This window comes from Mytilus galloprovincialis, chromosome 2 (assembly GCF_965363235.1).
Source record: "Mytilus galloprovincialis chromosome 2, xbMytGall1.hap1.1, whole genome shotgun sequence".
In the NCBI taxonomy this organism is placed as follows: Eukaryota; Metazoa; Mollusca; class Bivalvia; order Mytilida; family Mytilidae; genus Mytilus; species Mytilus galloprovincialis.
In genome coordinates, this window is record NC_134839.1 from 19053895 (window position 1) to 19125983 (window position 72089).

At 31.9% G+C, this 72089-nt stretch overlaps 1 protein-coding gene across 1 annotated transcript; it reads right to left on the reverse strand.

Annotated features, from left to right (window-relative positions):
- Window positions 1-3065: 3065 nt before the first annotated feature.
- On the reverse strand, window positions 3066-28823 carry LOC143063054 (uncharacterized). The gene is made up of 7 exons (XM_076234977.1): window positions 28653-28823; window positions 25808-26179; window positions 21764-21949; window positions 20063-20287; window positions 9171-9320; window positions 5687-5791; window positions 3066-4482 (listed from the first exon to the last, which is right to left on the reverse strand). The coding sequence occupies exons 1-7, from the start codon at window positions 28738-28740 to the stop codon at window positions 4184-4186; spliced, it is 1425 nt and encodes a 474-aa protein (XP_076091092.1). The 5' UTR covers window positions 28741-28823; the 3' UTR covers window positions 3066-4183.
- Window positions 28824-72089: the final 43266 nt, after the last annotated feature.

Genomic DNA, 72089 nt, shown 5'->3' on the forward strand with positions numbered 1-72089 from the left:
TGTTAAAATCAAACTTAGTTTAATTTTGGACCCTTTCGACCTTAATGTAGACCAATTTGAAAACGGGACCAAAAATTAAGAATCTACATACACAGTTAGATTTGGCATATCAAAGAATCACAATTATTCAATTTTTAATGAAATCAAACAAAGTTTAATTTTTGACCCTTTGGGCCCCTTATTCCTAAACTGTTTGGACCAAAACTCCCAAAATCAATCCCAACCTTCCTTTTATGGTCATAAACCTTGTGTTTAAATTTCATAGATTTCTATTTACCTATACTAAAGTTATTGTGCAAAAACCAAGAAAAATGCTTATTTGGGCCCCTTTTTGGCCCCTTATTCCTAAACTGTTAAGAACTCAACTCCCAAAATCAATCCCAACCTTCCTTTTGTGTTCATAAACCTTGTGTTTAAATTTCATTGATTTCTATTTACTTATACTAAAGTTATTGTGCGAAAACCAAGAATAATGCTTATTTAAGCCCTTTTTTGGCCCCTAACTCCTAAACAGTTGGAACCAAAACTCCCAAAATGTGGTCATAAACCGAAACTAAAGTTATAGTGTGAAAACCAAGAAAATGCTTATTTGGGCCCTTTTTGGCCCCTTATTCCTAAACTATTGGGACCAAAACTTCAAAAATCAATCCCAACCTTCCTTTTGTGGTCATAAACCTTTTGTTTAAATTTCATAGATTTCTATTCACTTAAACTGTTACACGGATAGTTCTAAAAGATTATAAGTTACGATATATCTTAACTAGGTATATTTTCTGAGGGCTATTTGAACTATTATATATTATTGAAAAACTGGAAAGTCATTTAACTATATTTATCTGTTTAAGTTCTCTTTCATAAGTCTTGTACCCTGAAATAGCTTACTTGGAACCATGAGAATTCCAACAGTGTTATATATATTTACCATAACATCAATATATATTTATTGTGAATTCAAAAAATATTCCAAATTGAATCAATATGTTTCACATAAAATATATGCTTACAACATTTGTATGCAGAATTTACTGAAATTTCAAAAACTAAAATTGCATTTTTGTTAATTTAGAAAAATAAAATGCAACAATAAACTGACACAAATATATTTGCAATAACAGTAAATTATCATGGATAGTTTTTGACTACAAAACATGGTTGCACAAAATTACAACGACAATTATGAAGACACTTAGTTAAAATTGGAAATATGAAAAATTTAATACATACATAACAAAACAATTACAATATATTCATAAATATTATATATCTACAGTGAACTAATATAAGACAAAGAGGCACTATCTGGGGACAGGATGAAGTACTGTGAAAGTACTTTTATTCGTGGGGTACCAATTTTCGTGGTTTTCGTGGATGACTTTATCCACGAATTTAAGTGTCCAACGAAATAAAACAATCATTGACTTGTCCAAATCAAGACATGGAGATTCCTATGTACGTTTGACTAGTGTTATGACTAGATAATATATGACTAACGCCAAATTTGAGAATACTATAATAGCAGTCACAGGGCAAATACACTATTAACTACAACTGAATGCAGGACAATACCCATTTAATCTTTAATAACCTAAACTGTACATCTTTTCATCTTTTAATTCTCATTAAAAATATTTTTGATCGATGAAAGTCAGATTTCCGGTATTGATATGCTAATATGATAAAGTGTTAATTTTATATCCTCATAGTTCTCGTACATACGGGAAACAATAATTTCATGCTGGGCTTGATTTTGATAAGAATTATTTTACAATTCAAGATACGTTTATGGCATTTGTTTATACATATGTATTACTGTTTTCTCTAAGTGACATGTTTATGGCCTAATTTACACAGTTGATGGTCTTTACTTTGTTGATCACTTTATCTTGGGTTAATTAGTGTTGTCACTACGATTTATACGGGTCAATGTTTACTTTGCAATTTCCTCCAAGGTCAATGTTTACTTTGCAATTTCCTTCAATCAAGACTGATTGTAACCTTCGTTTGTAAAGGCTTTTGATCAATTATTCATTTTTTTTTCTAGAAATCTTAAATCCACGAATTTTAAAACCCACGAACATGTAAATATTGCTGAAACCACGAAAATTAATACCCACGAATTAAAGTACTTTCACAGTATCCAAAAATACAATAAATTGATTTCCCTGTTTTCGAAATCTATTTATAGTCCATTTGTAGATTTTGAAAACAGGGAAATCAATTTATTGAAATTAGAAATAAGTTTCATACAAAAAATAAATAGTTATCAACATATACATACATTTTGTACTAACTATTCACGTATGCTGACAGCCCAAACCTTTTACATCCAGTGAAAAAGTTCAGTCGAAATGTCAATTTTTCTGTGTCCTATCTTTTTTCTTAAGTGTAGGGTAGATAAAAATCGATCCCAAATAACTAGTGAAATATTGGAGAAAAATAAGCAACAATACACAATCTATAGATAACTAAGATGAAACCCATTATATTTGATTAGTAAGATGAAAGCCATTACATTTGATTAGTAAGATGAAACCCATTATAGTTGATTAGTATTAAAGATGAAATAATAAATATAAAAAAAAAAAAAGGAGAGAAATGTTCTATTACATACAAACAAATCGTTCAAAATTGTACACTTCAAATATACTAAATAAAAGCACAAAAACATGACATTTTAATTATTATACACATACAAAGATATCATATTCAATAATAAATGATATAGTGAAACCCATCATTCTTGTATAAAAAACTGCCTAAATTGATATATTGTAAAGATAAACATATGTATACTGTTGAAAAAAATAAAATTTGAACTCCTTCACAAATAAATGAAGGGCTTGAGAAGGATACATACTCTGCGATTTAGTTTAGAAATCAGGCAGCAACATTTATTTCTATAGTTCATAACATTTGTATAAAAATTAACTAGGCTTGAAAGAAGAAAGCAAAGAGGATCCTAAATGAAAGTTAGAATTATTGCCTTTGTCACAAAAGTAACAATTTTACCTCTACCACCTTGTAGAAGCCTCTCTTTGAATAAGTATAAACAAAGTAAACATTTATTTAAAATTGAGAAGGGAAAAGGGGAATGTGTCAAAGAGAAAACAACCCGATCAGAGAGCAGAACACAGCTGAAGCCACCAATGGGTCTTCAATACAGCCAGGTTATTTGTGAGATAGTTAGCAGATAGTATGATAAAACGACTTACGAAGACAGTCCTTCATTTGTTCAATATTTGTGTTACATAACAAATAGTAACGTGGCAAGGTTTACCTACTTTTGACAGGTTCCACTGTTTTTGACAAAATATATCTCTCTTTCAGTCAATATACACATATATAAAACAATCCCTGAATATCAAAAGTTTAGGATTTGTTCTTTAATGAAACAGAATATACAAAGAAAAAAACTAATTGTAAGTTGTTTAACCTACCAGATATGTAATGTACAGTTACTTAACATTAAAGTACATGTATGTATAAATGTAAATTTGAAGATGGATGCCATCATAGCTTTAAAAAATTGAGAATCATATATTATATTGAAAATTCATTGAAATGGTCTTTACTTCACAGATATAACTTCAAAATGCACTATTTCAAAATTAAAATTAATTCTAAAAATGAAGACGTGCCATTTTCTACATTTTCTATCTTTTAAGCAGTTTGTTTTAAGCAACACTTTATTTGGGTTAAATTAAAACTTTTTTTGCTAATAAATTTTCAGAATGAATCAAGTTCCATTTCAAAAGGTGAAAGGAAAACCAGTGCCAAAAAAAAAAATAATCACAAAAATTGCTATGACAGTGACCAACCATTAAATAAATCTTATGGTTTACATATATGTCAGATGCAATTGTACGATTCTTGAAACCACAAAACATTTCATATTTATATTCCATGCTCATACATCAGATTTTCAATTTAGATATATTTTTTTTTATGGTAAGTAAGCAATAACCCATATGGCAAAAGAACCACATACCAATTAATAATAATACAAATGGGTCGTATGCTATAACAATATGGCTAAAAGACTATTTGCTGATTTAACCATCAGGTAAAAGGACCACAGTATAATATACATGATATAAGTTTCACTGCATGCAGATCTATTTTTCAATTAAACTCACAAAACTTGGATATTAGAACATTGATTTAAATCTACAATTCCTAGACATTAAACCTCTTGCAAATGGGAATATTTCTGTGACCCATCTCTTCCACGATTTCCACCTTGATCTTGATAAAAATCATAGTCCATTCTGCGTGCTTGAATTTCATCTTCTGGCAAAGCACTAAAGTTGACCCTCTCGTGATCGTCTTTTAGCTCCACAGTCCAGAACTTGTTGCCGTTAGGAAGGCTGTTACATTTACGATACAGGATATATCCCACAACAACACCTATCAGAATCAACAATCCAATACAAACTCCAGCCACTATTCCTCCTGTGTGTGCTGATGTGGCTTTTATTTTATCTGAAAAAAGTAAAATACAGTGGATTCATTTATATTCATGGGTATCAGTTTTAGTGAACTGATGAACAATTGCATTTTCCTTTGATATTTGATTTCATGGTTCGTTTGTATCCACAAAATCCTTAAAAATTGGTATAAAAAATTAAAATGAGTGCACAGTACACATAATTGTATAAAAAGAAAGACAGAATACTTTATTATAAACCCTAAAGAACAAGACATTTATAGACGAATATTTATATGTGTCCATAAGACACCTTACCCCACTCATACCATTATTCTTCCCTGTTTCAATGGTTCATATCATTAATAATGAACATCAGCAAAAAGTTTCACCTCAATTCAAACACAAACTACTTAAAACCAAAACCGAAATCTGATAATTGACAAACAGACAGATAGACCAAACTAGAGGCTCTCGAGAGCTGGTGTCACGCACCTGTATTTACTGCAGATTTTGAAATCATGTAAAATAAGGTTAAAATCATTGTTAATTGTATAAGATACTATAGATTATTAAATATTATTAGATAATAGATACTGTAATAATATTTAAGATAATAAACAAAACTTCAAAATTTCCTTAAAATTACTAATTAAGGGACAGCAACCCAACAACAGGTTATCTGAAAATTTCAGGGCAGGTAAATTTACACCTAATGAACATGTTCACCTGATGTCAGATTTGCTCAAAATGCTTTAGTTTCAGAGATATAAACCCAAAACTACATTTTACCCCATATGTCCTATTTTTAGCCTTCAGGCCAGGTGACCTTAAACCATTATGCCCTTCTACTGATGTATGTATAGCATAAACATAGTTTACCCAGCCACATGTTCATATGTCTTTTATTAAGCCAGGAACTCATCACTGCTTAGTTTATAATTCTTTGATTTTTTAGGTATTGAAGGCAGATCTTAGATTGCTTATGTTGAATTCATTCACACTTTTTCAATTTTTTGTTTTTGATTATCTTTCCATTTGTTAGTTGTATATTTATCATTACAGTAGTTTTTTTTAGGTTGGTGTTAACAGTTTCATACACAACAGTTTATCAGTTATTTTACTGGTGTAGATGTACAGATCATTTATTTATGTGTTAAAGGTTACAGCTGACAGGCATTTATCAACATGTTTATTAATAACATTTCTCAGTAAATCCTAGTATGTTCCTATATATCTAACAGATTTATCCACCCTTACCTTTATGTATACAAGGTCGATTATGCATTGGGTCTCCTATGTAATCATCTTGACATCTTTCACAGCTGTAACCAGTTGTATTGTCTTTACAAAACGTGCAATGGCCTACAAAGATAATAACTTATTTGTAAAATTGTAAAAAGTATTCTAATTTCCAAGAACCTCCAACAATATCAAACTTAACAATAATGAATATAACAAGGATTCTGTGAGTTTTGCATGGGAATACATATTCCCCTACGGATTAAAAATTCATTATATTTGAACAAAATTAAAATTTGATCTCTAACATGGCATGGTGTAAGCTATATAACAAATATCTAGTCTTCAATTTTGAGCATGAAAAAATAAAGTGTTGAAAACTGATATTAAGGTCCAAGGACCATGACAAAATTCTAACTTGATCTGTTACTTGTCATGATAAAACAATATGCCAAATATCAAATCAATATCCTCAAGCATGACGGAAAAAAAGTAGAAAACTGATTATTTGAGTGAATTTTCTTATTCCAGGGACCATAACTCTGCTCAAAATCAACAGACTTGAACAAAATTGGAACTTGATCTGTAACTTGTCATGATAAAACAATCTCCAAAATATCAAATTAATATCATCAAGCATGACGGCAAGAAGTGAGGAAAACTGATAATTTGAGTGAATTTTCTAAGTTCAAGGACCATATGATAACTCTTCTGAAAATCATCAGGCTGGAACAAAATTCCAAATGGATATGTAACTTGTCATGATAAGACAATATACCAAATATCAAATCAATATCCTCAAGCATGATGAAAAAAAGAATGCAAAACTAAAGTCCCCCTCAACTTCGTTGGTAGGGGACTAATAACTTATACTGTAAAATGTATTCAACTTTTTTGGATTTGAGCGTTCAGGCCTCTACAATAACTTTTTTTTCAACTTGTCCGAATGAAATTGTTACTTGTCCAAAATTATTTTAACTAATAATAACCTTTTTACATTTTAAGTTGATTAAAGGAACAAAACGAATTTAAACAATAGAATAGAATTTGATGAATTTCTTTTGAAATACTTTTCAAAAATATGAGTCAAGTACAAGATAAGGTATGATTGCCAATGAGAAAACTCTCTACAAGAGACCAATTGACACAGAAATTAACAACTATAGGTCACCATATTGCAAGTATTGGTTTTTTTTCTACTTATGATCAAATATGATTTTGTAAATTTTATGAAATTATGGTAAATAAAAAAAAATATTTTAATGAAAAATTTACGGGTATGGTATTTATTATAAAGAACAGAATAAGGTAAGAAAATGAGATACTGATTTGCCAAACTGTCTATCAATTATGTCTACTAAATATATCTCCTGCGGTGCCAAACTGTCTATTAAACTTTGAGCTAAACCTGTCGAGGTGACGAACTGTCATGTAAATAAAGGCAACAGTAGTATACCGCTGTTCAAACTCATAAATCCATGGACAAAAAACAAAATCGGGGTAACAAACTAAAAGTTACCTTATCTACAAAGCGCAGCATTGATTCGGATCAGTAAGACTGGTTTCCGAGAATAGTATACCTTTAACCTGTTAAAAAGTACCTGACAAAGAACCAGTTAAAAATTTATATCGATTGCAAGTAAACATGTTGAAGAAAAAAGTTTTGCATTTGTATAAACAGAATACAGAAACATGTCAAATTAATATTTGTTTTTTTGTTTTTTGTTTATAATTATACTTTGTTCATCAGAATAATTGTACTTGTCCCAACGGACAAGCTTGTTACAGCTTTTACTTGTCCGACCTTTTTTCCCTCTGGTACCGGACAATCGGACAAGCTTTATTGTCGAGGCCTGGCGTCACTGATGAGTCTTTTGTAGACGAAACGCTCGTCTGGCGTATATACAAAATTTAGTCCTGGTATCTATGATCAGTGTTATTTTCACAACAACATATTTGATTTTCTCTAATTCTATGGAAATTTATCCCTTTCCGAACCCATTGTATAAAAAAATTTAATCAACGTGTGGTTGCTGGTGATCTCAAAAGATCATTGGATAATTTTGAGGGGCATGACCTTTTTAGCTAACTGGAAGAATCAAAATATGCTAACAGGTGTTAATGAAATTGACAACTTCGTGCAATGTGAAAGGCACACAAAAGAGATTTTCGATTAACAAAAGAAGAAAATGTATTTTTTAATCATTAAAGAAACAGATTCTTACATTGTTACTCGTGGATTATCGGATTTATCCAATCTCGATAGTTAAATTATAAATTTTAAAGTCCTCGCCTAGGACTTTAAAATTGATAATTTAACTATTGAGATTGGATAAATCCAATAATCCACTGGTATCAATGTAAGAATCTATATTTAACGATAGAAATCTCTATTACTGAAAAATTATTACATCAGGGTTTTCAATATCACAAACTAGTCAAAACATAAATTTTATCATCTGTACAAGGACATCATTTGTAAATATAAATCAACATGCAGACATCTTATACATTTACGTATTTCACATCCAATATTTTATGGTAATATTCTTTACAAAGCACAAAAATCTTGACATTTACCTCAAAAGCTAACCAAACCTTTAAACAGACTTATTCGGAAGGATTATACATTGTAGTTACAATACTGTTGTCAGGTCATTAATGATTGCATATTTTGGTATTAATATTGATTCACTCATAAGGTCTTTGCATAGGAAATAAACACATTTATTCTAAAACCAGTTGTCGGCATGATAAAGGTTATCTTCTTCTCATATATTTTATGTGGAGGTGGCATGTCAGTAACTGGTAGTAGTCCTTTGTTTATTTTTGTATCATTGTCATTTTGCTTGGTTTCATTAAATGGATTTGGATTACCTTCTTTAAACTGCTTTAAAATTGTCTTAATTGTCCTTTAACAAGAAAAACCCTTGTTTCCCCCCCCCCTTTTGCCCCTAATTCCTAAATGGTTTGAGCCATAACCCCCAAAGTCAATCCTAACTATCCCTTTGTAGTATGGAAGCTTGTGCTACAATTTCAGAGAGATTTATACACTTAAACACAGGTTATTGTCTGGAAACTACAAAAATGCTTATTTGGGCCCCTTTTTTTGGCCCTAATTCCTCAACTGTTTGGACAATAACCCATAAAATCAATCCTAACCATCCTTTTGTAGTTATAAACCTTGTGTTAAAATTTTATAGATTTCTATAAACTTATACTATCCAGAAACAATTCCGTCTTCGGACGATGCCGTCTTATAAGAAAATAAGGAGATAAGTTATGATTGCCAATAAGGCAACTATCAACCTGGCATAATGAAAATTGAATTGGGACACCTCTCTTGCAAGCTGCGTTCTTTTTTGTTGCACTGATTGTTAATAGTTTTTTTTAAATCTACACGAACTATATCGTATTTGAAGTACTATAAACATTGAAGGAAATTTTAAATACCTTTGCCAGTATGCAGATGACAATATTTTAATGCATTGTTATAACTTACCTGCCCTGTCACAGTATTTTGATCTGCCATAACACATACATTTCCTACAATGTTCATCTGGCGAGAGACGGAAATATCCATCTACACATTTCTCACACCGCCTTCCTCCGTATCCTTCTTTACACCCTATGCACTGGAGTTTATCCTCATCTATAATAAATATATATATAACAAATATATATGCAGCTTAATGTTCATAACAATTGAATCTTATTTCACACGTTAGCTCTGTAAGGCTAAAACAAAATTATGCACTAAAAAAAATAATCTGTAGGAAGATAAAATATTCATTTATTATTCACCACAAATGTCTAGGACTAGGAGGACAGGTTATCTGTTTTCTGCACAATTGAAGCAAGATTTTTCATTTTCATTAAAGCAAGGGACTGATTATTTATTTTCACAACTATATTTATAATATTCGAAAACATACAATTTTTTTTTTTTTTTTTTATTATAAATAATACATGATGTATAGTCAGGTTATTATATGTACCATTAAATTAGAATTAATCATCATCCTCTGCAGAAATGAATCTATATTCCCAACTGCATATACATTTACATGTATTGCATATATTCACAGTAACCAAGTAATGGCAAACATGTTTCGCCGAGCGGAGCGAGGCAAATTTTTTTAAAAAGATTGTTGGAGCAACTGACGTCACAAGAAGCTATAGAACAAATGATGCAAAATCATGCTTTCTGGGTGTTCCCCAGACCCTTTCTTAATCTGAAAAATGCAAGTTCTGTTTTTAATAATGTTTTGACAATATTTAAGTCTCAAAGCAAAATGTAAAGATTCAGTGTAAGACTCAAGTTGCTAGGGACAATATCAAAAGACCAATATGCATGATAAAGCAAAAATGTAATTCACATTGTTAAGTCTGTGGCATCTTTTTCTATTTAAAACTCATGATCAAGCTAAGTTAATAACAAAATTACTGAATTCCAAAAGGAATTCAACACTAAAAGAATACAGAAAGGGAATCAATGAACAATAGACAAATAAATAAGAAACATTGATCCTGAAAAATCAGGGGCTACGCCTGAGGGAGAACAGAACTAGCTTCTTGTAAGGCACTCGCCGTGAACACAATTTGATATGGAGACAAGCATTAGGTTTTGAAATTTCCCACATGAGGCATTTGCCTCAATGTAGTTACGGCCCTATAATAACAGTGAAGTAAGTGTTCCTGGGAAAACATACCTCCAGTTAAATGAAACCAATTTGCAGACATTTCAAGTATATCTAAATTATATTCATACTTTTATAAATAAAAGATTTGGGAAGCGTTTCCCCGAATTTTTTTTTGGAAAAGAGACGAATTTATGAAAAATCTGGTGCGATCTTCTCATACTTTTGATTATACCTGCTGAGTTATTTATTTTACATTGCAAGTCAGGTAATTTATTTTCAAACAAACTACCACTGAACAAACCATTTATTTTTGTGGTTATCACGGCTGAGTTATTTATTTTTCAAAATCCTCCTGCCCCTCCTGTTGGCCATGTTGTTTTTCTTCAATATCAAGACAGACCCCTGTCCATGTCCCAACCCCCCCAGAATATCAAATGGTCGTCCCCTAAGTATTAATAGGAATTATTTGCCACCAATGACACTTATTGGCATTAAACAAAAACTGTTGTTAGAGGAGGGTCTCCCAATCTCCAATCCGGTAAACTTTCAAAGAAGAAGATAAACTTATAAAGCCATGAAGATGCTTGACACTGACAACAAAAAAGACAAAAGATGGCAATAGTTCATAATGCATTTCAGCCCAGGTCAGCTGGAAATTAAATTACAAAGTACTAACACCAAAATTATCAATGATTATTTGTGCATGTGAATTTCAGATTAATTTAAAACCTATTTATTTTTCTGCAGCTTTTGAGAATTTAACACAGCTGTAGTTCCATGTGTTAAACTTTTCTTTGGTTATAAAGGGAAACAACTGCTACATACTATAGATGATGACTAGTTTAGGATTAGAAGTAGGCTTGCCTGATCAAAAGATATCCAATATAAAATTTAACAAATTTATTTCCGTGTTTATGATTTTTTTATGTTAAAGTGATGAAGACCCTCCTTAAATGACCAATTGTTGGTTGAAATTGAATTTTTTCAAAAAAATATTTCAAAAAAACAATATAAGAACTGAGTAATAACACTATGTCCATGCTGTACCATCATTTCCCATTTGATATGTGTGGTACCTTCAATCCAAACTGTAGTCAAACATACCCCCTTAAAAAAATATGTAATATCCTAAAAGAAACAATTTATTTTGTTGAAGACATGTGAAATTGATAAAACAAAGACTATAATTTAAGTATTTAAGTCATTCTGACTCAATTTGATTAAAATTCAAACTACAATTTTGGTTTCTTGTATGCATGTGTTCCACGTCTAAAATAGGGCAAATGTTATATTTTGCAAAAGGTAGATAACTCAATCGAAACGTATTGAAAATTATGAAAAAGATCATTATAAATTAAATTATTGACAAAGGAAAATAACTTCAATCTTAAAAATTATACCATTGATACTTTTGGAACAGATATTAGATTCCTATTTTCCATTTGTAAAGGAGCATAACTCTAGAACGGTTGAAGTGATACCACCAAAATTCAAACTTAGTCTGTATTTTGTGGTAATAAGCATTTGTAGAAGTTTAATAACATTTGGTTGAGGCAAACTCAAGTTAGAGAATGGAAACAATTTTGGGACATACGTAACTATGTATAGATGGACAAGGATAAAACTAAATGCCCCCTCCGCAACGGTGGGGGAATAAAAATATAAAACTGATTCTTTACTCAATTGAAGATCTTTAATCGATCAGTATACGTACCTGTTTCAACATGTTTCATTGGTTATTTCAGGACTTTAAGGTCATTATGGGTAATTTAGGGCATTCAAGGTACTCTACTATGTGAGCTTATATAGATTAAAACCAGGTGCTCCGCAGGGCGCAGCTTTATACGACCGCAGAGGTCGAACCCTGAACAGTTGGGGCAAGTATGGACAAAACATTCAAGCATGATACAGCTCTGAATTTGGATTGTGATCAAATTTTTGACATTACATGGTTTTTTTTTACACAAAACAAATGCCAAGATTTTACAAATCAATTAAAGATTTCTTCTTCAAACTTTTTAAATCTAAAATTAAATAGTTGACACAGCATAGGTTTCTGACACAGAATGAATGTGGTCTAATGAACTTAAAAGGTTTTTTTTGCCTTTGAGCAAATCACTATGCTGTTGAATATTAATCCTCTCAAAAAAATGTTTGAAGAAATTTTCTTTTTATTTATGAAATCTGAAATGAGAAAAATTTAACCCCCCCCCCCTTTTTTTTTCACATCCCCGTTTCCCTTTTTCAAAACTGATATCAATTCAAATTTCTAATGGAGTTTGCAACAATAACTACTCTTTAAATACATCATAAAATATTAAGATGTAAAAAAACTGCTTGTTATCACTGAATGGTAAAGATTATTTAAATTTATCAGTTGGTAGTAAAAAGTGTATATGCATTGTATATTGTATATAACAAAGATTTAAGTTGATTCTGGACAAAGAAAGATAACTCCAATTAAAAAAAATTCTTGCTATTGCACAATAGTGCAATAGGATATTTCTTGCTTACTATTCTGGACAAAGAAAGATAACTCTAATTAAAAAAAAATTTGCTATTTCACAATATTGTGCAATTAGATATTTCTTGCCATTGCACAATACTGTGCAATTGAAAAGACTTGCTATTGCACAATACTTAATTTAATAATTTTAGATCCTGATTTGGACCAACTTGAAAACTGGGCCCATAATCAAAAATCTAAGTACATGTTTAGATTCAGCATATCAAAGAGGCCCAAGAATTCAATTTTTGTTAAAATCAAACTTAGTTTAATTTTGGACCCTTTGGACTTTAATGTAGAATTTGAAATTTGAAAACAGGACCAAAAATGAAGAATCTACATACACAGTTAGATTTGGCATATCAAAGAACCCCAAGGATTCAATTTTTGATGAAATCAAACAAAGTTTAATTTTGGACCCTTTGGACCTTAATGTAGACCAATTTGAAAACTGGACCAAAAAACTTCAATAATCAAGAATCTAAGTACATTTTTAGATTCAACATATCAAAGAACCCAACCGATTCATTTTTTGTCAAAATCAAACTTAGTTTAATTTTGGACCCTTTGGACCTTAATGTAGACCAATTTGAAAACGGGACCAAAAGTTGAGAATCTACATATACAGTTAGATTCGGCATATCAAAGAACCCCAATTATTCAATTTTGATGAAATCAAACAAAGTTTAATTTTGGACCCTTTGGGCCCCTTTTTCCTAAATTGTTGGGACCAAAACTCCCAAAATTAATACCAACCTTCTTTTTATGGTCATAAGCCTTGTGTTTAAATTTCATAGATTTGTATTTACTTATACTAACATTATAGTGCGAAAACCAAGAAAAATGCTTATTTGGGTCCCTTTTTGGCCCCTAATTCCTAAACTGTTGGGTCCTAAACTCCCAAAATCAATACCAACCTTCCTTTTGTGGTCATTAACATTGTGTTTAAATTTCATAGATTTCTATTTACTTAACCTAAGGTTATTGTGCAAAAACCAAGAAAAATGCTTATTTGGGCCCTTTATTGGCCCCTTATTCCTAAACTATTGAAACCAAAACTCCCAAAATCAATCCCAATCTTTCTTTTGTGGTCATAAACCTTGTGTCAAAATTTCATAGATTTCTATTATTTTAAACTAAAGTTATGGTGCGAAAACCAAGAAAATGCTTATTTGGGCCCTTTTTGGCCCCTTATTCCTAAAATGTTGGGACCAAAACTCCCAAAATCAATACCAACCTTCCTTTTATGGTCATAAACCTTGTGTTAAAATTTCATAGATTTCTATTCACTTTTACTAAAGTTAGAGTGCGAAAACTAAAAGTATTCGGACGCCGGACGACGACGACGACGACGACGACGACGACGACGCAGACGCCAACGTGATAGCAATATACGACGAAAATTTTTTCAAAATTTGCGGTCGTATAAAAAATTGTTCCAAATGTGTAAGTAAAACAAAACAAAACATGTAAAATTATGAACTACTGCTCACTGATGATACCCACGCCAACATATTTCAGTAAACAGGTAGTTGTTGAGTGATGAATCTGAAAACCCATCACACGGTATAGCTAATGGACTTATATAAACCCTGAAACCAAGTTTAAGATATCCTTGTATTGTAGTTGTTCAGAAAAATGTGACAATAAATTTTCAACTTTCGACTATGTTGTGTAATGATACAAGTGTTCGGTAAACAGGAAGTTGTTGAGTGATAAATCTAAAAACCCATCACACTGTATAACTGATTTATTTAAACCCTAAAACCAAATTTCAAAAATCCTAGTCAAGAAGTTCCAGAGAAAAATGCAATGAAAATATTCATGGGATGGACAGACTGACCGATAGATGGACTGACAGATGGACAGGCAGAGGTAAACCTCTTTTATAGCAGGGGTATAATTACAGGGTGCTCAGCTTTCTTTCAATAAGAACTGGTAAATAGAATACTGTATCTTCAGATCAGATTGTTAAAATGATAAAGTGAAGTGGTGGGCCGTGGGAAAATAGAATATAATTTGAGAAAAATTCCATTTTAAGAGGATTTTTATAAAAAGGAAACAGGAAGAAACTTTTTCTGCTTTTTTATCTTTAGTTCAGTCTAATATTTTTCGTAGAAACTGCTTGTCAGCCTACATATAAGTTGATATCATCTGATAATTTGAAGTATTTCAATCAGCGTATTGGAAAGGTCCAGTTGTTCAAAGAGAAAAGAAGGATAACAATTTAAAGCTCATTTATTGGTATGTATACATCATTTAAAAAAACATATGAGAGTTAAAAGGCAAATAACAAATTTAACTGCTTAAAGAATAAATTTGTAGCTGCTTTAGTATCATTTCACCCAAATAAGTTAAGGAATTGTTTAAGTACACAAGGAATTGTAATGCTTCTTCCATAACTTGAATTTGAAACCATAAAAGTGACAAAGTTTACTTTTTAATTATATGGTATCTTATTATATATTATACTACAGATTTACCATGAGTTAATTCAGTTTCGTTTGTAAATTATTATATATTTGTTCAGTTTCCTTCAAACTTTGAATCTACAGTGAGTATTCTACTCAGGTTACTGTAAGTTGTTCAATTAAAGAAATTTAGTATCTGCTAGGATAAAATATGTGTGGCTTGCATTTTAATGTTACACTGCTGGGATAAAATATGTGTGGCTTGCATTTTAATGGTACACCTTATTATATATGAAGGTTGAGTATATCATGCATCCATTAACAACATTTTCCCCTCAAAAGGAGTGAAGATTATATGAATTTAAAATAATAAATAGAACTTGCTTGTTTTACTACTTTCATAAAGTTTTGAATTTTTTGTCAATTAATTGGTTTACAGTTTACACCAAATCCCCTTTTAAACATACTGTATAGTAACTGGTTTTGGACATTTTTTCTTCCATTAATGGTATATATATTTGATATACCCAGCTCCTCCCCTTTTCCTCCCCATTTATATCAGCAGTTAATAATGTCAGATAAATCATAGTAGATTTTTTTTCTTTTTTACATTATTCTATTTGTATTTTTTAGGTAAATAAGATCCAGATAAACAAACTTAACTATCTAATTCAAGAACTAAGAGAATGTCTCACAACAAAGCAGAATCTTTGCATTTCTATAATTATTTGTGTTATAAGATCGGATCAGAGGAAGTTGTAAAAGGGAGACGACTGATTCTGACAAGTCAAGATATGGCAACTTCACATCAAGAATTTTTGAGACTAAGCAGTGGCAGTAAGGGAGAAGGTCTAAATTTAAATGGTAGTGATTTTGATTTGATGTTAATTGATCAGAGATTCATAGTATATGAATCAGAGAGAGAAGCTGTCCAGAATCATGATTGTGTGTTAGTTATGGAAACAGAAGATACACAACCGTGCTACACATATCTTCGTCTATTCACAAATTGTAACATTTTACCACATATATACAAACAAATGTTCCAGCAACAATCTGGGAAGAACCTTATTTCAAGTGAACTTTACAAATTATGGATATCATATGAATGTTTTGAATTCTACAATGAATCAGTAAACAATATCCATGGACCCTGCTTATCAGATAAAAATGGCAGGTTTGATTTTGCTTTCTGCTGTCAGTGTGATCAGTGGGTCGCTCAAGCAAAGCCATGGATTATAAGAGCACGTGGAACATGGCCGTCCCCTGAACTTATTTCAAAAATAACTTCATGTGGTGTCTTATTCGTTCCTATTGGCTACAAAGGATCTAGAAATGAGCATCTACAATGGAGAATTTCATTTTCAATAGCTGAAAAGTTACTTGTATATTCTTTCAGTCATACTCAGTTTCTTTGTTATGCACTGTTAAAAGTTTTATTAAAAGAAATAGTTGATAGAAATGAAAACTTAAAAGGTTTATTATGTTCATATTTCTTGAAGACACTGATGTTTTGGATTGCAGAAGAAACAGAACCATATTTTTGGAGATCAGACAATATCATACAATGTTTTATGGTTTGTTTAAAAAAATTGTTATACTGTATTGAATATTCTACATTGTTACATTATTTTATTCCAGACAATAACTTGTTCTATTTAAGGTTTAACAAAAAAAACAGGGACACTTTAATCAGTATCTTAAAGAATTCATATATAAAAGGAATTAAGATTTTCTCACTTTCTCAGACTCTTCACGATTACAGTAGATTTCATAATGAAATTACCAAATCAAAAAACAAAAATGCTAGATTGATTAAAGAAATAGCGAATTTTTGGCCATATGACATCTTTCCATCATTTTTTGATCAAGTTTTAGGTTGCAATAAAAAGAGGGTACTATGTAACACTTTGCTGTATCATTGTAGGTATGAATTATCTAAATGTATCTTTACTAATTCTTTATCAAATAGTTTCAAAATGATTTTCAGACATCATACAGAACAAATTAATAACCCAAACAATAAACACCTGTACAACAATTACAGACATGCACTCAGTCAGCTTTTAGTTGGTTCACATTCAGATGCTGTATCAGGATGGCTGACAATGGCCTCTTTTTTCTATGTCCATAAACATTACTTACAAACAATAGCCATAATAAATCATGCTTTGTCAAAGTGTACAAATGAAATTTTGAATCCTTATAATCCTTGTTCAGTTATTATAAAGGAAGAATGTGAGCTGAAAATGATAATGAAAGAAAGGCTGAGCTCAGTATGGAAACAAATAGTAATTCAACCGGTAGTATTGTGGGGTGTTGTCTTACCAACAGAACTTAAATTGAGTGACCATGATATAATGACTTACCATTATATTGCATTTGCACACCTACTAAGTTCTTTAAGTGATTACCATCTGAATGATAATGTATCAAGTAGGCAATCTATGTTACAGTTTATAGATATACAAAATAAATGGTGTGTAACAGAACAAATCAAATACAATGATTCATTTCAGGAAGCTGCTTTATATATATTTAGTAATCCAAAATTAACAAGACAATGGTGTGAAGTTGTGGCCAGAATGGTGAATATGTTTAATAAAGTCATGAATACTTAAATTTGTCTATGGTTTATTGCAGAATTTGATGACCACAAGATACCTGCTACTTATAATAGCAAACATATTATTTGCCAGAATATAGAATTAAGGCTCAAAAGAGCCTGAAAAGATTTGAAACTACCATTTTCTGATATATGAATCAATCTAAAGTGTATTCTGAAACAATTGTGTTAACACAATGTAATCTAAAAGTGTACTTATTGCATAAAACTATGGGCTATAAACATATGTACACAGTGCTAAGTTAAATGTACATAAATTATAAATATTGCATAAAAATGTGTTATCATTTGTTATTATCCGAGACTACATGAAAATGCTCTTATTGCATAACTGTGTGCAAATATCAACTGAGCTCATACAAGTTATTTGTATCAACTGAGCTCATACAAGTTATTTGTATCAACTGAGCTCATACAAGTTATTTGTATCAACTGAGCTCATACAAGTTATTTGTATCAACTGAGCTCATACAAGTTATTTGTATCAACTGAGCTCATACAAGTTATTTGTATGCCCTCTCTCCTATTTATCTAGAGCAACCTACAGTAATACTGGTTGGCACAAAATTATTTTTAAAATTAAAAAAAGAATTATTTGTATCATGAATAATTTTGAATTCTGGAAAATTGATATATTTATATGATGTATGGATCTACGTACAGATGAACGCACAGACATAAAGATGGACAAGGGTTAAATCAACTGGGCATAAAAATTTGAATCTTGAATTTTAAAGTAAAGCAGTAATTTGATCCAGCCATAAAATATTAAAAATTAGTATTTCAGAAGTTGTCAAAAGAATTCATGACCCCGTTAGCATAAAATTGTCCATATGTTGAGTTAGAGCTGATGAAGTTATCTATCATCTTGATACAATCTGTTCCAAAAGTAGTACACCACACTGTAAAAATAAGATTGTGAAAGCACAGGTGAATTTTTTTTTACTTTTCAATTACTGTTTCAAAGAAATGCACTACAAAATATGCATGTGACAAAGGGAAAAAACTGTGTTCTCTGGCTGATGCATGAGGCAATGGGATATAACTGGGATCTCTGGCCGATGCATGAGGCAATGGGATATAACTGGGATCTCTGGCCGATGCATGAGGCAATGGGAACTAACTGGGTTCTCTGGGCGATGCATGAGGCAATGGGATATAACTGGGTTCTCTGGTCGATGCATGATGCAAAGGGATATAACTGGGATCTCTGGTCGATGCATGAGGCAATGGGATATAACTGTGTTCTCTGGCTGATGCATGAGGCAATGGGATATAACTGTGTTCTCTGGTCGATGCATGAGGCAATGGGATATAACTGGGATCTCTGGGTGATGCATGAGGCAATGGGATATAACTGGGATCTCTGGTCGATGCATGAGGCAATGGGAAATAACTGTGTTCTCTGGGCGATGCATGAGGCAATGGGATATAACTGGGATCTCTGGTCGATGCATGAGGCAATGGGATATAACTGGGATCTCTGGTCGATGCATGAGGCAATGGGATATAACTGGGTTCTCTGGTCGATGCATGAGGCAATGGGATATAACTGGGATCTCTGGTCGATGCATGAGGCAATGGGATATAACTGGGTTCTCTGGTCGATGCATGAGGCAATGGGATATAACTGGGTTCTCTGGCTGATGCATGAGGCAATGGGATATAACTGGGATCTCTGGTCGATGCATGAGGCAATGGGATATAACTGGGATCTCTGGTCGATGCATGAGGCAATGGGATATAACTGGGTTCTCTGGTCGATGCATGAGGCAATGGGATATAACTGGGATCTCTGGTCGATGCATGAGGCAATGGGATATAACTGGGATCTCTGGTCGATGCATGAGGCAATGGGATATAACTGTGTTCTCTGGTCGATGCATGAGGCAATGGGATATAACTGGGTTCTCTGGTTGATGCATGAGGCAATGGGATATAACTGGGTTCTCTGGTCGATGCATGAGGCAAAGGGAAATAACTTTGTTCACTGGCCACATGTTGCATTTGGCAAAGGAAAATACATTGTAACTGTTTTCTGGTCACATGATACATGTGGCTAAGGTAAATAACTGTGTTCCATGGCCACATGTTGCATTTGGCAAAGGGAAATAACTGTGTTCTCTGGCCACATGATGCATATATGGCAAAACAAAATAACTCAAATCAAAATCGTATCGAAACAAAACTTTCTGTAACTAAACTTACCAAAATCACACAATCCAGTAGAGACTGATCTGTTGCACGGACATGGATAACAGGGGTGACGTCTTTGTGTTCTAAAATACGTATGTGCACAATTCTCACAGAACAATCCAATATGACCTTGCTTACAGTCACACTGAGGAATCAAGAGTTTGGGATACATTTTAACTCTGTGACATTTTTTCCCGTTTTCCTTCGCACCATATGGATCACAATAACAACCTTCATCTGAAATAAATCAAACTTTTAATATTTCCAAGAAAAGTATCTGTAGTACTTTGGATTGATTATTATTCACTGGATACCAATTTTCATGGATTGTGTTGAAACAGATAAATCACAAATTGAAAGGTTCAACAAAATTACAAATTTTCTGTAGGCTTTGTATGCAAAGATTTACAAAACCATAAATCAAACATCAACAAAAATGCAACTTTTCCTCAATCCACAAAAAAATAAATGAATCCACAGTACTTGATTGTTGATATAAACTTTTTTCCCTTTGTAAATAAATATATATATATAAAATGTGGATTAAAACTTTTATGGCTTAAGATGAACTAGAATTCAAATGGATAAGACAGGTTGGTATGCAAAGTTGTCATAACACTAGTACTAATGCGGTATGGTCTTTGCTCATTGTTGAAGACTGTACAGTGACCTATAGTTGTTAATTTCTGTGTCATTTGGTCTCTTGTGTTGAGTTGTTACATTGTCAATGATACCACATCTTTTTTTCATATCTATGAAAATGAAATATCTCCTTTGGTAAACAAAATTTGTACCCCAGGAGGATAATCAATTGATAATTGGTACCCAAGGAGGATAACTGGTAACCCAGGAGGAAAATCAATCGATAATTGGTATCCCAGGAGGATAATCAATTGACAATTGGTACTCCAGGAGGAAAATCAATCGATAATTGGTACCCCCACTGGGATAATAAATTGATTATTGGTACCCCAGTAGGATAATGAATTGATAATTGGTACCGCAGAAGGATAATCAATTGATAATTGGTACCTCAGGAGGATAATCAATTGATAATTGGTAGGTACCACAGGAGGATAATCAATTGATAATTGGTAGGTACCACAGGAGGATAATCAATTGATAATTGGTAGGTACCTCAGGAGGATAATGAATTGATCATTGGTACCCTGGGAGGATAATGAATTGATTATTTAACCCCAGGAGGATAATCAATTGATAATTGTTACTTCAGGAGGATAATTAATTCATAACAGGTACCTCAGGAGGATAATCAATTGATAATTGGTACCCAAGGAGGATAACTGGTAACCCAGGAGGAAAATAAATCAATAATTGGTACCCCAGGAGGATAATCAATTGATAATTGGTACTCCAGGAGGAAAATCAATCGATAATTGGTACCCCCACGGGGATAATAAATTGATATTTGGTACCCCAGTAGGATAATGAATTGATAATTGGTACCACAGGAGGATAATCAATTGATAATTGGTACCTCATGAGGATTATCATTTGATTATTGGTACCTCAGGAGGATAATCAATTGATAATTGGTACCCCAGTAGGATAATGAATTGATAATTGGTACCTCAGGAGGATAATCAATTAATAATTGGTACCTCAGGAGGGGAGAAAACAATACAGTGAGAAAAAAGCCACACCTGGATATATTTGAGGAAAACTGGTGTAGTGTATCTACTGATTATATACCTGGTATAGAAGTTGAAGTTGTATTTAGTATTGGTAATGTTGTTACATAAATGTCTTCACTCTTCATAAATGTTACACTCTTATAGTAGGCTGTCACTGAAATCTGGTATGTGGTTTCTGGCTCTAAATCTTTTATGTGGTACTCTGTTTCATTCTTGGACAAATTAACAATTGTAGTGTTTGTTTCTGAAATCAAACACTGTATTAAACAACAAGGAACATAGCAAAATACACAACAATTACTTGATAACAATGAGGGAACATACATTTGTAGCTAAATACCAAATGGGGCAATATGCGCAATTGTTTCTACATAGGCGGTAATGATAACGTTTTCTTCTGTTGCTCAGCCCATATCATAAACTTGTATATGTAGGATGGCTTGTTTCGAAGCTGAGACATTTTTACATATGTGGTTAAATTTTCAGGGTACGAAGTGTGATTCATTTTTCCGTAAATTAGCAAACCCCGAGTATCCTTTGCGATGTGGCTCCTCATGGTAAAAAATCCAATTTTTGACACAATAAGTTCTTTTAAAATTTTATACTTTGAACACATTTAATGGCTCCATAGTTTTTACACATTTATTCTGTGTTCCCTTACTTTCTAAATTAACACAAATGGTTCAGCTCAGTCATTTGTTTATCATAGAAATGTGTCAAATATCACTACACAGAGATTTTTTGTTTACACGTGACTTTTGAGTTCCTCATTTCAAGGCGCATTAGGGATATTGTCCCAAATGATCACTTGATCACATAGTGGGAACATGGAACATAGCAAAATACACAATGACCACTTGATCACAAAGTGGGAACATGGAACATAGCAAAATACCCAATGACCACAGGCACTTGATCACAAAGAGGGAACACAGAAAACTACAAATACCCAATGATCACTTGATCACAAAGACTCAGGAACAAAGCAAAATACCCTATGACCACTTGTTCAAAAAGTGGGAACATGGAACATAGCTAAATACCCAATGATCACTTGATCAAGAAGAGGGAACAAGGCAAAATAACATATAGCTATGACCACTTTATTACAAAGAGGGAACATAGCAAAATACCCAATGATCACTTGATCACAAAGAGGGCACATGGAGCACAGAAATACCTTATATTCACTTGATCAAAAAGAGTGAACCTAGAACAAAGCAAGATATCTAATGATTTTTCATATTACCAAGTTTTATAGGATTTTAAGTACACAACAAAGTATGCTTTATTATATCATCTTGCTCTGTCACAACTGGACTGCAGTTTTCTTCACCAGTTTATTAAAATTTTTGACCTGTTGAACAGAATTTGTGTTAAAATTTTCATATTTTTTTGCAAGAAAAGAAAAAATTTGACAGAAGATTTCTAATTTTGGGTACTGTAAAATCAGAAATGTTTCAGTTTGCATGCATATATTATTTTGATTGTTGAACAAGTTTAATTATTGGGATTCTGCATATCAAAAGCAAACGTAATTTAAAATAACTTTTTTATTTTTGCGAAACGAAGTCTCAATTGTAATAAAATGCTCCATAGGGTGCAGATTAATACAAAAACACAGAGGTTGGACCCTGAACAGTTTGGGCAAGTATGAACACTACTTTCGAGCTTGTTACAGCTCTGAATCTGGATTGTGATCAAATATAAGCATAGGTCTCTGACAGAGGATGAAAGTGTTCAAAGAACTGAAAAAATTGATATTGGACCTATCATGGTCCCATATCCAAAATACATTCTTAAGATAAAACAATGCATGAACAATAATTACTAAAATTAATATATCTGAATTGATCAGCAAATATTTTAAAATCATTTAAAAACAAAATGACCACTTCTCATTTGCATGTTGATATGGCCATAATTCCCAATTCAAGACAGCCTTCCTTTTATAATTTGTGGTATAGAATTTTATATGCATACACTTATTTTCAAGCTATTGTCTTAAACGAAATGCCTTTTGGCAACAATTGACACTATACCAATATCATTAACAGTCAGGATTCTACTTTGTCAAAATTATTTCGCCATTACGCCAGTCAATTTTTACAATCATAGCACTATAACAATCCTGATATGCCAGTGGTGTTTAAAAAGACAAATGTGTCTACTAGCTATTGAGCTATTGAGTATCATTTAAGGAATGTTTAATTTCTGCATTCAATCAACTTAAAACTATTGTCTGATCTGTTGTCAGGTGGAATTTTTGAAAGTTTAAAATACATTTAAAAAATATTCTAGTTAAATATTTCGTGGAAGGGCAGACTAAAAAATTTCAGAGGTTGAGGACTAATAACCCCAGATAACACACTAAAAAGCTCTTAAAAATTTGTGTAATTCAAACACACCTACTCTTTTGTTATGACTCATTAGAAAGGTATTTAACTTGACCCATATATTTCATTCTTTAGAAATGTGAATTTTTAATGTTATTAAATCAACCTTTAATTAAATATATAATTAAAATGAATAGAAGCTGAAGTGTGTGTCAAATATTTTTGCTTCAAGACAGAATTTCAACTAAAACACACCCGAAATAAAAAGGTGCACTTTTGCAAGGCAGACATGCAAATTAATTTTTTAGAAGACCAATCTATTATCTATCTGTGGCATTTGTTTTAGCTGAATTAATGCTTATCCACAAAAAAGATCCACTTGGATTTGAACCTACCACAATCGACTGTTTTATGAAAATTTGTTTATAATTTAAAATGTTTACAAATATATCAAAGTTCAATACTATAATTCAAGTAAAAGCTATTATATACAAGAGTGCACACACTGAAATGTCTCGCCTTCTTTACTAATCATTGATATTATGTTGATAGTCCTAAGTATAAAGCTTGATTACAACTGTCACATAAACTTAACATTAACCAAGATAGCTAAACAAAGACCAATGAACCATGAAAATGAGGTCAAGGTCAGAAGAACCATGCCAGGCAGACATGTACAGCTAACAAAGCTTCCATACAACAAATATAGTTGACCTATTACTTATAGTTTAAGAAACATCGACCAAAACACAAAAACTTAACACTGTGCAATGAACCGTGCAATTGAGGTCATGGTCAAATAAAACCTGCGGGACTGACATATAGATCATAATATATTTCCATACACCAAATATAGTTGACCGTTGGCATATAATATTAGATAAAAAGACCCAAACTTAAAAACTTAACTTTGACCACTGAACCATGAAAATGAGGTCAAGGTCAGATGACATCTGCCCGCTAGACATATACACCTTACAACCATTCCATACAACAAATATAGTAGACCTATTGCATATATAAAGTATGAGAAAAACAGACCAAAACACAAAAACTTAACTATAACCACTGAACCATGAAAATGAGGTCAAGGTCAGATGACACCTGCCAGTTGGACATGCACACCTTACAGTCCTCCCATACACCGAATATACTAGCCCTATTGCTTATAGTATCTGAGATATGGACTTGACCACCAAACTTAACCTTGTTCACTGAACCATGAAATTAGGTCAAGGTCAAGTGAAAACTGTCTGACGGGCATGAGGACCTTGCAAGGTACGCACATATCAAATATAGTTATCCTATTACTTATAATAAGAGAGAATTCAACATTACAAAAATTTTGAACTTTTTTTTCAAGTGGTCACTGAACCATGAAAATGAGGTCAAGGACATTGGACATGTGACTGACGGAAACTTCGTAACATGAGGCATCTATATACAAAGTATGAAGCATCTAGGTCTTTCACTTTCTAAAATATAAACCTTTTAAGAAGTTAGCTAACGACGCTGCCGGATCACTATCCCTATGTAATGTAAAGAATGCACATATACCAATTTGGCTTTTTTCCCCTTCTCTAACAAAGAGGTCTATTTCTTTTGTTTGATTTCAACTGCCTGGGTTTTCACCTGTAAAAGGCAGCAAATCTATTACGGTCATAATTTCTACAGTAATTATAAATTCCATCTGTATTCTTGGTATTACATGTACTGTAATCACATCATTTTATTTATTCTGTTTGTTTGTAAATGCATTGGAATACCTGTTCCATTTTCCTTCCATTTTACCATGTATTCTATTAAGTGAGCCTTGTGAAAAGGAACCAGTTCATGTCCAAACCAGGTTGTTACATTCATCTTCTCTTCTGTACTGGTTCCAGCTTCTGTTTTCCCTGTAACTACATGGTATGTATTTTCAGGGTTGGAATGAGTAGATAACTGGTTTCCACTGGTAGGCTTGGGTCTGTCAATGGGGTCAACACTAGATGGATCCATGAAGAAAGGTATTTTCAGATGGTAGTTTTCAGGTTCATACCAATAAATATATATGTTAAATGTCCCCACATAACCTGTTGTTACGTTGCCTGGTGGGTGTAATTTAATCAGTCCTGTTGGTAATCCAATATCAGGTTTAACTAAAAAATAGATGAAATTTTCTGAATACTAAGTTAGTATAATTGTATAATATCAAAGGGGCTACTTCAATACTTTAACGACCTTGACAAAATAGGAGTTACATTTAAAAAAAAAAATCAATTAAATTTAAGGGTAAATTGTGAAAGTGACAAAAACTAGAGAAGTAACAGCAATTTTATCAAACAACTTTGAAATAGACAAATTATTCATGACCTTAATAAGATAAAGTAATGGCTGTTAATTAAGAGTGTGTTTGACACAAAAGCTGTCAAATGAAGCCATGCACTTAACATGCTTAATGCATCACTTAAATTGACAGTTAACACAACTATTTGAATTTTGTGCCCAGGAAGAAATACAAATTTGCTGGTATTACAAAGGAAAATCACTTAAGAAATCAATCTAAAGGTTCAAGAATTCAAATAAAACGTGTCATTTATTGAATTCACAGGTTATTAATCGACCCATCTGGTACTTAAAAAAAATCTGGTTATGGGGTGAAATTCTTGGGTGTGACTCGCAGGATACTGTTCAGTTGACAGGTTTGATCAAAGACCAATACAATCCAAAAGTGTTGCATGTGATGCATTAGTTTCATAAAATATTTTGGTGCCTGCAGTCAAAAAGGAAAGGGGTAATCTCAGGTGAAACTCTGACTAATCATTGCTTATTGTCTTCCTGACAGATGTAAGTGGCCATATAATTTAAATCTTTCGCTTTATAGAATATTTATTTGTCAAAATAATGTCTAGGACAGGTTAGCATGGTTAATGGCCTCCAAAATATGGAATTTTTGAAGGCTTAACTTCAAACACAGGTTTTCATTAGCATTATCATAAGTTAAACACCTGTCCAGTTTAAATAATTACGATGGACTGATGGCTATTTAATAAAAATTTTAAGGCAACCCTGAAGGAATGTGTCACAGCAAAAAAAATGTAAACGCTTTCAAGACGTCACACTAATTTGGACTTACTCATGCAAGCTAACATCTGAATTATGATCTTTTATAAATTAAAGGGATGAGCTTTAAATATATACATGTGCACCATCCACAGTGGCTTGTTTAAGGTTCATGTGTTTTCACCTCAAAATTTACACTGAGTACAGACAAACCTGTGCATCTGGAAAAGTTTTTTAGGCATAGCATGCCCTAGATAAATAAAATTCAAATGCATTGTATGATTTAAAAAATCAAAATCTTAACTGGAATTTGCAGTGCACTTTATTTCATCCCTGCAGATGATGATAAAATTAACAAACAGTTGTCCATCTATATTGTCCATGTCAATTATTACAGCTCACTTCAATTATTACCTGTGGGGAAGTTCTCAAACCTCTTTCCCAACTTAGTTTATTTTGGCACCTTCTGGAGGAATAAAAAAAAAGTGTAACGCAAAATCCCGTTCAGTTTTTATTTTTCTAAAACATAAAACATATTTTAAATGTCTTTATCTAGGGCATGCTATGCCTTAAATCTTTACCAAATGCATATGTTTGTCAGTGCTAAGAGTAAATTTTGAGGTGAAAAATCAGCTATGTTAGGCGTATCGGGTCCATTCGCCCTAATACATGTAACATGTTTGCCCTGGGTCCGTTCGCCCTGAGTTCATTCACCCATAGTCTGTTCACCTTGAGTTCTTTCGCCAATAGAGTCTGTTCGCCCTAATTAAAAAAATAAACTTATTCAGATATTTCTATGGTACATGTATATATTCTTGAAATGCATGGAAACATGGAAATATTTAAAATCTTTGACTTGTTTAGAATCATTAATTGTTCAATGACAAAATAATTTGGATCACTGATTATTGTGATACTTGTCTTTTGATTGATTAATCATAAAAACAAACGTTTTTCAGCTTGAAAATATTAAAAACAATGATGTACAAACTGTAAATCATAAAACAGATTTACAAGTACATTTATTTTTACTCTGAGACTAGTCTCAGTTATACTGCATACATGAACATTCGTGATTGACTGAATACAATTATTTTGTAAACAAATATCAATAAAGATAAATACATTGTATTCCAGTATTCTACTCTGCAAATCAAAGGAAAAATGATAAATTGATTGCAGCAATATCTGAATATAAATATTCTGTCAATTTTTCAACAAACTTTAACATATTTTGTTCAAATACTTAAATTCATGCGACTAGACAACGAGCTAGACAACAATTAGAAAAAAATAAAAATCAGTGTGAATGGACCCTGGGCGAACGGACCCTGGGCAAACAGGTCCTGGGTGAACGTGAATCAGGGCGGACAGACCCGGATTCCGTTTTAGGTAAAGGGTCCACATGAACCTCATTGAACCTGAACATGTTGAATGGGCGAGACGCAGTTGGTATTTTATATTAGATATCGAGCACCATTGACAGTATAACGAAAGGGGAAAACGAAGACGAATGCTCTTTTTTTACTGTATGAATGTAGTTTTGGTGAAATCATTCTGATTACGTACTTGACCCAGGTTTTACTTTTAATGCCAACAATAATGTGACATGACAAATAATGTTTAAAAGGCACAAAATATTTCGGATTGACATCATGGTCGATGAAGTTCAAACTATATCACATAAGGGCATAACACTTGTGGTTTTTGAAGTAAAGGTGATTCACGTCGATTTGGAAATTTCACAGGAAATTAATTTATCAATGTAAAATGCGGTTCGTATGCGGAACTAGAACAATGGAAATGATGATGATCCGGTCCAAATTGTGTTAATGTTATAAAACTGATTTGTTCTTTGTGACTTTCCCATCATATACCCACCAAACGTTTCTTAAAAAAAAAGTGGGTACCTTCAAAGTAACAGTCCACAGGAAGACATAACACCTTATCCGGACCTTCAAAGTAACAGTCCACAGGAAGACATAACACCTTATCCGGACCTTCAAAGTAACAGTCCACAGGAAGACATAACACCTTATCCGGACACATTATTTTGAGTACCAGTCTTTGCGCAGTTTTTGTCCTTATGGTTTATTCCTTGAATGCCAACATCCTTTGATCTACCGACAATTTACCTGTTAAATTATGTTGGCGTTCAAGGAATAGGTGCAAGTAGTTAATACAATACAAGTACATGCTTATCAAATCAATCATACATTGAAGACCTGTTGGTGACTTCTTCTGCTGTTGTTTTTTTTTCTCTCTATGGTCGGGTTGTTGTCTCTTTGGCACATTCCCCATTTCCATTCTCAATTTTATACTAATTAAACAGCCGAAAGGTAAATTGCAGGTAGCTAACAAAAATGGATTATTTTAAAAAATGAAACTTTGAAAAGCGTTGCATAACAAAGTCGGCAAAAAGCGTTGCATAACAAAGTCGGCAAAAAGCTCTACAGAGCTTATGTTTGTATTTAATGTAACCCGACTTGAAATAAAATTTCTTATCTTATCTTATCTTAAGTCAATATGCGCATATTGTCAGGAATCCCAGCACAATTTTTTCAATAGACTCATGACTTTGAAGATTTTTTTCTCTCAATATTTCTATACGGTTGTGTGTGCTGACCTGTAATATTCTTCCTTATTACTTGATTAAATTTCTTGAAACTTTGTATCTCTAGTACATAAGATTACTATTTTGTTTTGTTCAGTTTGTTCAGGATATTTTTCTTGGTTATAAAATTTCACTTTTTTTTTTTTATTGTAAGTGATTCGTAAAATAACATTGTTAAGTTGTATGTCATGTTCGCAACTCATCGGAATTCTTGTTACCCTATTTCATGAATTTTCTTGAAACTTTGTAAAAATATTTAAAATGATATGGAACTAAAAAAATCTCTTATAATCTTTATTTAGTTTGAAAATAATTGTATAAACTTAAATTTCATTAAAAATTTTAATATTTCTTATGTTATTAACATATTCATTCCAAACATATTTTTTTTTTATTAAAAGTAATAAAAGGTTTTACTTTTCTTTATTTTTTTAAAATTCATAATAATTATAACACTCAAATCTACTATTTTTCCTTATGAGAAAGTGATAAAATGTTGCAATTTTGTAAGTTCATTAATTATCTTTAACAGTATTAATTAAATACTTACAAAAACACATATTGTTATTATATAAACATCTATTGAAATATTTTTGTTGGAGTAGGTAAGATATAAAATGTTTGCATTCGAGGAAGACACCGTCCTTAATACAGCGGAGACGCATACTATAAAACACTTTTAAGTACCAATTACAGTCCGATGTTTGATTTGAGCCGGCCGGTGTTCGAAACCACGACCTCCTGCAATCGAGGCGGAATGAAATCCAAAAATACAATGCCGAGCGGGAGCAAATTGTTTAAGCAATTTTATGATTTTTTTTTATTTAAATGTTATTAGAGAAATTGGCCCACAATCAATTTAAATCACGGTGAGCGGTGTTTTTTTTACTACCAAAACGGCTCCATCTAGGTCTCTGATTTCGCTTTTGTCAGGAATTTTAAACAAATTTTAAACGGACAATAATAAATTGCATATTATACGCAGCTATCAGCAGACGCGGATCCAACCATTAAAAAAGGGGGACAGTTCAGTTTTCCAACACATGCAAGTCATATAGTAAAAGGAGGAGTCAACCATATGTCCCCGTACAAAAGCATTTTAACATTGTCAAACGAAAAGGTGCTGGTTCCAACCCCCTGAACGCAATCTGAAAACCCCTAACCAACCACTGATAAGAAAATCGGTTCAAATACAGAAATAATATAGAAAAAGTTCATAAGTTAAAAACAAAATCTTCCTCCTTCCTTGATTGTTACCCCGATTTTAATATCAAATGATTGATTTCATTAAAATTATATAATAATTATAATTCAAACTTTTGAACAATGCTGTAAATTTTACATAAATTATAGGCAAGAATATTATAAACATTTCAAATGATTTCATTGTTTACCCTTTGTTGTGCTGTTACACTAGTACTGTTCCGGGTTAGGCCGGGTTAGGCAATCGTAAAATTAAACCCCTTTCTAAAGATATGTGGGTAAAGCATGTATGTATGCTGCATAAAAGACGCCTTTAACCAGTAAGGTAACCATAAATAGTAAGTACGACCTCAAACTTTTTTTTATTTGAACGTCGCTGATAAGTCTTTTTTTCATTCCTGCAAATCGATGACAATTGTGGGTTTGATTACAAGAGCATGATACTTATAGTAGTGCTGGGTGTTTTTAAACAATATCAACTGTTGACCCACTATGGAATTTTCACTACGACGACTTTTTCAAAGACGGTCGCCATTAATGAACAAGTAAAAATATACAAGATGTATGTATAATTCCATGTAGACACTAAATTCCTTGCGGTTACATCTACACCGGAGATTAATAAACAAGAACTAGAATGAATACTTTAATTGGGGGTCTCTGTTCAACGGGTTGTTTTCTTTTATTGTTTTAGGGAGAAGAAAATTTATAGTTTTACTAATGATTGTAAATCTCAATGAAACCGTTATGTTTTCCCACTTATTCGCTAATTTGACAGGAAAACAGATAAAGTTTAAGTACACTAAACACTTGAAACAAAATGTTCTTCCTTCCTTGATTGTAACATGTGTAACCCCGATTTCAATTTCAAATGATTGATTTCATTTCATTAATCTATTATTCAAATATAGATAAAATTTAAATGAATTGAATATTTGGAACAATGTATTAAATTCTTTTCTAAGTAATTGGTGTTTAAAATAAAATTGCAATGGACCATCCTTGAAAATATATGGCGACTTTCCGAGTCCAAGATGGCCGCCATTACATATGAAACTGAATAAACAAATATCACTCGAACTAGGCACACATTTAACATGGAAGTTGTGCTTGGGAGTTGTGCTTGGAAGTTCAATGAGACAGATTTTTCAAGTTGACCGCCACAAAATATCAAAATTAACAAATATCTCCTTTTAAAGATCATATCTGGCATGGTAGTAGTGCTAGGTGTTTTGAACATTATAAGCTATAGTCCACCTTGACATATATTTTTTGCGGCTATTCTCACGAGGAACGCCATAAAATGTCATCACTTATTTGACACAGTTATCGTGCTGAGGTGGGTGGTTTGAAAATTATTAACTATGGACCCACCTTTATATCTCAATATTACGACTTTTTTCCAAGAGGGTCGCATTTTCTGTAAAACTCAGTACCCTTTCCTATCAAGTGTATGCCACATTTATATACTAAAGACAAACATTAAATAGTTTTTTTGAGAAAATTAATAGATAAATGTAACTATTGTATAGTTCTAGCAGAACAGAACTCTACAACAATGGATCCCTTCAATATTGCTATCCTCGTAAAATTTAGGGACGACATCAAAAGATCAATGTAGAATAAAAACAAAAACTTAAATCAAATAGTTTGTGGGCTATTGGCTCAAATGGCTACAAGTTTTGTTTATTCAAAATCGATTTTTCATATATCCATATTGGTAAATGAATTTTTCCCAAAGTAAGTTAAGAGGGGGTGGGGATGGGGGGTCAATGAAAAAACTATGTGAATTAAGTTTTTATCCTACATTGTTCTTCAAACTTTTGATGTCGTTTCTTAATATTACACGCAGCTATAAATTCAGCTACGATCAGGTGCAAATCCGGACATTTTTAAGAGTATAGTGCGGTTGGGGTTGGTTGGGGGAATGGGATAGGGTGGGACGGTTCTAATAAAAGCAAGTCATATAAAAAGGGGGTTCTCTCCATATGTCGACTCTATATAAAAATATAAGAACATCCTCCTAGAATCGTCACTGACTAAATGATAAAGTCTACTTTATTTATATATTTGGAGAGAGAGAGAGAGAGAGAGAGAGAGAGAGAGAGAGAGATTGCTGTTAATATATTTCAGATGGAAAATTTATTTTTACTTATGATTGAAAATCTCAATGTAACCGTTGTTTTTCCACTTATTTTGACAGGAAAACAGTTAAAAATTCAACTAAACTCGCACAGATTTTACTAGAAACAAAACCTTCCTCCTTCCTTGATTGTAACCCCGATTTCAATATCAATTGATTGATTTCATTAAAATTATGTAAATAACAATTAAATGAATTGAATATATTGAACATTGCAGTAAATTTAACATAAATTATTGGCAAGAATATTTTACTTAAACCTTATATAAATTAACAAAATTAATATATCATTTTTTTGTTTGAGGGGATTTTGAACTTTTACTCTTAACACTGTTTGCGGTAGATTATTTCACTGCATAAAAGACACATATATCCAGTAAGGTTACCATAAACAGTATTCATAGGCAGAGTCGAACAATAACGACCTTATAACTTATGTTTTTCGAGCGCCGCTGAGTAGCCTTTAATTTGTTAGTCCTGCAGATCGGTAACAAAATTTTGGGTTTAATTTGGAAAAGGGGGGGGGGATTTTAATTTTTTTGGGGGGCTTTAATGGGAAAAACCACAAAATTTGACATGGTAGTAATGGTGGATGTTTTATAATAATATTTTATTCCAAAAGCTATACAGCTTATAGGATACATACACATACTAATTATAATTTACATGCACTAATATTAGAATCTTTACAAGAGTTACATGATACATATAAATTTCGAGGTGTGCATGAAAGAAAATATAATACATAATTTGGTAAACAATATTGCTTTGGACTCACCTTGAAAATTTCAAAATGGCGACTTTTCAAAGATGGCTGCCATAAGTTATAAAAATCAACAAGTATTAGTTATTAAAGGTAAAATTTGGCATGGTAGTAGTGATGGGTGTTTTTACACAATAGAATTCGAAGCTTTGGATCCACCTTGAAATATTAATTTTGCGGCTTTTTTTTTCCAAAATGACCGCCATATATCATCACGGGGCACAGGACGTTTGCGCTTTTTTACCTGTAAAACGTTAGGACATTCGCGCTTCAAATACTATGGACATTTGCGCTTTTAATTTTGATTCACCTGTATTAAATTGATCGGAAATTTGCACTTTTAACCTATAGTCGTCTACCTGTTATTCTAGTATTCATTACGTAAATTTAACTTATATTTCTCATTAGTACGACAAATGGTCCAGAATCTTTTCATGCTTCTACTTGGCTCATCCTGCTATTTAAAAAAATCTTTGTGAAGAGTATCATTTAACAACAGTCTGTGTATTACATTGAGATTAGTTTTATTGATGAACAGACACCCCTGTCAAGAATTAAGAAAGAGAAACTCGATTATTTATTTGAAAATGTGGTCGAAATACCATTCAGAACAGATAACAATAGCTTATTTGTTTGTTCCTTGGGCTTCAGATATGAAGCAAACTGACCTGTGATGACTGTTTTATGTCTTTAGAATGTTTACTTTAGCTCAGTCTATATCAACTTTTAAGCACATATCAATGTGCAATGCAATGTGCTATGAAATGATTTCTTAAAACTTTTAACCATAACGAAAAATATAACTTTAAATCTGCCAGGTCAAACATGCGGGTCCCAAACCCGAATAAAAGAGGAGATAAGTCATAAAAACCATTGCAAAAGCGCAAATGTCCTATGTAAAAAGCGCAAATATCCTATGATTTAAAGCGCAAGTGTCCAAAAAAAATAAGCGCAAATGTCCTACGAAAAAGCGCAAATGTCCCATGAAAAAGCGCAAACATCCCGCGCCGATCATCACGGACATTGACGGTCATGTTTGACATGGTATTAGTGCTTTGTGTTTCGAACAATATAAGCTATGGAACCATATTGAAATACCAATATTGCGGCTCTTTCCAAGAGGACCGCAAAATAATATAAAAATCAACAAATATCACGTATTTCAGGTTACGTTTATTTTTAATAAAACTCAGTGCCCTCTCATATCAAGTGCAATCGTTGTATTTAAAATATGTAGTAATAAGAGGAAAAATGAGAGTTCACTCAAATAAACAACTCCTGGTATCTTTAATGAATGTATGTTGAGTGAGCTTTCTAGTAGGCAACAATAACCAACTTTTGAAAACACTGATAGGAAACACATAAATTACGACATGTGTTTCTGGAACAGTTATCATCATAGACGTTAAAGAAATAAAATGCACTGGTTACCGCGCAGATGGTACCATCTTGGAGCTGACGACTCTCTGGTAGAAATGTCCGCTACCTGCATTTGATTTTTGTAATGTATTTTGCTACAAAAAAATGGAAAGTAAACAATTGGAAAATTATTTGATTAAGTATTAACACTGCTCTGATTGTCGATTTGTACGACTAATAAGATGATGTTCAACGTAAAGATAGAAAAGGGTTCCGCGAAACCCCGTGTTTCAAATGTGACTGCTTATATCAGGATAAAAATGATATGATGACTACATAAAAATCAAATCCATTCACCAATAAGTAAAATAAATAAATGAGAATATTAAAAAGAAAATAGGACAGAGTGTTATCTTATGTTTTGATTGATGGATAAACATCTTCCCATGTTTTGCAAAGCTAATGAAAGTTTGAAAAACTTTAAACTGTGAATATATATTTATCAGTTATCAGTTATATATGGAAAATGAAAAAGTAAAGTTAGCTACAGATGCCATGTCTTGGCCAAGAAAAAGAAGTTTATTTCTTCAAATTTTGTAAAATTCCTAAAAAAAATTAACAACCAATCATGGATGTCTATAAATCTTTAATTTCAGGCTGAAATTAGAGTGTTGATGACATCGACGATGCCAGCACTGACGTTTAGGGTCGCTTTAACTCGACTTCAGGCTAAAATTAAAGTGTTCACCTGATGACATCGACGATGCCAACACTGACGTCTAGGGTCGCTTTATCACAAGCCCAGTAGCACTTTTTGTGCTGACATGAATTGTCATTGATATATGGTTATATTTATAAATTTACTGTTTACAAAATTTTGAATTTTTTGAAATACTAAGGCTTTTCTACCTCAGACATAGATCACCTTAGCTGTATTTGGCAAAACTTTTAGGAATTTTGGTTCTCAATGATCTTCAACTTCGTACTTTATTTGGCCTTTTTAACTTTTTTGGATTCGAGCGTTACTGATGAGTCTTTTGTAACCGAAACACGCGTCTGGCGTATATACTAAATTTAGTCCTGGTATCTATGATGAGTTTATTTATCTCGACTTCAGGCTGAAATTAAAGTGTTGATGACATCGACGATGCCAGCACTGACGTCAAGGATCGCTTTATCTCGACTTCTCGACTTCAAGATTTCAATGAAACCGGCATATTTAGCTGAATTCATAATATATATATATTCAAGTCTACATATTTTGGTAAAATTCATCATAGGACACCAGGGTTTATCAAAGAATAAAATTCAAATGATGAGAGTTACTTGCTCCATTATAACAGGTGAAGTACGTAGTTTTATTTATTTAAAAAGAACGCCTCTCTTACAACGTATTTAGTATTTGACAGGAAAACAGATAAAGTTTACAATACACTAAAACAGAGTTCATTACTTTCCAAAAAAAACCAACTTCCCTTTTCATTGATTTCCACGCTACAATGGAGAAAGTGACCCCGTTTGAATTTTCCATATTTCCAAAATATAATAGTTTAATGAACTGAATTATTGAAACTATACAGTAATGTTTTACATCAATCATTTGCAAGACTTTTCTACACATAGTACATTAACAAACCAACACTGACGTCTAGGGTCGCTTTATCACAAGCCCAGTTGTCAGCAATTTTTGTGCTGACATAAATTGTCATTGATATGGTTATATTTATAAATTTACTGTTTACACTGACGTCTAGGGTCGCTTTATCACAAGCCCAGTAGCACTTTTTGTGCTGACATGAATTGTCATTGATATATGGTTATATTTATAAATTTACTGTTTACAAAATTTTGAATTTTTTGAAATACTAAGGCTTTCTACCTCAGGCATAGATCGCCTTAGCTGTATTTGGCAAAACTTTTAGGAATTTTGGTTCTCAATGCTCTTCAACTTCGTACTTTATTTGGCCTTTTTAACTTTTTTGGATTCGAGCGTTACTGATGAGTCTTTTGTAGCCGAAACGCGCGTCTGGCGTATATACTAAATTTAGTCCTGGTATCTATGATAAGTTTATTTATCTCGACTTCACTTTAAAGTGTTGATGACATCAACGATGTCAGCACTGACGTCAAGGATCGCTTTATCTCGACTTCAAGATTTCAATGAAACCGGCATATTTAGCTGAATTCATAATATATATATATTCAAGTCTACATATTTTGGTAAAATTCATCATAGGACACCAGGGTTTATCAAAGAATAAAATTCAAATGATGAGAGGTACTTTCTCCATTATAACTAGTGTAGTACGTAGTTTTATTTATTTAAAAAGAACGCCTCTCTTACAATTTCCTTTATACGATCTTAATCGATGCAAATAAATGTGTTTCCACGTATTTAATATTTGACAGGAAAACAGATAAAGTTTACAATACACTAAAACAGAATTCATTACTTTCCAAAACAAAAACTTCCCTTTTCATTAATTTACACGCTACAATGGAGACTTCAGTGACCCCGTTTGAATTTTCCATATTTCCAAAATATAATAGTTTAATGAACTGAATTATTGAAACTATACAGTAATGTTTTACATCAATCATTTGCAAGACTTTTCTACGCATAGTACATTTACAAATCAATAAAATAAATATGACTTTTGGCAGCTTTAATGCAGTGATGTTGTCTCAAAAGAGGGACGAAAGATACCAAAGGGACAGTCAAACTCATAAATCTAAAACAAACTGACAACGCCATGGCTAAAAATGAAAAAAGACAAACAAACAACAGCACACACGACATAACATAGAAAACTAAAGAATAAACAACACAAACCCCACCAAAAAACTAGGGGTGATCTCAGGTGCTCCGGAAGAGTAAGCAGATCCTGCTCCACATGCAGCACCCGTCGTGTTGCTTATGTGATAACAAATCCGGTAAATAGTCTAATTCGGTAGGTCACATTCATGAAAGGGAAGGGGATTGTAGTTACGACGTCAGAAACATATCCGATATCATTTGTGAAACGGTTATTCCATAATGGTCAACCAACTCGTGATGGCGTCCGTAAAATTTCCGAAGGGATGATTTCAACTTCACCATTTGGAACTCTTGGTTTAATAGCTTCCTAGTGAGCAGCAACCCTCTATCAAGAAAATCATGATAGGAAATGCAAGCGCGGGAATATCGTATCAATGGGGAGATATATACCCCGTATGCAGGTGCTGCTGGAATGTTGCTACTTAGAAATGGAAAGTTCACAATTGGAAAGCTGAAATCATCTCTTTTGTCGTAAAGTTTTGTTTTCAACCGACCCTCATTGTCAATTTCTAGATGTAAGTCAAGATATGAGGCCGACTTAACTGTATCTGTAGTATCCTTTATCTCTAGCTCGATTGGATAGATGCGTTCCACATAGTCACCAAATTTTGAATTATTTAGTGAAAGAACATCATCTATATAGCGAAAAGTAAAGTTAAAGGATATTGCTAACTTCTTATCTTTCTTCCTAAGAAGTTCCTGCATGAAGTCAGCCTCATAATAATAAAGAAACAAGTCGGCAAGTAGAGGGGCACAGTTTGTTCCCATTGGAATGCCGACAGTCTGTTGAAAAACACGTCCTCCGAACGTAACAAATATGTTGTCAATCAAGAAATCAAGCATCTTGATAATATCAGTTTCAGAGAATTTTTGTTCGAATCAGAGTGATCCTTTACAAAGTAGGATTTATCCCTCCCTAAGACAAGATACTTGTATCTACGTTGGCCATTTTTTTTTACGAAGCAAAGTAATACCAACTCTTTCAATTTGTCTTTTAGTTTGGAATGTGGAATACTAGTGTACAGAGTAGAAAAGTCAAATGTTTTAATACTGTTACAAGATGAAAGTGAGTTAGATTGTATGTATCCTAAAAGATCTTTGGAATTTTTAAGTATCCACATCTGATTCACGCCCCCTCTAGAATAGGCAGTTTCACAATAACTTTAAAGCCCGTCTTTGATTGCTGATAAAATAGATGTTAATAATTTAGAAATAGGTTTCGTGGAGCACTTGGAAGACCCACAAACTGTATCCAGAGTCACGCATTTTTTACTGAAGCCTGTAATGGTCGAAATTGGCTTTTACACATTAATTTCGGGTAAATCTTCTGTACAAGAGTATTGGTAACCCCATTTTGTTTTTTTATTTTGAATAATTCTAAAACATAACGATGTTTTAAAAAGAATAGTAATATCCCGTTGATATGATACAACAAATTTTAATCATAAGTCATTTATTCTTGTTCTACAAATTATGTGGTTAAATACAATAAACACGTTTTCATACATTTGAAGATATCCAAATAAAAAACCCAAAACATATCTCCCGCTTTTCTTCAAAATTGATATCAAAACAAGGAGATGTTATATACTAAATTTTATCATCGGTATAAGGACATCATTCGGAATTATAGCTCAACATGCAGACTTCTTATACGTTCAGGTATTTCACATCCAATGTTTTATGGAAATATTCTTTATAAAGCACAAAAATGTCCGTATTCACCTCAGAAGCTTACAAAACCTTTAAATAGACTTATTAAAAAGGGATATAGTTACGATACTGTTGTCAGGTCATTAAAGATTGCATATTTTGGCATTAATATTGATTCACTTATAGGGTCTTTGCATCGGAACTAAACACATTTATTATTAATAAACCAGTTGTTGGCATGACACGGGTTATGTTCTTCTCATATATGTTATGATGGTATGATACTAAACCCCTCACGGGGAGGATTATGTCTGATATTCATATGATGAAGACATAATTTTTCAATCAGTTTAATTGAAGTCTGGAGCTGGCATGTCAGTTAACTGCTAGTAGTCTGATGTTATTTATGTATTATTGTCATTTTATTTATTTTCTTGGGTTACATCTTCTAACATCAGACTCGGACTCTTGAACTGAATTTTAATGTGCGTATTGTTATACGTTTACTTTTCTGCACTGGCTAGAGGTATAGGGGGAGGGTTGAGATTTCACAAACATGTTTAATCCCACCGCATTTTTGTCCCAAGTCAGGAGCCTCTGGCCTTTGTTAGTCTTGTATTATTTTAACTTTTAGTTTCTTGTGTACAATTTGGAGTTTAGTATGGCGTTCATTATCACTGAACTAGCATATATTTGTTTAGGGGCCAGCTGAAGGACGCCTCCGCGTGCGGGAATTTCTCGTTGCATTGAAGACCTGTTGGTGACCTTCTGCTGTTGTCTGCTCTATGGTCGGGTTGTTGTCTCTTTGGCACATTCCCCATTTCCATTCTCAATTTTAGATGTGTTATTTTTTTCAGCGAGGCAATTTATCATAAAGACTAAAGGACAAAGATATAAACAATCACTGCATGTTATGGTTACAGAACTGTAAGCAAACCGCATACCGTATGTATTGTAATCTATAAAATGTACCGTATAAACAATCACAACATTTTATGGTTACAAAACTGTAAGCAAACCGTATACCGTATTATGTATTGTAATCTATAAAATGTACCGGTATGACAAACGGAGAGAAGCGGAACAATCCATAAAATGTACCGGTATGACAAATAGAGAGAGGCGGAAGATAATACAGGTGTAAATGGAAATTCCAACTCATTAGAAGAAAATAAACTTACAACGCCATGGCTAAAAAAAAGGCAAAACAAAAGACTTACAACAGTATATCAAACAAAACATAGAAAATTAAAGAATGATCGTAACAATCTAAAATAACAAAACCTTCACAAATAAAATCTTTAAATATGGTTAAAGTAACCTTACACTTGTTAGGTGAACAAAGTATTATTTTCAATATTTAAAAAATTTCTGAAAGCGCAAGACCAAAAATACCAATAGAGGGTAAAACTAGACATGACACTGACCGGGCTGATTCCATGTATCGATGCTTCTGGTAGTGAAAGTTTCTATATCACGTCGTGAATCATCAGTTCAGTGGTCAGCGAACCTGAAATATCATTGATGTAACTTGTCTTCTTCTGTAAAACTGTCCTTAAGATTTTATTACCATTCTGAATATTAATACTGAATGGTAATTAATATAAAATGTACAATGAAACGTGCGTATGACATGCTTAATTGATCACTTGGTATATGTTGGTGAATTTGTTCGTCTTGTTGGCATGTTTATAAAGTATTTCGTTTTATTGAAATATATATCTATTATGTGCCAAATACCAATTTTCATGTTTATTATATAAGAAAGGCAAAATATACCAAAAGAAATTTTTAAACTTATAATACGAATACAAACTTACAACGACAAAAAAGACCGACAAACAAAAAATAGTTTACTAAAAAAAAACATAGAAAACTAAAGACTCAACAACACGAACCCCACTTAAAGCCGGTGTCGATCTTGGGCACTCCGAAGGGGTAAGCAGATCCTGCTCCACATGTGTCACCCGTCGTGTAAATATACAAATACTTAACATTAACATTAACATTAACAATGATAAATGAAAAATTATACTTATCAATATTATAAGGTGATTTACTTGAAATTCCTGGCAAAGGGGAAATAAATCCAAGTAATTTTGGCAACTTGGTATTGATCGGATTCCCACCTTGACATCGTATTTTTACATTAAATGAATGCTTTTTAACATTGATTTTAACTTAATTTTTTCTAGCGTCTCTAATGAGTCTTTTGTAGACGTGTCTGGTGTATACAATTCTAAGCCTGGTATCTTTAATTGGTGAGTTTTATATACATGTAGCTCTAAATTATTATATCATAAATAATTCCTAAATTAGTACAATGTATTTCATATTATAATTACGACCAAATAGAAAAAAATCACACACGCAGATTGAATTACATTTTATCTACTGTTGTCCCTTTTTTAGGAGTGCTCTTACTGTTATTAGTGGATGTTCATAGTCAAAAAGATAAATGCAACATGTTTTAGACTTAGACCAGTATGCATAAAAGTATTAATAAAAATACTGAACTTTTAGAAACAATGGAAAACAACTGCTGACTTAGTTGAGGCATTTTCCTTCTTTATTTTGTACAGAAAAAAATCAAACTGGTTTCGAAGAGTTGAACCAGGACACCATAGTATGTAACAGGTGAATGATCTTAAATCCCTTCTACTTTGTTTATACAGTAATACTGAGATAGTGCCGCTTTCAACAGTGAGCTAAAACACATAATTTGATAAATAAATGTTTCATAAAAACCTATTCATCATAAAACGTCAGAAATAACATCATTATGAAGCATCGGTAAAAGTTTATCCTACAAAAGCCAACATAATAATAAATGTCAACTGAACCAAGAAATGGAGTCTAGAGAAACTTTAAAAACTGGCTCCCCAAAAAGTTTATTTTAGTAGCACATGATTTTAAAACGTTTGATGTACACATTTTGATGTCGCAAACTACAAGTTTCTAATACTGTGTCAGCATTTCAAAATAGATTGTTAGGATTTGTCAATGAATACACTGCCTACAGTTTCCAGGCAGAAAGTTATACTATCATTATAGTGCTATGGCGACAGTCTATATAAGTGAATGACCCTACCATGCACATTATACCCTAGCAGATATGCAAATGTTGACGACATTATTATGAGCTTTGGACGTTAAGGAAGATAATATAATAAACAAGTTTCACGGTTGCCTTTGAAGAGGAACGAATGCTTCTCCTCCAAAAATAAACGACACATCTGGGAAATATCTTTCGAAAACTATATGTGTTAAAAAGCAGCCGGTAGTGGATTGGATCATTTTTAAACATTTCGTCGAAAAGTTTGAGTGGACTGTATTATTTTGTACCATTAATTCAACAGTGAAACAACGAGTTACCAACGAAATATCATAATCGTATGGGCAACTATTTGTCAAAGCAAATTTAAGTCATATTTTTATAATTTTGATAATAAACGTATCAACTGAACAGTATCTATTCAAGTTCAAGATATACCACCTCAAATGAATAGATAACATAGATAAGAAAAAAACCCAGTTACGAAAATTAGGACGGAAAGTATTTCTTATAATGTTAGCAGTCGCATTTCAACGTTATTATAGTATTATTGGTTTGCAGCTTTCCCTGAAAACGCGTAATAATCGCAATTTTGTCTATTGTTTAACAGTCGCAATTATTACAAAAGCACGCAAAAATCTCTGATTTTGCAGTACATTTTCAAATCGATTCGGCAAAAATATAAGTCTTTATATTGACTGTATCATTTGGTTTACTTAAATTCACGTTTCAAAGACTATACTGTTTAATCAAATATCAAATGCATGTAATGTAATATAAGATTGATGGTAGCAATCTTTACAATAAAATTAATAATGAAATAGCAAACTTCACTGAATTCTGTTTCCAGCCATACAAAGTAAATTAGCTTATCCAATTAGTAACAATTTAACATTGCCGTCATTGAAATGAAACATCATACTGCTTAAGGTAATAAAATATATAATTCTTAAAAGCAAAGAAATGCATAAATGGAAATCGAAGATTTATATTTGAATTATCAATTTAGAGTACATTTCATGAAAAGTCACGAATGCATATAAAGACGTAGTGTATCGTTAATACCATAAAGTCCGCAGGAAATTACAATTATTAGAAAACAACAAGTCAATCTTAAACGCTATAATATTCATGTATAAAATGTTAAGCACGGTTAATTAACAATATAAGTTACTTTCTATACATAAGAACGATGGCATTTTGACACTTCTGTACAGTAAATTAATAAATATTTGTATGAAATTAATCGTAAATAAGAAATAAATACGCGAATTAGCTTTTACAGCATGGTGGCAAATTAATGTTTTGCCGTCAAAAACACGAAATTAAACATTAAAAGTAACCAACCTTTACCAAACTACTCTTAACAGAGACTAAATGTCAAAAAAGTCATTAGCAGAATTCAAAGGAGTTCTCGTTCACGACGTAAAGATCCTGACTTAAGATTTAACTACAAACACGCGAAACGCATTAAATAAATTAGAGAATATATTTAAAAATGCAATGCTCCTCGTGTACTAACATATAATTGATAAAATTATGAGGGGCTGGATTGGGTCATCAATTTCTGTATTCTTTCATTTTTGTGCCATTTTTATCGTATCTTTACACATGTTGTCCTATATTCTTCATTCTTCTATTTAATCATCTCATTATCCTCAATTCTTTATGATATTGATTGATTTTTTTTCAATTTTTTACCCATAATTCCCTATTCTGTAAGCCCCATTCAATCCCCAGTAATCATTACGTCAAAACATTGTACGAATACTCTTTACGTACATAAACAAGGAAGATAGTTGAAAGAAGAGAACCTGGTCATATAAATAATCAGCCAGTAGATTACAAAAATAACTTAGACGAGAAAACGGCCATTCTGATCATGTAACAAAGGTAAAATCGACATAAATATTATAGTGGTCACGTACGTGTTACTCTCTGTTGTTATTAAAGGTCCAAAAGATGATGTTTGAAAACTATTTTCAATCTTTAATGAATAAAAGTTTAATGCACCATTATGGCCAATATCTGATAGACTTGAATCCATAATATTCCGAATATCGGCTTAGGATTTATAAAAAGGAACTGATAACGGTTGAAAACAACCATAGTTAGGCATAAGGTAGATTATAATGTGAAATTAACGATTGTAGATAACAGTATACAAATTTGGAACATATTGAATACAATAGACATACACGATGTGAAGCGAATAAGATTGAACAGTTTGTCTGTTTCTAAAAGATACAAAACCCCGCTCTTCCCCGATTTCTCAGCCTCATACAACAAAAAATATATTGTTCTGACATTGACCTAATATGTTTTAGCTCTTGTAGAAACAGGCAAACTAATATTGCTTTTATACTCCAACTTAATAATTTTGAATACTTTGTAATTTGTAACACAAATTTCAAACTTATTTTGATCTCTTAATGAACCCTTAATCGTGGAAATAGTTATCAAAGGTACCATGATTTTAATTTAGTACGCCAGACGCGCGTTTCGTCTACATAAAACTCTTCAGTGACGCTCAGATAAAAAAAGTTATAAAGTCAAACAGGTACAAAGTTGAAGAGCATTGATGATCCAAAATTCCAAAAGATGTATCAAATACGGTTAAGGTAATCTTCATCCATAATGGCATTGACATTCCTCAAAATATATCTTTGTTTCTATATTTAGGAAATAAATACATCCGCCATGCAAGTCAAAGGAATACAAAAATACGTAATTTTATGTAGACTTCCTTGGATGTTTGACAGGATCGGTTAAATGAATAAAGATACTCAAAACATCGTACAATGGGCCCTAAGAAAATTCTAACACGACCAACTGAATGGCTCATATATATAACAGTAAGTTACATGCAGTTAATACGCGTACAGGTTATTATCCTTTTGATTTAAAAATGATTATGCACCTTTTAGCTCTTTTGTTCCATCAGAAATAGACATTGTTAATGCGTTAAACTGTAACGTCAGCTTAACATTAAAGATAGCTAACAAGCAACTAATTAAGCCATATTCAATATACAGCAAATAAGCATTCAATAAAAACGCAAGATCTCAAGATTCAATTTATAAAATATATATTTGTTTATTTCTCTTCCATACAACAAAGACGAACATCGTTAAAACTAGCTTAATGGAGTATAAAAGATGGCGGCACTTCCTGTATTCTCACGAATAATAGCCATTAGACATGGTGAACTTTCGTTTTTACCTGCCAACAACAAATGATAAGTCATGCAAAAAAGAGATTAATTATTGTTCATCATATCAATTTAACGTCATATTTCCTTTAACTGCAGACCATAGTTAATTATAGAACATGTATGAAAATGGATACAATAATTGATCTTTCAAAGGTATGAAATGAATGATGATTAACAAAGGTAGTTTAAGATGGGGTTGCAACATTGCTGAAAATAAGGAAAGCATTTTTGAATATAACAATCGGAACATTTCCAAAAGTGGTGACTAACACTTATATGCCACTCGCTGGAACTTGAGAAAAACCCCCAAAAAACTGTTACTTGTATTTTTTGATAAATCAGTGTTGGCTAAGTGCTGAATATTTTAACAAAATAATTGCAACAATCGAAACACACCAATATGAATGGAATTGTAATGATCAGTATTTTCAAACCCATCACCAACGCTGTATTTATTCAAGAAACATAAGTCGGTCGAATTAAAAATTAATCACAAGCCCTCTGTCACTAGGAAACAAAACACACTCATATCAGTCAGCTATATAAAGAACGTTGAAAAGAGTACTACGAGACGCAGATGCTGAAACTGTTACCAAAGATATATAATGTAAAGAAGAACGAGTGAAGTTTAATTTTATAACAAACAAAATTAATGTTAGAAAGCTAGAACTTAGATCAATAATCAAATGCTATGTTAATTCCATACCGATTAGTTTTTAAGAGACGTTAAACAGTGATAGCACAATTGATAAAAAAGTAAAATGACAAAAAAAAAACCGAACTCTGAGGAAAATTATAAACGAAAAATTCATAAGTAAAGGGCAAAATAAAAGCTCAAACACATTAAACGAATGGGTAACAATGTCTTCATATGATTCCTGGCTTTGTGCATGTATTTTCTTATGTAGAAAATAGGGGATTAAATTTAGTTTTATAGCTAGAATCAAACGCAATAACTTGGAAACTAGTTCACAACTTGTATTTCCCTCGAACGATTTATAACTAAGCATACGTCTGTTGTTGATGCCTGTTTGTTGAACATTGCATGTGTTCCCCCCCCATATATCTAGCATCTCTTTTTATTCAATCTTTTATTTTATGGAGTTTTATCAGGATCATTGAGTGGGGTTCATGTTGCTGAGTCTTTAGTTTTCTATGTTGTGTTTTGTGTACTACTGTTTGTCTGTTTGCCATTTGTACCCATGGCGTTGTCAGTTTGTTTTTGATGGATGAGTTTGAATTCTCTTTGATATCTTTTGCCGTTATCGTGAGACGACCATACATTCAATGCATACACACTAATACAAAATTTGGTCCTGGTATCTATGATGAGTTTATTGGAACACATGCAGCTTGCTTGGAAACAATACAGCCAGGTGCATCAGATACCATTATTCTTCAGAGCACCTCAGATCACCGCAAATTTTTGGTGGTGTTCGTGTCGCTCCGTATTTAGTTTTCTATGTTGTGTTTTGTGCTCTATTGTTTCTCTGTTTTTTTTTCTTTTTTAGCCATGGCGTTGTCAGTTTATTTTCGACTTACGAGTTTGAAAGTCAGTCTGGTATCTTTCACTTTTTTATAGGACACAGTCATACGTACGTGGCTTTTTGACTTGCTTCAGCAGAGGTTTGACAATAGTATCTTGGTTCCGAAATCTTTTTAGGCCTAAGCACACCTATGCTAGACCAACTTCTGTGTTTTGCACGTCATACAACCAGTTACTGTTAGCCGTTTTCACTTAGATTTTCAATTACTTTTATGTGTTATAGTTATACAAAACATAAACACAAGAGGGACGAAAGATACTAAAGGGACAGTCAAACTCATAAAAATCTAAAACAAACTGACAACGCCATGGCTAAAAATGAAAAAGACAAATAAACGACAGCACACACGACACAACATAGGCCAAATGAGCATTCCATATCTGACCACAAGTGCAAATTAAGATCTTACCTTAGATCTACCACAAAATTCCCAAACATGTTAAAGTTTATCATTATCAGAATGATTGTTCTCATCGCTTCAGTTTATCAAGGTTTTGACACCAGATATCTGACATCCTACAATAACGTACTTGATTATCGTAGATGGATTACATAAAACAATGCTGCTAATTACACTTTTATTGCATTTAATGAAGAATATAATTTCCGGTTGTTAACTCCGATTTTATCTTGTTTTGAAAATATTTTTTTCAGAAGTTCAGTGTGGTAATTAAAACGGTACTTTGAAGTTTTAAACAAATAACTAAGTTACAAGGATCCATGTTAACAGCAATAGACAATTTTATGTGTTTAAAAATTTACAGTCGATATAGTGTTTGACTGGGTTTCCTGTTTTATTTATTAATGATTTGATCTTTTAATTTTCGGATATGGCCACTCTTTGCTGGTCTGATATGATGGAAAATGTCAACAAAAGACTTCTTTTCTGGTAAAAAATTTTATAACACTTCATGAATTGTATGAATACGAAAACGTTTCGTAGCATAAACAAATAAATAGTATTATTACACAGTAGTTTTAAGATATATATTACATGGAAAACAGATGCAAAATAACTATCCTCACTACAAGATGGTGTACAAAAAATAAATAATATTTACACTTCCTAATAATTATTCCATGGACAAAAAATACATGTACATCTAATCACTGGAATAACATCTTTCTCTTATTTCTGAAAAGGTACTCATAAATCTTGAATTTATTGTCAATCATACATTATTTTGTGTTATAAAAAATAAATATGTCAATTTACATGATTTTATTCTTAAATATATAAAATAACACATTTTTTGTATAAAACCCAGTGGTTTTTTTTTTTTATCATTTTTTATTTATTAATACTAACAGCTGAAAAAGCCATGAATTTATTGAATTGCATTTAATTCTGTACATTTTGGTTATATACACGACACTATAGCTCTAAGGAGAAGCGGCGGTGGATTTGCAGATGAGTGTTTTATGAATTAAAAAAGTCAAGTGTTATATGTTTTAAAGAATGAAGAGTTTTATATAAAGTACTAAACGAACAAGCAAACACATAAAACATTGCACTAAACGAGTTTATTTATGCTGTATCTAATCATGTCAAACAAAACGTCGTTAATTTGTATAAATCTTTTTTGACAAACTTCAAACATGCTTTGTATGTTTGGATTGAACAAACATGTCTGTGCCATACAGGTGAAGCCTGTTCACATCGTGTAAATGTCGGAATGTACATCCGGTACAGTCAAACTGGTTAAGTTAATGTTATTCCACTCGACATCCTTAGAATAACCCTTTTAAAAAGGCTTTGAATACAGAGTACACTTGTTATGGTTTTTATTGCACATAGCACAGCAACATCCAGTTAAGTTTTTATTTTCTAAAACAGAAACATCCATTTGGATTTTATTTATCTAAGTTATGACATTCCGGCATGCCTTAAATCTTTTACAGATGCAAAAGGGTTGTCTGTACTAAGAGTTAATTTAATGTTTAATTTGTCAACACAGCCATTTAAGCTACGTGGACAATCTAAAAAAAAAAAAAGCCCCGCCAAAAAATGAAAACTGCCACGCTATGGCAAAACAGAAAAGAAAAACCCGACAACAATATAAAAAAATAGAACACAAGACAACGCAATAAGCTGATGACGTACAGAGCATGAAAATGATATTTCGGACCTAAACCACAACAAAACTCAGATCTGACATGGTAGTTGTGTCATGGATAGTATACCTAAGTCGTATTTGGCACAACTTTTTGGAATTCATGGTCTTCAATGCTCTTCAGCTTTATACATTTTTGGATTGCTAACTATTTTGATCTGAGCGTCTGGCGTATCAAATTATAAGCCAAGTATTTGAAAAATATTAAACTTCATATTATCTCTTGAAATAAACAAGTTGGACTGAAAGCCCTTGCTTACAAAGGATAACCACAATTTTAACTCAATTGAAAAAAATAAGACTTGAAACAAGACAGCCATTACTATAGTTCCTTCTGGCCCTTAGAAAAGAACATTAATATATCACGGGGTTGCACCTAATTAACATATTAGAATTTACAATCCGCTTTTTAACTTTAACAATGGAAAACAAATAACTCGTGCTATAATTGGTTATTGTATCTGATTAAGTTTAACCATATATTCATTTGCCAATTTTTCGAAATCGAAAAAGATTTTATGATTTTTTCCCTGAATATGCTTATGACTGCTATGAAAAACACATTTTAGTCAATCCGAATACCTAATACCTACATTTTGATGTATAAAGTAGGGGAACATGTGTCAAAACAAGTATTAAATAGGGGAACATGTGTCAAAACAAGTATTAAATAGGGGAACATGTGTCAAAACAAGTATTAAATAATGATTGTTAAGTAGGGAACATGTGTCAAAACAAGTATTAAATAATGATTGTTATGAATTGACTAAATGATATGATCTTTACTAATGAATAATAAAAATAGGAAAAGTAAGTTTTATTTGAAATCCGTGCGGTTGAAAAATAGTTATACACAACATATCAAGCTCTTTTATGTGACCCTTTTATGACCAACTCAAGGCAAATATATATGATGTCAAGGAAAACTGATAACGACACAGTGTAGTTGTGAAGTAATAATGTCAAGGAATTCACAGTACTACTTAGCGTCAACAAAAAGAAAGAGAAATAATCACAAATAATAAAAATATACAATTTAATGGTGAAAAAGAAACACGACAGTCTGTAAAATACTTTACGTAACCCCTTACAAAGAAAACTTTAGATTAATTAGCGGAATTCCATCTAACTCAAAAGAGACGTAAGGGTCAGCATGAATTTTGAATTACAATGTATAGGTTAACGCTAGTGACATCGTCGTGTTAATCCGGTTAGAATACACATGATTCATATACATGTTGGTTCAGTGTACAGATATTTCAAGTTAAATAAATCATGACGAAGTCCATTTAATTTTAAAACTATATCTTTATTATAGTAATCTTTGGAATTCCTTGATTAACCTTGGTATGAAATCTGCCTTATATGAAGGAACTATTCGACAAAGAGGAAAGCAGATGATTTTATTTTGAAGAAATGAACTTCAATTTGTTAAAGACGACCTAATAAATGATGATGATGGATGGGTGTTTTGCGTCAAATTGCAAATAATGCCTGCATATCAGGAAAAAAAGGGAGCTATAGTAAGGATACCAAAAGGTACGAGTGAAAACAAATGTCATGTTTCTGACTTCGTGCAGGCATTCTGCGAAGCAAATAATGGGTTATTGCTGATTTCAATGCTAGCTGAACCTCCCACTTGTAATGAATGATCGAAAAGTAAAAGACAGCCATAGCAAAATTTAAAAACGATCGGAAATAATATTTGAACACATGATTATAAAAAAGATTAATGAGTTCCTCATTGAAAATTAAACACATTTGTGATCTCCTACCCGGATATACACTGATACATTAGATATATCTTTCGATTTTATTTTATCACCAAAAGCATATTTTATAGAACTTTTAGAGTTTTTCTTTAATATTCAGTGTCAAATTATTATTTTCATGAAATTCATTGATAAAGTTATATATAATTTGTTATTCATTTATAATACTGCTGAAACATTCCCCTACCTAAAAGACATCTCGAACACTTATTATATTTCCTTTCAAAAGTTTTTTTAAAGAATAGAATATATGAACATAAAAAATTTAATACTTACATTTATTTTAGGATATGAAGACATACATTAAGGTGTAGCTTCTTAGAAAAAAACCACACGTGACAATGAGTAGAATATTAATAATAGCTTGTTTCTGATTAAACCATAAGAATAATTCAAGTGTAATGATCTTTAATGATCTGATCAAAGTTTCTGTTTGAAAATGTATACCGCGCAATTTTAACGATTTCAAAAGTATCACCAAAGCAAAACGTACAGGTAAAATTATGGCACACATAAATGTTTCCATAAAGTTTGATCTAGATCAAAGAAAAGTTCAATTGAAGCACAAATAAATCTATATACAACAAATTAGGTAAACGAAGCAGTCAAACGTCTATATAAAACAAATAAAGTAAGCAAAGCAATCACACGTCTTTATACAATACATAGAGTAAACAAAGCAATCAAAGTTATAAACAAATGTGGATAAAACAATTAAGTTAAATTCAAAAGGAAATTAAAAGGGAAATCATAACACCACCCTCTTGTCTCAAGCCGTTTAAGTTTCTCATTAACTTGCCAAGCTAATAAAAAATAATACAAATATTGCTATTTCCCATTGTTATTTAAGCATGTTTTTAAGTTTGGACTTATGCGTTATCGAATATTCATGACGTTACAATATGACATTAAAAACTCCCACCATTTTTTTAAAACCCTATCTTTTTTTATTTTTTAAGATAATCTAGCACGCACATAGAATATGTGAGTTATTGATACTTTTACATCTCTATATATTTGCCACTCATTTATAAAGCAAGAACAAGAATAACTAATTTGAATGATCTAAACCAGTTATAGCATAATCTTTTTTTTTGGTTTAAACTGATGCCTTTGTTTTTCCGATACTATCTACAAATATGTAAAGTTTTCCTATACATTGTAATTTAAAGTTCATACTGCCTTAATTGTTAAAAAAATCAAAATATTGCTTCCTTTTTTATTTTAAATCAATTATAGATTTCAAAATATCCAGTCAGAATAAAAAGCAGTTTCCACTCAGTAACTGAAGAAGCCAGTGAGTTCAAGGATATCAATAATACAATATATATATATAAATATATATATATATATATATATATATATATATATATATATATATATATATATATATATATATATATATATATATATATATATACTATATTTATAACATAGTTACCTTTAAAAATTTAAACCGCACACAATAACTCATTTGACCTTAATGCATTGTAAATTGTAATAATTGTAATTGGAACAATTGTACGTTGTAATTGTAAGTTACTTTGAAATCATAATCTAAAGAGCAATACAATGAAAAGACTAATAATTAAAAGTGCACACGGAAAATATACAAAAGGAATGGACACGATGTTTAATATATTCTTGATATCAATGCACAGTATTTGTTTCGTAAAATGAGGTCCCTTATGCGATGCAGTGTCTATAAAACCAGGTTTAATCCACCATTATTTACATAACAAAATGCATGTACCAAGTTAGGAATATGTTATCCATTCGTTTGATGTGTTTCAGCTGATGATTTTGCCAATGATTACATACTCTCCGTTTTGAAATTTCCTCGGAGGTCGATTTTTTTAGTTATTTTTTTTTCATAGCAATACGATTGTATAGTATTTTACATGTGTTGATACCTTTTTGCTATGAAAAAAAAACTAAGCAATTGAAAACAACTATCTTTTACAGTTATCATGTAGTTGTCAGTTAAGTAGACGAATAATTAAAATAGATTGGTTTATTTACCTAAAAAAGTATGCTTCTTTTCAGATGTAGACCATATTAATATACCACATTTTGGAGTAGGATATACTATTCTTTTGGAGCACCTGAGATGAACATCGGTTTTTGACGGGATTTCTGTTTTTCAGTCTATAGTTTTCATGTCGTTATACAGTTGTTTGTGGTTTGGTTTTTTTTCTGTTTTGCAATGTCGTTGTTTGTTTGCCATTTTCTTATAAGTTTGAATATAGTTCCGTTCTTTTAATCACCAAAACCTATGATGACTGACATACAGAATATCTTCTTAACATAGGCATTATGTTTTATTCGCTGTTCATAGATCTTACGTGTAGTTTGCTTTATTCATGTGTTTCAAAGCCGTATAACATCACAGCATATTAGACATCGTGCGTTTGTTGGAATAGAGATAAATCTTGAATCGTCCGAACATATTATTTTGAGAAAAAACTCGATGAATATTGAAAATTTAAATTCGAAGCATGAATTCAAATGATTAAGTGGGAACGGTATCCAAACAAACAACTGCTAAAACCATTCATCTCTTTTTATTTCAATTATTGTGTGCTTTGTTAACTGTCGTTGATCAATGCATTTTTCTATGCCATGGTGCTGTTGTTCTTTGATCTTCGAGTTTTAATTGCATCCTGAGTACCTTCTATCCAACCTTTGCAAATTATGTTTTGTTCTCTCGTATTGATAAAGAAGAATGGAACCCCAACGCGAATGTTTCTTATACAATAATGTATTGCTAAAACCTTTATTTCGAGATCACACCATCTAGATCTTACATATCGTATGAGCTTAACATGTAAGCCTTGAACTCATAAAAAATACCAGTCTTTCACTTTAGTACGTCAGAAATAGTTTATTGATTCGATGACCGATCTTCTTTTATAATACGGCTTTTTATACCACATTTACTATTAGAGCCACACATAAAAGGACAGGAACTGTATATTTGAATCGAGTTACTCTCCCTCTAAGCAAACAAACTGATTCACTGAAGTATAATTAAAGAAATTAATCAAAAAATATCAGCCTTTTCCCCCGTCATATTTCTTTTCTCGAATATCTCAAAAAGCAGTCCCATAACCTATAAATATTTCTCGCTGCATTGAAGACCTATTGGTGACCTTATACTGTTGTCTCTTCTATGGTCGGGTTGGTGTCCCTTTGACACATTCCCATTTCCCTTCTCAATTTTAAGCTTATTTTTTTCCTTAACTACTGCTCTTCTCATTAAAAGTATCCATTTTGAATATCATTCTTAAAATTATATTCATTCTTTCATATCACTAATGCATATCCAATAAACTGTCACTAAACCAAATATGTATTATAATACCTTTAGATCTATGACCTGACGAAATATCTTATTATCGTCTATCACAAATATAGGATTTATTATTGGAATAAGATTCCATGTACAAGCAGAGTGGATTTTTTACATCCAGAGTGTTATGATAGTGTTGTATTTATATATTTGATAACAAGTATAAAAAGAGGCCTTAACTGTTTTTTTTAACTGAGTTTCAACATTAAAGTTTTTATAGCACTGTTTTTGTGAAAGCATTTGATTAAAAAAAGCAAGAAGAAAAATATAAAACAAAACCCTAAAAAGTAAAACCTCCAAAATAACAGCAAGACAGTGCTCCTACAGATAATAATAGATATGGGATCTCAAGTAAAACATGTTTTAAATGACTGGTTTTTTCATTATTTGTTAATAAAATAAGGTGGCCAGTTCTTATTTGTATCCATGTTTGTGTACCCAACATATTTTCTTTATCGTTCATACACATCAGCATTTCAAGAGAGATTATATAATCTTTCTGCGACTGTCATACAAGTGAGATGTTAGGCTTGCTTAAAAACTAGGTTATTCCACCCTCTCTATTGAAGGAAATATCGGTACTAAATTGGAAGTATGACTTTTGTTTCGTTTGATGTGTTTGAGCTTTTGATTAATCCATTTGAGAAGGGACTTTCCTTTTTAAATTTTCTTTGAAAATCTTTATTTGTGTTATTTGACGCTTTATCCGTGATAGTTATACAATTTTTTTTATAGCTAATCATAGTTTAAAACAACAAAGGTTAACTACATATATTAAGCAATTTGATGAAAAAAAATAATTCTACATTGCAATATTCGACTAATTTGAAAGTTTACTTAATAATTTCCAGCAAAATCATTTGTCAATATAAATTTCATTGTATCTGTGCCTACTGATTGAATGCAGAACAAAGAAGAGTATTAGTTTATATCATTTGTATGAATTATTTATATGAAAAAAATATACCGAGGCGTCGTCAGTTTTTATCTTGAATGGTAGAACGGAACTTAAGTGAATCTATTGTTTCGTACAATACGTCGTCACAGTTTTCCAACAAATTTATAAATTATAAATGTTTATGTTGAAACGAATGTATGAAAAGTCCATTCAATTTCAAAAGCACAAAAAGCCTCAGAAATCATTATTTAGTAATTGAAATTGAACATGATAATTGCTGTTACACATTAATGCATGTATGAGGGGCTCAATAAGGATCCTTCATTTCAGTATTGTATAAATATTAAGGCCATTTTCTCTATTTTTTATTTGTATGGCCCATTATTCTCTATCATTTATTTGTATGGCCCATTATTCTCTATCATTTATTTGTATGGCCCATTATTCTCTATCATTTATTTGTATGACCCACTATTCTTTATTTTAAGCACTTAATTAGTCTCTATATTCTTTATTTCTTTTGTCTAATTTTCTTTATTATTTATTCTTTATTCATTTTCCCCTTTAAATTCTCTTTTCTGTAAACCCCATTCAGAACCTTATGCATATTATAGTGTGATATGGGACAAATATATACCTAGCGTGATCAAATGGTACAAGATCATAGGATGATGTATCGTTATTGAGCGCATAAAAAAACCCCAACAAAAAACCTGAACTTTTTTCAAGCCTTGTAACTTGTTTTTATTTCATTCATTAAATGTAGAATAGTATGGTATGAATATTTAGTGCACAAATGTCACTATTAGTGTTACATTGATGTCTGTAAAAAGTGCACGCCATCACGAGTTGGTTGACCGTTATGGAATAACCGTTTCACAAATGATATCGGATATGTTCCTTACGTCGTAACTACAATCCCCTTCCCGTTCATGAATGTGACCTACCGAATTAGACCATTTACCGGATTTGTTATCACATAAGCAACACGACGGGTGCCGCATGTGGAGCAGGATCTGCTTACCCTTCCGGAGCACCGGAGATCACCCCCAGTTTTTTGGTGGGGTTCGTGTTGTTTATTCTTTAGTTTTCTATGTTGTGTCGTGTGTGCTGTTGTTTGTTTGTCTTTTTCATTTTTAGCCATGGCGTTGTCAGTTTGTTTTAGATTTATGAGTTTGACTGTCCCTTTGGTATCTTTCGTCCCTCTTTTTTTGACATCAAACTGTCATTTTACACATCATGTTTGAACAGATAGATTTTACACATCATGTTTGACCAGCTAGATTTTACACATCATGTTTGAACAGATAGATTTTAACAAGGTTTAATCCTAAAATATATTTCACACTCATTAACATCTTTGTAAAGTCACGTATTTTAGATAAAATACTACCTCATATCATTAATGATTACGACTTAGGATATTTTGATTGACATATTTGTGTGTTTTCATAGTGACTAAGACTAAAACACAATTTGGACTGCTATATACCTATTTTTGAAATTGTAATTTGTTTTATTCGTTGTCATTATAATATTATTGTATGCTACTGTCATACAAGTGAGAGATTTAGCTAGCTATAAAATCAGGTTTACTTCACAATTTTCTATATCAGAAAATGCATGTACCAAGTCAAAAATATAACATTCGTTATCCATGCATTAATCAATCTCATTCATTGCTTCGCGTGTTTGATGTCAGAACATGTAAACGTCACACCGGAAGAAATATAGAATAATTTTTTCGTTCAAAGTATTTATTTTCAATCACAATTTCACATGGGGTGGTATACATGATCGAAAAGTCAAAAGTTGTTTAGGACTAGTTTAAGAAAAAGACCGAGATTTAAAATTATTCAAAAATTCTTTAGAATTTTTAAGAATCCACATATGGTTAATGCCACTACGCTAGTATTTTCAAAATTATATTAGAACAATAACGTACCAAAGAAACACAAAAAAGTCACACGTACAAAACACACCAGCAAAAATGAACACATTGACGGGAAGTACCGAGCCACGTCAAGTGGATATAGCAGAAAACTGACCAAACATGAAAGTTCCAGTTTCAATACATAGATACTGAATTTGTAAAGAAAGAATTTATTATTTAAACAATTATCAACATTGCGGACATTACAGTAGGGCATTGACTGTTTTTAAAAGAATGATGTAAGATGATACGCTCAATGAATATGATTATAGTTATCAAAAGTACCAGATTATAATTTTATACGCGCGTTTCGTCTACATAAGACTCATAAGTGACGCTCAGATCAAGAAAGTTAAAAAGCCAAACAAATACAAAGTTAAAGAGCATTTGAGGACCCGAAATTCCCAAAAGTTGTGCCAAATACGGCTAAGGTAATCTACTCCTGGGGTAAAAAAATCCTTAGCTTCGAAAAATTCAAAGTTTTGTAAACAGAAAATTTATAAAAATGACCTTATAATTGATATTCATGTCAACACCAAAGTGCTGACTACTGGGCTGGTGATACCCTCGGGGACGAAACGTCTACCAGCAGTGGCATCGACCCAGTGGTGTAAATAGTTATCAAAAGTACCAGGATTATAATTTTATACGCCAGACGCGCGTTTCGTCTACATAAGACTCATCAGTGACGCTCAGATCAAGAAAGTTAAAAAGCCAAACAAATACAAAGTTGAAGAGCATTGAGGACCCGAAATTCCAAAAATTTGTGCCAAATACGGCTTAGGTAATCTACTCCTGGGGTAAGAAAATCCTTAGTTAAGCTTTCATAATAGTTATCAAAGGTACCAGGCTTATAATTTAATACGCCAGACGCGCGTTTCGTCTACATAAGACTTATCAGTGACGCTCATTATCAACCTATAATTGAGAAATTGAGAGAGTTATAAAGCCAAACAAGTACAAAGTTGAAGAGCATTGATGACATCAAATTCCAAAAAGTTATGCCTGGGATATGCAAATCCTTTGTATTTTGAAAAGATCATACATGTAATAGGAAATTTATAAAAATGACCATATAATTGATATGCATGTGAACACCGAAGTGCTGACTACTGGTGATACCTTCGATTACGAAACGTCCACCAGAAGTGGCATCGACCAAGTGGTGTAAATAGTTATCAAAGGTATCTTAAATCATTCATTAAAGTAAAAAATGTAGCCCCAAATTTTTCAACAATCAAAACATAGGGTCATGCGGCAGTTTTGGGCAATTCACATGGCCTTGTTTAGCATCTGGTGTAGAAAAGATGTATCATTTATGTTATTACAAACTCTGTAGATTTAGAACAAAATTCCTCCACTGACCCTAATTTTAAAAACCCTGTAGTAAACAAAATCTCATTAAACATTTATCTAACCCTAGTTTTGATCAATCTTACCAGAAATAAGTTTTAAAAATCTTATCTACTAGTCACTGGGGCACATCACATCATTGTTATCTACAAAGATGTACCCGAACAAAATAGGCGGGTTTTAAGGACGTATATTTTATTTTACTTAATTTACTCAGAACAAAAAGGCCAATCGAACGAATTTATCCCCGAACTGGTATACATTATATGTCTTACGTCACTACCATGCTCCAACAGAGTTATGAGGAAGAACGACACTACATATGTTTGATTGTTGCCGATAATTTATCCAATTTACAATTGCTAAACCTATTGCATGGTTACCCGAATTAAGCCAGATTCAAAATAATATGCATAAAGATTATATTGAAATATATGAGTTTTTTTTTATTGAATTTAGACTGTCGTAGCTCGTGTTGTTCATCTTGTGGTTTCCTTCTTTCACTGGGTCTTGTCTTAATTTTACTTCATTTATGCGAATAGCTTGCCATAGACAGAAGTGCAAATATGTGTTTAAATGTAGTTGTCAATCACTTTTAGAAAAAAAAGGTGTTTGATATTTGTAGTAAAAAATACATATAAGATTAAGTAAAATTCCTCCGTCAAATATCTAAAAGCAGATTCAAATTAGCAGCATATATTGCTAAGGATATTAAAAACGATTTCAAGCAAAACACAATTCTTTGTAGTTTGACTTACGTAGTCAAGTTTCAAAAACATTTACAAAATAAGTAGTAAACTATGACGTAAATGTGAAAAAAACGTCGTCAAATTACAGAAGATAAATAAAACTATTTTAATTAGGTTTCCATTTTGACTATAAAGCTTATTCAGACTTTTGAGATGTGTAATTATCTAATTAGGATATTCGTTTTGGAAATTTAAACCCTTCAATCGTAAAGAAATTCAAATATAAATAAGCTTAAAACAAATGTATAACAAAATCAAAACGGAAAACAAAATATTTGCAAATGAACCTAAGCCTTTACATATTACATGAGAAACAATAAATAGCTCCTATAAATATGTAATAACACATAATAAGACACTATTACGTCAACCTATAGTCTGGAATACGTATCCATATAATACATCCAGCAGTTTGACGCACCTTTACTCTACCAGTTGTGAAGATCCTCAAACGTCCAACCAGATCATATAAAAAAAGAAAGCAAACTAAGAAAAAGCACCAAAACAAAACAAAAAATAGAAAAAAATAAGAAGATAAATAAATACACGAATCTCACATAACACTAAATAAGTTTGCAGTTGGAAATATTAAATTAAAATTATGCATGACGTCATATTCATATTTCACCCCCACGATTTTACTAATTCATGCTCCTTAATAGAAACATCAAGTAAATACATAACAAATACACAGGTGATACGTTTAAATCTACATTTATTTGTAATTAAGGATGAACAACAAATTGATTTAAAATGCATTTATGAATGATATTGCAAATAATTGTTTTATGCGATGAATGTCGGTCTTTGTCTTTTAAATACTGCATTTAAATATAGACAGATTTTTTATTATTTAAAATTCATTGTGCTCACATTGATCATTTTCTTCCATAAAATATGAAATTTATACTCGGAATTCAAAATTTATTCCCATTTTGTATGAAGGAGCATCAATAAGACTTATTGACATAAAAAACATGAAAAAGAAAAAAGGTCAGTCCGATAAGTTAAGGTCAACCGCATATTAAAATCATAACAAAATGACCTATACTATTAGCTTCCACCTTTTGTAGATAAAGAAAGTCAACAGAAATATACTGCTGTTCAAAAGTCACGAAGACGATTCCATTTTAAATATTGATAAGTTTTACAAAATATTACCACCTCTTTTGTTCAAATGATAAACAGCTAAAAATTAAAGAAAAATCGGAATATTAAATTTCGCTTCATAAAATTTATTTTGCTAGTATACCCTTCCAGTCAACGAATAGATAACTATATTTTGTAAGAGATGTTTTTCCATTTCTTGAACGTTTGAACAAACAATTGACATGCAGGTGATTTTGGAAAATAGAAATGTAATAAAAAAATATGAAATTCACTATTTCAAAATTCAAAAAATCTCTTGCAATGAAATAAAAAAGATGTGGAAGGTTGCACTGGTAAATTCAAAACTCATAGTCGATATGATAAAAATGAAAGACTACGAAAATGCAATCAGATTGACAAAAGTCCGAGAGTGCGTCCACAAGGTAAGTTCCTCTTGCTATGCATGCAACATTCACCATGCAAATTCATACTTATTAAAAAAAAAAAAAAAAAAAAATCAGCATAGATACCAGGAATGAAATTTTTTATTTGCACCAGACGTGCGTTTCATCTACAGTGAACAAATGTCACAATCGGGATTATATCAAAATCTGCTTATCTATAGATCCGATTACTATTCTAATATGTAAGAATCTAAGCTGTTTTGTGTAATTGTAAGCACACCTTGATAAATGGAGTCCGTATAGTGTTACAATCTTATGTAAGAATTGTGATATGTAAACCCTACACGTTTGGAAAGAAGATATATAACGTTTTATAAATGGTAAGTCGGTAATTTGATTGTTATACTCAAAACGTTTTTCATTCTAATTCGAAGTCATCTTCTGGATTCGATGTCGGGGTTAAATCAAAATATGACTCAGAAATTTTAGTTTCGTTAGTACTCGGATACTCAAGTGCACTGGGATATATGAAATGCAAGCACCTACTAAAACATTGTTTAGCGAGTGACAGAAAATCATCAATACATCTGAAATTGAAATTATATAACTTTAGAAGATGCGTTCATTTGTATTGTTTAGAAGATACTATTTGAAATATACTTCAAACGAGTACGAAAAAGGTAGTTCAGAAAGGGTGCTCAAGTAGTAAACATTGGAATACCGACTGTCTGTTAAACAATTCGTCAAAAAAACAAAACAAAAAAAAAAAACAATTTGGTTGTCGATAAAAAAAACTTCTTTCATGACGTCATCATCTGCATGTGGATTAGCTTTTGGAATCAGTATGTATGTAGTAGATTTTCATAACCGAAAATAAGGAACTTGTATAACAATTCGCAGTTTCTGGGCGTCCCTGCTTAGTCTTGCATTAAATTTTAAACCTGGTACTAGTACCTTAGTTATTATTCGTGTGTTTCTCTGTCTTATATGTTCTCCAATGCATTTGTATAGTAGTCCTGTCATGTTATATTAATATTTTAATGTTATATTTAACATTGCCATAAAAGTTGGAGGTTTGGCTAGCCACAAAACCGGGTTTAACCCACCATTTTTTTTCTAAAAATGTCCTGTACCAAGTCAGGAAAATGGCCATTGTTATATTATAGTTCGTTTCTGTAGGTGTTACATTTTAATGTTGTGTTTCTGTTGTGTCGTAGTTCTCCTCTTATATTTGATGTGTTTCCCTCAGTTTTAGATTGTACCCGGATTTATTAGTTTCTCAATCGATATATTGCTTTTCAACAGCGGTATACTACTGTTGCCTTTATTTGTAATAACAATGGTTGGATGAAATACTGTAAAAGAGGGACGAAAGATACCAAAGGGACAGTCAAACTCATAAATCTAAAACAAACTGACAACGCCATGGCTAAAAATTAAAAAAAACAAACAAAAGCACACTCGACACAACATAGAAAACTAAAGAATAAACAACACGAACCACACCAAAAAAACTAGGGGTGATCTCAAGTGCTGTAATCGATATTTCAATTAAAAATAACTAAATATAACAGAAGAGAGGTAAATCAAAATACAAAATAGATAAAAATCATTATTTCTACGAAATTTGTTAACAATTTTAATTGGTGTAGGTTTTTAGACCTTTTTAGAATCCAAAATTGATTGACAGCCCTGGTTAGATATACTTCATCAAACTATTTGTGAATTCAATCTTCGTTTTTGACCTTTGAATATTCTTTTCGAATCTTCCGTGCTGTCTCGGTGGCCGAGTGGTCTATGTTGTTACTACTGTAATCACTAGCCAGTCAACACTGGGTTGTGAGTTCGAACCTCGCTCATGCGGGTGCACTCGACTCTAATCTTAATTGAATAAGACTGTCAGTTTTCCTATCAAAGGTCGGTGGTTTTCTCCTGGCACTCCGGCTTCTTTCATCAATAAAACTGGCGTTAAAACACAAAAAATCAATCAATCAATCGAATCTCCCTTCTCTTTTTTACTGTAGAAAAAAATGTTAGTGTAAATTCTAGAAAGCTGTTGAATCGAACATCTAAAAATTCCACCTATAGATCGTTATATATAAGAGATTTTGTGAAGTTTGACATGTATATCAATTATCTGATCATTTTTATAAATTTTCTGTTTGCAAAAGTATGAATTATCCAAAAAACTAAGAATATTCTTAGCCCATAGATTACCTAAGCCGTTTTTGGCACATTTCTTAATGGAAATTTGATTACTCAATGCTCTTCAACTTTGTACTTGTTTGGCTTTTATGAGTGAGTCTTATGCAGACAAAACGCTTTAAGATTGATGAAAAAAAATCCAATCAGAGGGAGCAATATTAAAAATTGAGAAAATTATAATAACATGAAGAAATGCTGTACAAAAGCGAGAACAAACCTGACGTATGTGATATTTCATATACGTTATTTAATTGAATGGCTGAATGTTAATATGGAGTGTTCACTGATATGTACTGGATAATTGTTTTCCTTTTCTACAATATGAACAGTTACTGAAATATGCATAATTTATTGAGAAATTATTATAGCTTTCAAGTAGCAATCAGAGTGGAAATTGTCTAAAATGGTAAAATTAGAAATAATGGGTTTATTCAAAACATTCCTACATGAGTGAATTATTCTATAATACAGACAATAATATCATTTGAATATCATCAATTGATGTTCAATCCACTTATAATTTAAACATAAATACATTCTTGAAAGATATACATTTCTTTGAAATGAGGCCTGGATTTTGACACAATAGAAATTTGATTACCAATAATGGCGAACAAACATTTCGATAAAGGACCAAAGAAATAAATGTCAGCTATTCAAATCACATAACCGATACAGCAATTAACACCCCCAATTCCACGAATAACTTCGCGATTCCAGATATTGAATGAATTTACTATGATAAAGAAGACACCTGACATTTCAATGCACTACAATACAAATGAAAAAAATTTTACTGTGGACAAAACTAGCAAATCGAGTACCACTTATTTTGCATCAATATTTGTAACAGAAACTAGAACCATGTTTCCTATGCATTAATTCATGTCCATCACCCACTTGTTATACTGTTACTACTGTTCTATGTTTATTTCTCCATTTACAAAATATTAAAAAAAAATATCCCCGCGTTTTTCTACGTTAAACGGTATGCAAATTTGTAATAGTAATATTTCAGCTCTTAGCATACGCAACGATAATTGATTCAGATTTTAGAATAAAAATGATTTTCCTGTATTTCAGAATTTCTTTGTGTCTTCAACAAATAAAGCAAAGTACATAAACAATGATTATTTTTTATTGATCAAATACAACTATTTAAATTTGGAAAAGATCTGGTTTCTTATGTGTTTATTCATTTTTTTATTTATTGAATATGTTTCTAATGTTAGTGCTGTTGTTTTCAATTTATATTATATATGATATATAAATGTCTGAAACAGAGATTGAACTGGTACATATTATTTAAAAGAAGTGTCAAATATTAAGGGGCATCGGTGCCTGCGTGGTTCAACTATTGTATCACTAATGTGCCAACATTTATGTTGTGAGTTCAACCCCATACGTGACAGGTGCTTTTGAACCCAATCTTTATTGAATAGGATTGTCAGATTTCCTACTGAAAATCAGTGGTTAACTCAAGGGACTGAGCCGTTCTCCATCAATAAAAACTTAATAAGTCACGAAATTGACATAAACTTGAAATTGGCGTTTATGTTTTGTAACTATATGTAATAAAATTATGAAAGGAAAAGTAGGGGTTAGCGGACACAGGTTTTGAATGGCATTAGATGAAAAAACGAGGCGATTCCCGATATCTGGCTTAAATTTAAAAACAATAGGAGCAAACTTCCTTTCGACAATTTATGGTTACACACTTCACCCTTTTTAAACGAAAAACCCAAACCTATTAAACAAATTGATAAGTATGCAGTGTATGATACGCATAGTATAATGGATTGTAAATGATTAGATACACATATGAATAAAAAGAGATATAGGGTACGCGTTAATGCAATACCAAATACTTATAAAAAGAAGAAGAAAACATATTATCTTCAATAAAGATAGGTTTCTAAATATAATGTATGATAGTCCATTGTCATAAGAAAAAAGGCTATGAACAAATTAAACAAAAACCCTGAAAAATATGCTTTCGGTATATCATTTTCCAAATAATAAAACATACAAGATACGTCACCAGACACCAAATATTGACGAGGTTACTGACTCTGGACAGACATATAAATATGTCATGTATATGGTAAGGTGAAACTAGCATTTAGAGAAGTTTATTCTCCCTCTCTCATTTTGATCAGTAGACTATCAAAAGAAACATAAAAGAACACAAAAAAAAAAAATCAGTAGACAAAAACACTTAACTACCAACGTGCTAAAGTAATATTATACTAGTAATAGATAATAAAATCACATGTAGAAAAAGATTCAAAAGAATGCTCGATGTTACCGAAAGCATGCTAAAAGTACTTTAACTGTTGATATGTAATCTTGTCGTCCTACAAATAAATAGAGATTCGCGGAAGATTGCATACACTAACATGAAGAATAGGATAGGAAGATGCGATCTTGTGCAATGTCCTTTACTATTTCTAAAATACTGTTGTAATAAATGTCAGAAAATATCTCAAAGCGTACACCTTGGACAAATATTTACGTTCATGGGAGTGTATTGGTTGAATCTGTTTCCTATTCTACAAATCATCTTTTTTCTTTTTCTTTCTTAAAATTTGTGTGTTACTTTATGTAATTTTCCATAGTAGAAGAGAGCATTCATCAGATTTTTCTTTTAATAATCTGTTTGTTTTCACACATTCACATGTGTATCTATATTTCCATTAGTATCATGTGAATATTGCTATATAAAGCGTTATGTAGATATGAAAAAAGAGATGGTACAGACATTAACAAAATCATGTTACTAGAAATAGATTATATTATTCATCAATATTTTGTAATTTCTTAAAACCTGATCACATGTTCATTTGTATTTCGTAGATCAAAAACAGCGGTTGTCTACCTCCCTAAACTTGGGTTGTAAATCTTCATTAAATTATCTACTAAATGGTGTATAATACGCACAATTCTGTTGGCGGAATCATTCGAAGCAGGCCTTCTAAGTAGGTTAACGTTCAACCTAATCACAGGTAAATAAACTCATCATAGATACCAGGACTAAATTTGATATATACGTCAGACGCGCGTTTCGTCTACAAAAGACTCATCAGTGACGCTCCAATCCAAAAAAGTTAAAAAGGCCAAATAAAGTACGAAGTTAAAGGATATTGGAAGTTTTGAAAAAGCCCTAACATCTGTATATTTGCGCGAAGATTCCTATTTAAAGTAATTATCCTATTGGTTTCTCTTTTTCAGTTAACTGTAGTGTCGTAGGAAATGTTTCTTCTCAGAATTACTTATAATTATTAACAATAGTATACTTTATTAAACTGAAAAAAAAAAGAAATTGATTCCTCTATTTATGGTTCCAAATTTACTTTCATGTTATGAATGAAAAGTGCTATATTCTAAAAATCGGAATAGATTTTTACTTTCAAAACCCTTGACCAAATCATTCCTGCAGACTTAGCACTGTCCTGTTTATGTTACCATCTTTGATATTAATTAAACGCTTTTTGATTGTTTATTATTTTCATTTTTTTTTAAATATACGCATTTTATCATTTTATTATCTTAAGATTAAAGGAGGATTAGTAAAATAAAACAAAATGTCCCTTTGATATGAAAGAGTCATTGTTTAAAAGAAAGAAGACAGATGTATGTTTTCGGATACTCCTATGATGTATCTAGATTATCGAAGTTCCAACAGGCATTGTAAATTGAGAGGACCCCAATTGATTCCACAATACTGTGTCTCATAACCTTTTATCTGCTTATAATTGTCTGCAAACAACCACTAATGAAACGGTATTCATCAATATCTTAATTAAACAAACTTTGAATAATGTTTGACCATAAGAACAAATCATGTTAGGAATAATATTTATTTAGCAAGTAAGATTATCCCAATATGTCAACAAAGGGAGTAAACTAATCACCTCGACATCGTCATTAAGAAGATCAAATAAAACATATAGTGATGACTTTCTGAACTTTAAAGGTGATTTGTGTTTTCTTTACCCATGAGAATTCAACGATAAAAATATAGGGTCATCTCTGGAGTATCAAAAACATTAGACAAAGTATGTTGACAGACGAAAACAGAAATAATTCAAAAATGACAATAAAGTTCTCTCCTTCTATTCTTTAGAACTGTTTTAGAAAAAAAATAGATTCACATTTTTTATATTTATTTGTTTGTCTCAGATGCCTATACGTAAACAAATCTTGTAAAAATTTGTGTTTGCAATGTTTATCAACTAGCATCATTCCAATGTTAACTAATTTGAAAGAACAAATCACAACTAATATTAATTTTCGTCGTCATAGTTCTCAATAAGTTAGAATTTTACAAAAATCCTTTTAGTTTTACATTTTACGATTTCGGTGATGACGTTTAGTTGGACAAAAGTCAATGCCAATTTGCTACGGTGTGATACCTAAACACATGAAATAACTTATATCTAGTGTAAAGGAGTAACATTATGGGTATCATATGCCGAGCAGGATATGCTACCCATTGTGGACCATTTGAGATCAGCTCCAGAATATTGTTGGGTTCGTGTTGCTTCGTCTCCAGATTTGTGAGTTGTGTTGTTAATATTATTGTGGTTCCTTTGGTCGTTTTATGTTTTTTTGTTATGCCATGTTGTTAGTTTGTTAGTTTGTTATTGAGTTATGAGTTTGGATATCCGTTAGTACTATTACAAAAAATGACAAACGTATTGCCTGACCCAGTCAACTTCATTAACAAATTGAAATGATTTCCTAAATTCATTACCAAATTATACATACATTAGGGCAACAGTAGTATACCGTTTTTCAAAAGTCATTAATCGATTAAGCGAGAAAAAACCGGGTTAGAAAATCAAAACCGAGAGAAACACATTAACTATAAGAGGAATACAACGTAACAACAGAAACACTGAACTGCAACAAAAACAAACGCCAGCATATGTAGAAAATGAATATTTGATAACAAGTGCCATATAACTACATGTATATAACTATCAAACGAATGGACAGCAACTGTTATATTCCTGACTTTGTACAGGCATGTTTTTATGTAGAATATGGTAAACAAGAAACAAAGTATTCGCGAATGTGTGTTGGTTTACAGTATATTCTAGGCATAATAATATATAAGTCACTCAGAGATTAAAATTACTTCATTTTCTCCTTGTGTGGTTCGATTAGGAGACTCAATTGTACATAATCACTTGATCATCCATATCCCCAATATAACACTTAAAAAGAATTATTCAACTACAAAGACCGACATAATCGTAAAACCAAAGAAAAACAATAACGAACAACTTTGATTCAGATACCCCGACTAGAAGCAGTTACAATATGTAGGAAGAATAAACTGATTTTACACACACACCCGACCCCCTTTTTTTCTGCTTATCTAATCCATACGTCAAAAAAAGTTGAGCTCGTGATAAAACGTATATTAGATATTTATATGTGGTTTTGTAATTTCAAAGTTTGGAATCTTGTATTATTTCTTTAATTGCCGCCTGACTGTATCGGATAATCCTGCAAGAAGTAAAATCACAAAAATACTGAACTCTGAGGAAAATTTAAAACGGAAAGTCCCTAATCAATGGCAAAATCAAAAGCTCATACACATCAAAAGAATGGACAACAACTGTCATATTTCTGACAAATGATTCTGCATATTACGGAGAAAAACTGTTTCATTAGTTTCTTTCTTTAAAGAAAACGCAAATATTGCACATTTTGTCTAATCACTTGGTTGTAGATTTCAACAAAATTAATTGCAAATTTTCATTCGCCTTACATCATAACCTTACGCCAGTTCCCGGAAAAGCCATTGATTCCAACAAATGATTCTGATGCCATATGTTCGTATAAATCTTCATTGTGTGAATAAAAATATAAGAAAATGATATCGCTATCATGATCAATGTCATTGAGAACCATACAGTTCTAAATTCGTTTTATAAAATTATATTCACCAATTTCAGTTTCTTGTACAGAAGGAAATCATAACTGCTACAGATCATCATCAAAATCTCAGATAACTCTTTTTCGTTTGGAAAACCGTTTTCGCAGTAAATTGTCACATCTAGATTATTAAAGATTAAATAAAGTTTAGTTCCTCACACATTGTTGTCAATACGATGGTATTCTATATGACTGTTATACAAGTGAGAGGTTTAGCTAGCTATAAAACATGTTTAATCCACCAAAGGAAATGCTTAAATATCACAGTTGTTATCTATTTATTTGATGTGTTTGAGAGTTTTATTTTCGTATTAGATAAGGGACTCTCCGTTTTGAATTTTCCTTCGATTTAATTTTTTATTATATCGAATGTCATTATTTGTTTGGGAAACTACGTGAAAAGGCCGATCTTAATCCTTCCTCATCAATGTCTGAACGTTATATAACTTGTATCCCATGTGTGGTGATGTTCGATACGACCATTTACCTTTTAAGCTGACATTAATACTTCGAATAATCCATCGAATAAGAAAAATTAAAGTTGACTTCAATTTTTAAATTTCATATTTCCATCTGAGAGGAAGTTGATAAGCTGCTTTGCTATGTTAAGAATATTCTTGTTGATGTTAACTCGTTCCCTAGTCAATAATATGTATCATTTATCTTTAGTGAAAATTTTACAACCACTGGGTCGATGCAATTGCCGATTGAAGTCACGTTCCCGTGGATATTACCATCCCAGTAGTCATGTCTTTTGTTTTACGTGAAGTGTAATTAACATTATAGAAAAGCAAAGCAAATTGGGTTCCCATACATGATGTCCATTTTCTGTAAATTAACTGTGTATACCATTATGAACTATTCCCAAAACAAATGATTTCTACCCAAGATATAGATTGCTTTGGTCGTCATCGTCAATTTTGTTTTAGGAAGTTTTGGCACTTAAAGATCAACAACCTCGTATTTGATTTAGCCTTACATCTGTTGTAATTTGTACGACACCGAAGGACCCGACGAGTCATGATGACGAAACGCGGATCTGGTGTACAAAGTTAGTATCCTGGTATTTTTGATGTTTTGACATATTGTAAAGTGAAACTTGTTTAATGGGCGTTGAACGAAAACAAGGCCTGTCTCATTTTCATTTTCTCTAAAATTAAACTGCAAATTGACTCTATTAATCTTTGAAAAACGTGTTTTTTTTGGGAAAAGCTCTCATAGTTTAAATCAAAGTAGTTATAAATCTATAAATTTTTGACCAGGTTGTTTTAGAGACTAAACTGAGATCAACCCTAGCTTTGGTGGGGTGCGTGTTGCTTAGTCTTTAGTTTTCTTTGTTGTTTTTTGTGCACATTGTTGTTTATAAAAGAGAAGATGTGGTATGATTGCCAATGAGACAACTCTCAACAAGAGACCAAATGTTTGTCTGTTTTAGCCATGGCTTTGTCAGTTTAATTTTCACTTATGAGTTTTAATGTACCTGTGACATCTTTCGTCTCGCTTCCACTACAAATAAAATTATCTTCATTTATAATGTTCTTTGGTGAAAGTTTTTTATTTAAATATATCATTTAAACACTTTGATAGTCAAATTCCAATAGGTTTCATTAGTCTTGGAATTTTTACTACTTGAGTGGTTTTATTTAGACTCCAAATATGTATCACAATGTAAGAATTAAATCTTGACATTAAAACCGGTATGGACAATACTCGGGGTAAACATAGTCCGACATAAGTAGAAAAATGGAACTTGCAAATCAATAAAAGGAATTTTACCACCAGTAGAACACACATAATAATTATAAAAACAATATTTACACTTATAATCAGTTATGTTTTGCTTTCCGTCTATTCTCTTGAGTCCGAGTGAAATGCAGCAAATAACATATAAAAGATAGAACGACTATGACACATGGAATAGATACGAGACAGACAGAAGGAAAACGCAACGGTCATAACAATTGAACCGCATTTACTGGTACTCACTTAACGGTTTAAAGTTGCGGGAGAGTATGTTGATTAAAGAAAGACAAACGGTGGGCCACTATGAAACATAGAACAGATACGCAACAAACTGAAGGCAAACATAACGGCCTTACTAATGCATTCATTGATAGTGCTTCAACAGTTTTCAAAAATGAACAGTTGCGGGAAGTAACATGATTAAAGAAAGACGAATAACTTGCTATTCCGACACATGGGTCAGGATCCGTAATGAACCTTGAGATGAGGAACTCAGATGACGTAATTAAAAAAAAATATTAGTCCGCCATACAATTGTGGATGCTGTTTTTAAAAATGGACATAAATGAAAATAAGAACTGTTTTTATAGAGCTGATGTGATGAGAAAAGAAATATGTAGGTTTGACCTGAAATAAATTATTAGAAAGGACATTTTTTTTATTGAACTTTATGATCAGAATTTTGGGAATATTTCATAAGGAGAGTGACATTTTTCACCATCTTCCGGGGTCCAGCAATTTGCGAAAAAAATAATCTCACTTGCCACCCCGAAAATTTAACCAGACATGTATAAATGTATCAGCTTCGATATAAGCCATTATGCATGTTCAAGTAAACGATATATACGGAGCAACAAAGAAAAACGTTACCATTACCGCCTATGGAGAATTAATTGTAAATGTTGACCCACATAGAAAAGACAGACACGTGACGGACAAAATTAAGATACGCAACGGTCAGCATACTACTAATGCAGTCACTGATAATTTGGCAAGGATTTGTAGGGATGAACAATGCTTGTTTATCGTGTAAGTGGTTAGATTTAAACTGTGAGTAAAAAATAAATACCGAGCGC

Excerpts from the sequence above, each read along its gene's own strand:
- LOC143063054 (XM_076234977.1), bottom strand. The coding sequence starts at position 28,740 with ATGATGTCAATCCGAAATATTTTGTGCCTTTTAAACATTATTTGTCAT. Across the intron at positions 20,288-21,763 it reads AACTTCAACTTCTATACCAG|ATGAAGGTTGTTATTGTGAT; the intron begins GTATATAATCAG and ends GATTTATTTCAG. Across the intron at positions 4,483-5,686 it reads TCGACCTTGTATACATAAAG|ATAAAATAAAAGCCACATCA; the intron begins GTAAGGGTGGAT and ends TACTTTTTTCAG.